This window comes from Triturus cristatus, chromosome 1_1, assembly GCF_964204655.1.
Source record: "Triturus cristatus chromosome 1_1, aTriCri1.1, whole genome shotgun sequence".
Classification (NCBI taxonomy): Eukaryota; Metazoa; Chordata; class Amphibia; order Caudata; family Salamandridae; genus Triturus; species Triturus cristatus.
This window is the reverse complement of record NC_140579.1, coordinates 991,217,921-991,288,841: the sequence shown is the minus strand read 5'-3', so window position 1 is coordinate 991,288,841 and position 70,921 is coordinate 991,217,921.

The following is a 70,921-nucleotide window of genomic DNA, read 5'->3' as shown; positions in this document are numbered from 1 at the left end:
TTCGACCCATGACTGATAGAGGAAGCATGCACCAGAACACCATCTGGGACCGAATAGCCGACGTAGTCATGCCAATATTACCGGCAAGGAGATCAGCAGGTTTGTGATAGATTCTAATCCCAAGATAGAGGAAGGTATTAGGTTGCCACGCAATGGGGACATCGCAGAGCATCAGGACAGGATCGGGACATGTGGAAGTGTGTTCCCGGGTGATGGGCTGGAGTTGAGTGTAATTTTGGTGTCCTGCACCTTCTCCTTGAGCTTGCAATGGTCTGCATGAAGGAGATTGAAGTCTACCCTGACCTTGTCAATCTGCCCCTCCATGGATTAGCGTGTCATCTTCTCCACTGCTTGCAAGACCGGGTCCACTATCATGCCTAGCAACACTTCAGAAAGGGGAGACTGGTTGGCAGTCCCGGCAGGAGCCAGTGGCACCACGGAGCGGAGTCAACCCATCGCCAGCTGCTGGGCTCTTGGCATCAGAAGGAGTGATGGCAAGTGGGCTGTAATGAAAGGAGGAAGATGCGTGCACAAGTAAATGAGGCAGCACCGTCCCAGTGCCTCAGCCACCACAGCAGCGTGGCCAGCAGGAGAAGTCACAAACACTTACAGGCCCTGTGCGGGGATAGTATCAGGGGCTACAGCCAGTGCTGGTGACTCCATGCAAGAGAGCAAACAGGGGGGAGTGGGCACCAACACACCAGGCAGCGCCACAGCGAAGGTGAGGTGTCAGAGCACAGCAGATTTGTGTGGACGAGATCCTTAGTGCGTGGTGAAATCATAGGTGTGGGCCCACCTGCAACGTGGTCCCCACATCAGCCAGTGTAACAGCGTCTTTTGGATCGGGAAAACTCACATCTCAGCAGTAACCATGTCGCTCAGATAGGATCATCTTCTGTCCGTGCAAACTGCACGGCCAACATTGGTTGCATGGGCCCTACTATATCACCGCACATCTCTGCCTGTGCGGTCCCCAGCCCGGATGTTCATCAAGCAGGGGGGCCTGGGCCCGAGATCACCCATGTGCCCCTGCTCAGTCACAAGGCGGGAGCAGAGGGTCCCGCAGCACAGAAGAAACCCAACAAGACCCCTCCCAGGCTGAGCGGCCAATTCAGTTGTCAGTGTGTGCTGGGGTCCAGTCAAGGCAGCAAGCAGGGGGACGGGCCCGACTTCACCCTCATGCCCCTGTTCACTCACCAGGCAGGGAGCCTCCATGCACAGGATCCAATGGTGCTGCCCCCGCTATTCATCCAGCTGGGCCTGACATGGCCCATGGGTCTCAAGAAGTGGTCATGAGCAGGGGGCCTGGGACCGATCCCACCCACCATTCATCCACTAGGTAGCACCCTCAGAGGCCAGCCCATTATGCTGCAACACACCCCACGGATCACGGTGCTTATGTCTGCTTGGGGGCCTGGGCTTGACACCACCTCCGTGCCCTCACACTTGGACCAGCTGGGTTGTGACATGGATCGAGACGCTGCGCAGCCCGTTGGGGATCAGATCCAAACAGTGAGGTTGATCCAGTCACTGCCGCCTGCCATGCTACAGTCCCTTTGCACCCCAAACTCTGTGCAGTGTGTGGTACCTGCAGTCGTGAGCAAGGGGCCTGGGCCCAATCCCACCCTTGTGCCCCTGCTAAATTACTGGGCAGTAATTTACCAGGGCCAGGCCACAATGCCACACCTCAACTCCAGTCTCTGTCTTGGGAAAAGGAAGGCCTCCACGCTGCACGGGGCAGCACACATCCTCGCAGCTGCCTCCTGCACTGCAAAGACCTAGGCCTAAAACGTCCTCCAGGTTCCCATAGCAATGGCCATCTAGGAAAGAAGCAGGGTCCCCCTACGCCGCATCCTCACCTCTCTGCCAGGCACTAGCCACCCCTGCCAGGCCACAGAAGCACTAGTTCCAGCTCCAAGGAGAGGCCGACCCGCAGCTCTGCCCCGCTCAAAAGGGGGTGGAAAGCCACTGCAACAATCATTTGCCAGGGGGCTCCAGGCCCGGTGCATCAACAACAGCAGGAGGGGCACCTCCCAGCCTAGAGGTGAGCAAGAGCCTCAGGCCCGCTGTCTCAGGCTAGAAAACCACATGACAGACCAGGCCTCACCATGCCCCAGTTCCCGATCACGCACCAGGGGGGCCAGCATGATGGTGACGGAAGGAAACAGCTGTACACTGTAGGGATCCAAACCGGCTGGGGAGGTCTGACGATGTAGTTACCAGCACAGGATTAATGGCAGATAACGGGGTAGTCCGACGGAGCCTCGCTAAAATACGCCCGCCATCTTGGCTGGAGTGAATTTATGCCAAAAGTGTGGCACATCTGACCGCCATCCTGATGGAATTGAAGTGGAAAACTGAAAGCATTTTCTACTGAGGAAACTGCATTAAATGAGGAGATTAGGGATTTTCATAATAAATAAGTCTCCAAAGATAGCTACCAGAGAGAAAAGAGCCCAAATGTAGCATACATATCGCCCAAATGTAGCCCAAGTATAGCTCAAAGTCCAGGTCCAATCAAGATGCCACCTATCTCCTCTCATAACTACCCCGACCCCTCAGTCACAGTCTTTGCTCACCCTATGTTCATGGAATATTAGTGGTCTCTCTCAGAAAATCACCAACTTGGAGATGCATTCCTTTATTTTTGGTCATGATTTAATAGCCCTTCAGGAAACCTGGGCCTCCCAAATCAGCCCAGTCATTGGTTTCATCAAATTCTGGAAACCGGCAATCAGAACCTGTCTCTATGGCCACCCCAAAGGTGGTCTGTCGATCTATGTTTGAAATAATTTAAAAGGCCCGATTGAGTTACTGAACTTTGACAAAGACTGGTTACTCGGAGTCAAAATTAGCGCATGGAACAAACAGCGATCTCTTTTACTCCTGAATGTGTACATTAATCCGAGCACTCGCTCAAAAAAGGCCCATCTAACACGTTTAATGAAAATCGTGTGTGACCTGGCGGTGGATTATCCCCATTCAGATTACATTATTACCGGAGACTTTAATACTAACCTCTTCCAGGGTAATCCTATTGATTATGAAGGGCTTTTTGCATTCTCAACCACGGAAGTCAAGGCACAGTCCAAACCCCCAAACCAAGTGTATTGTGGCCTTGGCGAGCTGTGTGTGCTGCAATTTTACAGCATAGGTTTTCTGGTAATGAACGGCAGATCTATGAATGATACTCCTCCTAACTGGTCCTGGACAAATGGCCGTAAATGCTCCTACTTAGACTATACCATCTGTAATTCAGCGCTGTTCCACCACTTGGGTAACTATAGCATTCTTCCTCGATCAGAAAGTGATCATCGTCCACAAGTGGTTACCCTCAATATACAGCCAGAGTACCATAAACTTGCTTCAAAAACATGCCCAGGAATCTACACAGGAAACCTAAAACGGTTAAGATGGAATGACGACATCAGCTCAAACATCATGAAAGCATGCTTGGTATTTATAACAGAAAGCACGGATGCAGTGGTTTTCTCCACTGGCGCGTGGTCGCCCTTCTGCTCCCAATTGATAAGCCGTTTTCCATCTAAACAACATGTACACAAGGCTCATTTTAGTCGCCAGTTGTCAATCTCCTGTCAAACAAGGGTATTGAAGAAATCTAGAAACAAAGCTCTGCGGATTCTCAAGTCATCCCCAGGAAACAACGAGTTCTTGAATGGGTATAAAACCAACCAAAAATTACTCAAGGAGGCTATACAAATTGACAAACGGCGCCATCTAGGCCAATTTTGGTGTAAACTTTTATGGGAGAGCAAAAACTGCAACTCTAGAAGATTCTGGGCCTTAATCAATCGCCAAAACTCCAGCCCATCTAGATTTGGGACAGCAAACATTGCAGAAGCCGACTGGTCTGCCTATTTGACAGACCATTTTAGGGCCTCAGAGGTCTCAGCGTCTATAGTTTCATGTGCTTCTAACCCATTGACAACAAATTCATATTTGAACTGGAGCAGGTCCATGGATTGTTTAGACCCACGAAGTGAAGACCTACAGGTCACCCAAGAAATGGTCACTAAAGTATTATTAAAAGCAAGACCAGATGGCGCTCCGGGTCCAAATGGCCTACCACAGACCTTGTTTAAAACAAATATTGACCTATGCTCAAGATACCTAACCAATTTCTTTAACTTCGCATTGACAAGCTCAACTATACCGGATTCATGGCGAGGGGCAATAATCCACCCAATCTACAAGTCAGGCTCTCAGGCCTCGCCAAACAACTATAGATTAATTGCCCTATTAGACATTGAGGCCAAGTTTTACGCAGGAACCCTACTGGAGGAGCTGAGATCCTGGGCCGAGCAGAACAACTTGATTCCAATGAATCAAACTGGCTTCACCGCTAATTCCGGCACTGTGACCAACTTACTGACATTGTCTATAATTGTCGATAAAGCATTAGTTACATCCAGGGTGTTTTTTTGCTGTTTTGTAGATTTTAAAGCCGCATTCGATCGGGTACCAAGGGCTGCTCTATGGGAGAAGTTAAAAAAATGGGGGATCCCAGCCAAACTCCTTGATGCGATCATCCAACTGCACTCGGGCACATGGGTACAAGTGAAGTTGGGGACTGGCACACATCTCTCTCGGAAAATCATGACAACCAGAGGGGTCAAACAGGGATGTGTGCTGGCCCCCCTCCTTTTTAATTTGTTCATAGCGGACCTGCCATCCTCCCTTGAAGAAATAAATAGCCACCCGCCCAAGATTGGATGTGTATCAATAAGTAATCTTTTATATGCCGATGACCTGGTCCTTTTTAGTCTGACACGGGTAGGGCTGCAAAGGCTACTAAATAAACTAGAAATTTACACCACCATGAATAGATTAGAGGTTAATTTAAAGAAAACCCAAGTGGTTATTTTCGGTAGAAAACGTTACCGTGGTGGAGGATGGCTGTATAACAACATGAGTCTCACAATAGGAAATGCATATAAATATCTAGGGGTCAATTTTGACTCCAGGGGCAACTTCAATAAACAGCGTAAGGACATTTCAGTAAAAGCTATGAATCTCCAGGTGAACCTCTGCAAGCTTTCAAGAAATCTGTCTGGCCCAAGTCTATCCCCATTATTGGAAGTTATGAGAGCAAAAATTGGGCCGACATTGACATACGGTGCTGAGATTTTTAGGGGGAAACTAAACTCCATCTTTAACCAACATGTGACCAAACTCTACAAAAAAATTCTCCATTTGCCCAAAACTGCCTCTGCTGCTCAGATTAGACTTGAATTGGGCTTATTAAATTATGAAATTTCTGGCACTGGAATGTATTTAAATCTGTGCCATAAACTGAGACAAGCAAACACAGGCTCATTGGAGTCTTTAATTTGGCTGGATATCTCCCAGAAAAACCCATGCGGCTCTTATAGTCGTTTTTTTAAGGATTCGATCCAAGAAATGTCTGCGGGTGCATTATGGGACCTCAACCCTAGTAAGTCAGTATTTAAAACTAGCATTAAGAAATGCATTCGAATGAGGTCCCTGATTATTGATAAAGCTCATTTTGCCCAACGCAGACATGCATGGGCAACAATGATCTCGTATGGTCGGTTATCCCCCGCATCCTACCTATCCTGTACTTACTCCTTGCACCTAAAACTCAGTTTTATGGCTGTCAGACTGGGCGATTGGCAATTCCTAAAAGAACTGCCCGTATGGCGCCGTCTGTCAGAGGATGTAACGTGCAGAGGGTGCGGCATGACTCCTGAAACCCTGGAGCACATAGTATGCCTTTGTCCCTCTTTTATGTCACAACGTAGACGTAAACTGAAAATTGAGTGGAATAGGCTGGGAATCCGGACGTGTAGACAAGCAATTATTGCAGCTTTAATGCCAGAAAACACAGCTCTAAATATTGCTTTTACAACCTTTATACCACATGCATACCGCACTTTTAGGCAGTAACGGGAATGGTATGTCATCGTGCCCTTTTTTAAGAGCTATTCCATTCCATTCTGCAATCTATTTAGTGCTGCTAAAATTGCTCTTACTTGACTGCAGCTTTGTACAATCTGCTGTTATTTTACGAAATATTGGATTGCATTTATGGCTGACTGTTAAACACCTGAAATCGAATGCATTTTAAACTTCATGTTGTCATTGCCATTTTGCATACTAAGTTCCTTTACCATTTACACACCAGTGAAGCTTTTAATGCAATTTGAAGTTTTTAACAACCACTGCTCTTATGCTATGGTTTTTTGTCTTTTTTTAATAATGTGTATTGCTGTTGTAACTTTGAGGTGTTCTTTTAAGGATATTTTTATATCCAAATAAAGTATATATACTATAAGTATAGCTCAATGACAGAAATGTGCAAAACACTTAGGGGCATATTATCTAGGAAGTGGCGGTGAGAGGCGTTAGCCTCCTTGGCTTAACGCCTCTCATCGCCAATTCGGAAGCGCCAGGCTGCACCATATTACCAAGGATATGGTGCAGCCTGGCGTTTCCCCCTGTGATGGCGCTAAGTCTCACGACTAAACGCCAACGCAGGCACCCTTGCACAAGAGTGCAAGGGTGTCTTGAGCAGGGAGGTTTGTGTATGTACAGGAAGGGACACCTTCCTGTACATAAACAAACCTTGGCATTTTGCTTTTTCCATGTGTGCTGCATTAGGGAGCACACATGGAAAAAGCAAAAACGAGGAGAAATGAAGCATTTCTCCTCGTTTTGCCCACCTTAAGACCAGGATTTTCCTGGTCTGAAGTTTGGCACTGCCACCTATTATCGCCTCTCTTGATAATAGGTGGCAGGGTCGAAGTGAATGGGTGTGGCGGTGGAACGCCCACCGCAACACCCACTGCACGCCCCTTTCACACTAATTTTAGCATGAAAGGGGCCCTATTACCAAGGCAGCGTTAAGACACGTAACGTGGCTTTTAGCCACGTTATTTGGTTTAAACACTGCCTTGGTAATAGGGCGCTGACCCTATCGCCATCACAACGTCACAAAAAGTGATGTTGTGGTGATGATAGGGGCTTGGTAATATGCCCCATCATATGTTACATTTTTTGCAGTTTTATATAGCGCGGATTGACACGAAAGTATTGGATTGCTTTACATTAGCATCAGGTACATTACACAAGTACACATTGCTTTTGGGCTTTTGGCATGGTGAGATTAAGTGATTTGCCCAGAATCACAGGAGGTTGTGCTAATGCTGAAAATCAAACCTTGTTCCCCAGTTGCAAAGTCAGCAGATCTGGTCGTAATGCCACATTCTCTCCCCTAATTGTAACATATAATCAAGTGATCAACTTGATAAAAAAAACATCAAGATAGCAAGTAATTTAAAAGTGATTTGTCGTTATTTGAGAACTCAGAAAATATGTCCTCATTATAGTTTTGTAGGGAACTAACCATAATTTCTATGGGATTAAGATCCCCTCATTTTTATAATTTCTAAAGGAAATGCTCTAGGCATTACAGTTTTGATTACATCAGGATGATGCCAGGCGTGCCACACTTTTGTAATAAATATAGAATGTTAGCAATCTAGTTGCTCATTAGGATACTGTGGAACAAGTTGAGCACGTCGGTGGAGAAGCGTGGTTTGCGCTTTATGTTTGCTTCCATCTTCTCCTAAAGGTTCCCAGTAGGAGTACATTATAATCATGAGTAGGCCGCACTCACGTCTATTTTGAGTGACTAATTTAGGACTAAAAGAGTTGTGTTCAGTATGTCAATGACCTTTTCTGTTCTAATATGTATATAATGTGTATTAAGAATGTAACTGACATTCCGCGTCTCATATTGACACCCATGTATAATCTGCCCCAATGTGTTATGGAATAGTTTTAATTCTACTCATGTAATGATAACATAGTAGGATTTGTTTATTAATAATGTGGAAAATTGGAAATAATGTGTTTCATGAGTCAAATAGAAGCTGTATTCCTGAAGAATACTCAGTAATAGCACTCCCTGATCCAGTCACATTTGGCGCTTTTCACCCAAAAAACAGATAGTAAATGAGTGTAAATATCTTGATGACACAATTTAAACAGATCCAGATTAATATGGCCTTATTTTCTGTCAATGTATTCTTCACACTCGACGTCAATTCGTCTTCTTTATTTCTGTACAGCAAGTTTCACAGCAATAGATATAAACCAAGCCAACACGTGTTTCATCTGTACCATAGTGCGTATTCAGACTTTTTCAAGGCTACAAAAGACGGAGATAAGTACAATATATAAATTTACCAACACAGATTAACATATTATAATGTTTATCCGGTATCACTTTTAATCCTAACCATATTTTTCTTAACAAGAAAAATAGGGAAAGAAAGGAAGGGAAGGCGATTAACCAAAAAGACCCCGTGCCGCAGTAAAAATAGATCAATGCAAAGCATCCATCATTGTGACGTCACTAGAAATAGCAAGGCATGTAAAGAGAGCAAAACCTGTGACTAAACCATGTGAAAAGAAAGAAGCCCAAGATAACCATCTATCACTTTATATTAAAACCTATGGTTCCCTATATGGAGACCAATACATGGATAAATCCTCTGTTTTTAGAAAAGAGATAATACACTATATAAACAAACATAAGAACCCACCAATTGCGCAAGTCAAGTCAAGTCACTTAGGTCATCTGGTAGTGAAGCCTCAAATGTCCAAAGAGAATAAAAAAGCTGCCAATTAAAAAAACCATAAACAAATATAAAGGACTAATCCCGCATTAGCCACACAGAAACAGTTGACCTCAAATACATATTTCAATTGTCAATTGTAATGGCTGAAAGCCTGATCTGTATAGAAGTACTAGAGTATCTATCTCATTAAGTACCCGATACCATGAGGCTAATTGAATATGCAAAAAATGTCCTGCATACAGTAATAACTAATTGTAGGAGAGTAGGATCTGCACTTATGTTGCCCCCACTTTTTTTCTGATGTTAACACTGGTTTCTGGCTATAGTCTGGCTGGGTCCCTGCTAATCAGGGCCCCAGTCTCTCTGTTCTCTTTAAACAACTTGGAGTGCATATTAGATGCACTAGTGATTGGATACTGTGGCGCCTTATGAGCCCCTAGTATATGGTACCTTAGGTACCAAGGGCATAGGTACTTTACAGGCCTACCAGGGGCTGAAGCATGTATTATGCCACCCCTGGGAAGCAGACTAAATCTGACACCTCAGGCCTTCTACTGCAGCCTGGGTGAGGTAGTGTTAGCACTCCTCACAGAGGTATAGGTTCCTATATCTCACCATACACACACATATAAACCTATCAGCCACCCCTATGGCAGGCCCTATCAATCCTGAGGGCAGCGTGCTTGGTTTACAATGTGAGGGGGTGCCTCTGCCGGAGCAGGGCCCCTCTGTAGCTGGCAGGGTCTATTCCCTGTGGCTGTTTGTGGATGCGGTTAAACCATATACTCTTAAGTGCATTATAACCTCCCGGTTAATGCTAACTTTGGAATGAATCCATCAAAACATGTCATGTTTTTTGTCAAACAACTTAGAATCATACCCCACACAAGTAACTGGTGTGGGAGTATGATCCCACCCTTCTAGAGGGGACGACATGTACCCACTGTGGAAACACGGTAGAAATCTGAAAGAGCCCTGGCATCACAAAATGGATACCACCAGCACAGACACTGGGCTGCCCTCCTGCTGCTGACTGAAACTCGCAGTGGAGGAGGCCCAACACCACCACCTTCCAGACAGAATTTAGTGTATTGGGGCTGGGTGGGTGCACTCTTAGAGTGCTTTGAAGTCCTGCACTGGGGGAGCAGTAGGCTCCTCTGTGCATATGCCAGCTCAAACCGGTTCTGGGGCTACCAGCCCCTGCTCTGGCACGAAACTGGACGAAGGGAAGTGGGTGTAGCCACCCACCCCCCTGACCCTCCTAGAGGAGTGGTCATAGAGCTAGTCCCTCCCTTTCTTTTAGTATAAGATAGGGAAACCTTGCCATTGCAAATCAGATATCCCTGGACGACGCTCTACAAGAAGAATCCTGGCCCTTTGATGTTCCACTACCTTTGGAATACGGAAGAATCTCCCTTGGAGTCAAGGAGTGACTCCCCTGCTTGGTAGGCACCAAAAACTTGAATCAACGGTCGCAAACTTTCCCGCTCCTACCGGAGTCTGAAGTCCCTGCAGCCCGGAAGTGGATTTCCTGACTTCTTGACAGCCATTGTGAGTCCCCAGCAGAGCTGAGGCGAGTGGACCCCATGAGTGACGAGGAACCACAATACCCGGGTACAGTGCACTATTGTCAAGTGCAACCCCTTCACGATGTTCTACTAACTTGTGCATTGGACCACGTGTGGTCCCAGTCTCCAGCAGGATTTCCCTTGAAAATCAGAGGCCTACCTCGTCCCGAGTGACTGTGGGCTTCTGTGAAGCGAATCCTCACAAGGCGTCTTCGCGATCCCTTGCTGGCTGGCTTGTGGGTCACCTGAAGACTTCTTCATCAAACCAAAGGGCTCCCCTGGTTGCTCCAGGCCTGCCCTGACTTACCCTTGCTGGGTGAGTCCCTCAGACCTTGATGGTCTGCACCGCTGACTTTCTTCGATTTCCACAAGACTTGCTGTTGCCAAGGCTTGTTGGCTCCAATCCAGTTGCCGACACCTCAGTAAGCTGCAGACTTTGTGGGACACTCCAAATCCAGCTCCTGGCCATCGTTGATGCCTCCTGGACCTTGTGGCTGAAGAGTCAAAACACCCTTGATAACCTGAAATCACCCGACTTCCGTGGGCATCCATCTTCCTGGCCCCGGGTCACTAGCAAGTGACTGTGAACACTGTCCCTTCTGCTTTCAGGTCTTCTTCATCTTGAATCCAGCCTTGGATTCCACCGGACACTTCTTCAGTCTTCACAAGCAGCAAAACTTCTTTGGCTTCCATAGAAAACGACGAAGCGACCCGACAGCAAAAGACACCTATGCACCCGGCTTCCCTGGGTGAGGTAACTCGTGCACTCCGGTGCTCCTGTGGGTGTTGGCCCTCGAACTACTTACCTTGTAAGTGACTTGCTTGTAGACTTCCTAGAAGTACCCTTAAACTTTAAAAATCCAACCGCGACTTGCTCCATTGAAACCAATAGGGAACCCGTGGCTGTGTTCTCACACTGCACGCGTGTCTCGTGGGTCTTTTACTTACCTGTTTTGGGTGGATTAGTGAAGCCCCAGCGATTCTACAGGCCCTAGGCCTTGTCCCCTTGCAAGTCGACTTTCCTAAACCTCTTTTTTAGTATATGGTCTGGTACGCCCCTAGGGCCCCAGCCATATTTGTGCTTAACTTATTGTGAAACGTTGAAATTTGCATATGTTCCTGACTTCTAATCTCAAAAAGAGATTAGTAGAGTGTGTCTAGAAATAAATACATATATATTTGATATATATACCTGTGTGGTGTCCTTTCATTTGGTAATTCAAGAGATTATAAGGTAAAACAAGCTGCTTTACATTCCTCTGAGACTTAGCCTGAAGGCTGCTCTCTACAGCTACCACTAGGATATCTTTCTTTAAAAGGTTGTCTTAAACCTATCTACCATAAGAGTCAAATTGGACTGGTGTGAGGTGGCCACTATAACTAGTGACCAGCATATGCCAGGCCAACTTCTCACATTGGTGGGCAGCGTGTGGGATTCCAGCTTGTCATTGATTTACCAGAAAATCTCTACTTGAATTACTAACTGAAAACCACTAAAGGTACTCAAGGTACATATAAAGTCAAGCTTAGTATTAATAAGTTCTACTGAACTTAGATCTGTTTGTGAAGGGATAGCACACCCTTGCTACAGCTCAGGCTAGGATCAGTAGGCCACAAACCCAGTGTAGGTAGTACAACACTGCACAACACTAGAATGTCCTCAAGGGATGGAGCCAGTGGGTCCACCCAGCCTCATTATAAGGACATTACTTTGTTTGACCTGAAAGCCATCTGTGTTGCAAGACACCTGAAGCTAGGACGGAGTCCCTCCACACTACACCTGATTGATTTGCTGACAGCAGATGATCTTAGACTAGCTCTAGGAGCTAGTGGATCTGGATCAGGGGGTGGGTCAGCCATAGTCTCTGGGTCAGATGATGAAAATCAAGATGACCTGGAGTCTGTGATTGAAGGGCCAGATCCAAAAGGATCTGAAGAGGACAGAGGAATTCTCCATAAGGGAGCTGACAGAGTGGAGGAGAGGCCTAGGTCACTTTCAAGGGAATCTGACCACTCATATCACTCTGGCAGAGAATCTGTCCAGCAGAGGAACTCATACTTTAATAGAAGAGAGACCTCCTCTGACAGGATGTACAAACTGCTGCAGTATGAGGAAGCCAGAGTAGCCCTCAAGGCCAAGCAGTTGGCATTAGACAAAGAAGTCTTTGAGCTCCAGAGAGCTTCTAGAAGAGAGGGGTTAGAACTCCCTGGTGGCAGCAACAGTGTCCCTAGAGGTAGAGAATATATTCCAGACCATAGGAACCTGTCCAAGGTTGTTACTCCCTACCAGAGTGGGGATAATATCCACAAATGGATAACTGCTATGGAGAGGGCCTGTAGAGTACAACAGGTCCCCCAGAAGCAGTGGGCAACAATTTTGTGGCTCTCCTTTTCTGATAAAGGTAGAGACAAGCTCCTCACTGTTAGAGAAGAGGATGCTGATGATTATGAAGTCCTGAAGAGTGCATTAATAGATGCGTTTGGCTTAACCACTGAACAGTTCAGGTTGAAGTTCAGAGACACCCAGAAAGCACAGACTCAGGACTGGACTGACTTTGTTGATTGTGCAACCAAGGCTCTGGAGGGTTGGCTGGTTGGTAGAAGAGTAACTGATCTTAAGGGATTATATAATCTTATGATGAGAGAACAGATCCTTAATAATTGCCAAAAACAGAGGTTGCATCAGTACCTGGTGGACTCTGATCTGACCTCTCCCCAAGAATTGGGAAAGAAGGCAGACAAATGGGTCAGAACCAGGGTGAGGCAGAAAACCCAGAACCAAGGGGGTGACACCAAGAAGCAAGATCCTAAAGGCTCAGAGAAAGGTGGGGATAAGTCAAAAGACCAGAAGTCTTCACAAGGGCCCCAACAATCTGCATCTGGTGGGGATTCACAGTCTACAAAGGGAAAAGGCCAAAAGAAGCCCTGGTGCAAATTCTGTAAACAGACTTCTGATTTTACCAAGTCCAAAGACCAAACCACCACCACTCCTGCCCCTAAGGCAACTGTTCCGCCTAATGCAGCTACTGGTGGAGGTGGTAATCAGAATAAGGGTGTAGTAGGGTTGACCCTGGGTCCTGAAGTGGACTCTGGCCTAGTCAGAGTACCCACTCAGGCATTGCTGGTTTGTGAGGGAGACATTGATATGTCCTTCCTAGTGAGCCCCAGTAATCTGGGCAAATACAAACAGCAGCCTGTAATAAATGGCAAACAGGCTTTGGCATTCAGGGACACAGGTGCTAGTGTCACCATGGTGGCAGAGGATCTGGTGGACCCTAATCAGATCATCCTGGGGGAAATGCACCAGGTTACCAATACAAGCAATGTCAGGACCAACCATAGTCTGGCAGTTGTGAATTTCTCCTGGGGAGGGTTAACTGGCCTCAAGAAGGTAGGAGTCAGTGCAGACCTCCCTGTCGAATGTTTATTGGGCAATGATCTAGAGGCTTCAGCCTGGTCTGAAGTAAAGTTATGGACTCATGCTGAGATGTTGGACATACCTGCAGAGGTATTTTCTGCGACCGGTTCACAGGCCAAAATGCATAAAGCTGAACCAGCTCTGGATCCTGAAAATATGGACCAGATACTACCCAAGAGGAGGAGCAGTAGAGTTAAGGCAGTGTCTTCCCCTCTGCCTCAGATCTCAGATTCCCCTCCTGAGGGAGGAGAAGCAGATCCTGAAGAAGGAACTGCCCCAGAGGGACTTGAGCCTGATCAGGTTGAGTTCTTGGGGGCAGGGGGACCTTCCAGGGAAGATCTGAGTAAGGAGCAACAGTGCTGCCCCTCTCTTGAACCTCTCAGACAGCAGGCTGCTGCGGAGGCTGCTGGGAGTGCTAGTGGGTCCCACAAAGTTTATTGGGATGAGGGACTCCTATATTCTGAGGCTAGAGATCCTACCCCTGGAGCCACCAGGAGGTTGGTAATACCTCAGAAGTTTAGGGGGTTCCTCTTGACCCTAGCACATGATTTCCCTTTGGTAGGACACTTGGGCCAAAACAAGACCTGGGACAGGCTTGTTCCACATTTTCATTGGCCACACATGTCAGAGGACACAAAGGAGTTTTGTTCCTACTGTGTCACTTGCCAAGCCAGTGGCAAGTCAGGTGGCACAATAAAGGCCCCCCTGATACCACTACCTGTGGTGGGGGTACCCTTTGAAAGGGTAGGGATTGACATTGTTGGTCCCCTTGACCCTCCAACAGCATCTGGGCACGGCTTTATCCTGGTGGTAGTGGATCATGCCACCAGGTACCCAGAAGCAATTCCCCTCACGACGACCACAGCCCCTGTGGTGGCAAGAGCCCTCATTGGAGTTTTTTCCAGAGTGGGTTTCCCTAAGGATGTTATATCTGACAGAGGCACAAACTTCATATCAGGGTATCTAAAAGCAATGTGGAAGTAGTGTGGTGTAAACTACAAGTTCACTACTCCCTATCACCCACAATGCAATGGGTTAGTTGAAAGGTTCAACAAAACCCTAAAGGGAATGATTAAAGGCCTCCCAGAAAAGCTTAGGCAAAAATGGGACCTTTTACTTCCCTGCCTTCTGTTTGCATACAGGGAGGTCCCACAGAAGGGGGTTGGCTGCAGCCCTTTTGAACTTCTGTTTGGGCACCCTGTAAGAGGTCCATTATGTTTGGTGAAAGAGGGCTGGGAGTTACCTCTCAAACCTCCAAAACAGGATATGATGGACTATGTACTTGGTCTCCGCTCCAGGATGGCTGAATACATGAAGAAGGCAACCAAAAACCTGGAGACAGGCCAAGAACTACAAAAAGCTTGGCATGACCAAAAGGCTGTGCTGACTGTATAGCAGCCAGGACAGAAAGTGTGGGCGTTGGAGCCTGTGGCCCCAGCAGCTCTCCAAGATAAGTGGAGTGGCCCCCACACAATTGTTGAGCAAAAGGGAGAAGTCACCTACTTGGTGAATCTTGGAACTCCCAGGAGCCCCCTTAGGGTGCTTCATGTCAACAGATTGAAACCATATGTTGACAGGGCTGACATGGGCTTGCTCATGGCAACTGATGAGGAACAGGAGGAGGAGAGTGACCCTCTCCCTGACCTGCTCTCACAGAACCCTGATGATGGGTCAGTAGATGGTGTTGCTTTGGCAAGCAGCCTCACTGACCATCAGCAAACTGAATGCAGACAAGCTCTGCAGCAGTTCAGACATATGTTTAGCCTGACCCCTAGTCAGACTTCCTGGTGCACCCATGAGGTGGACACTGGAGACAGTCTGCCTGTCAAGAGTAAAATCTACAGGCAACCTGACCATGTCAGGGACTGTATCAGGACTGAAGTCCAGAAAATGTTGGAACTAGGTGTGATTGAGCCTTCAGATAGCCCTTGGGCTAGTCCAGTAGTCCTTGTGCCTAAACCTCATACCCAGGGTGGTAAGGAAGAAATTAGGTTTTGTGTAGACTACAGAGGCCTCAATGCAGTCACCAGGACTGATGCCTATCCAATTCCCAGGGCAGATGAGCTCATTGATACTTTGGCCTCAGTCAAATATCTGAGTACATTTGACCTAACAGCTGGCTACTGGCAAATCAAGTTAGCTGATGATGCCAAGGCCAAATCAGCATTTTCAACCCCTGGTGATGCCCTTTGGTTTGAAAAATGCACCTGCCACTTTTCAGAGGCTGGTGAACAAAGTTCTGACAGGTATGGAAACGTATTGCTCAGCTTATCTAGATGATATTGCTGTCTTTAGTTCCACCTGGCTGGATCACCTGGTCCACCTCAGAAATGTTTTGGAGGCCCTGCAAAAAGCAGACCTCACTATCAAGGCCACTAAGTGCCAGATAGGGCAGAGTCAGGTTGTGTAACTGGGCCACCTTGTAGGTGCAGGCCAGGTTCAACCTTTAAAGAGCAAAATCCAGACCATAATGGAATGGGTAGCTCCAACCACCCAGACACAGGTGAGAGCCTTTTTAGGCCTGACTGGGTACTATAGGAGGTTTGTTATGGGATATGGATCTATAGTGACCCCCTTAAATGATCTTACCTCAAAGAAAATGCCAAAGAAGGTTCAGTGGACAGCTAGCTGTCAAAAGGCATTTGATGACCTAAAGCAGGTCATGTGCACTGCCCCCATCTTACAGAGTCCAAACTACACAAAATATTTCATTGTCCAAACAGATGCTTCTGAGCTGGGTGTGGGAGCTGTACTGTCTCAACTGAATGATGAAGGTCAAGACCAGCCAGTAGCTTTTATAAGCAGAAGGCTGACCCCTAGAGAGAAACGTTGGTCAGCTATAGAGAGGGAGGCCTTTGCTGTGGTGTGGGCCCTGAAGAAGCTGAGGCCATACTTGTTTGGCACTCACTTCATAGTTCAGACTGACCACAAGAGTTGCAGAAAGAGGTGCAGAAAGAGGCAAGATGGTTGCAGAAAGAGGCAGCCCCTGTGTCCCTGTATGCTAGAGACTCCCTTCCATTTATCCTAGGCTGTTGTTTGTATTTGCCCAGACCACTGGGCCTCACAAATAGGGACAGGTCCCCATCACAAACTAGCACATCCTGAGTAGGTGTTCTGACTAGGCCAGAGTCCTCTCCAGATCCCAGGGTCAACCCTACTATACCCTTGTTCTGTGTACCACCACCTATAGCTGGACTAGGGGGAACAGGTGCCATGGGGCAGGTGTAGTGGTACTGGTGGAGTCTTTGGCCTTGTTACAGTCTGAAGTCCAATGGGCTTTCTGCTTACAGTTTTTACACCATGGCTTCCTTGGCTGTTTAGCTTTGTTAGATTGGGAATTTTAAGATGCTGCTTTTTGGGGGCCTGTTGAAGACTGCTGGTCTTTTCCCTTTTTCCCACCCTTCTCAGAGTTTTTGGCATCTTCCTTTTTAGTTGCACCCCCCAAGGGCTGGACTTTTGCTTGATCCTGGTTCTGTCCCATTTGTCTGCCCTCTTTCCCAATTCTTGGGGAGAGGTCAGATCTGAGTCCTCCAGGTGCTGATGTAATAGTTGATTCTGACAGTTATTAAGAATCTGCTCCCTCATGATGAGATTGTACAATCCTTGATAATCATTTACTTTACTGCCATTTAACCAACCTTCCAGAGCCTTGGTAGCACAATCTACAAAGTCTACCCAATCTTGATTTTGTGCTTTCTGGGTATCTCTGAACTTTAACCTGTATTGATCAGTGGTTAGACCAAACCCATCTATCAAAGCACTTTTCAAGATATAATAATCATCTGCATCCTCTTCCCTAACAGAGAGGAGCTTGTCTCTTCCTTTGTCAGCAAAGGAGAGCCATAAGATTGCTGCCCACTGATCTACTGGGACCCTTTGAACTTTACAGGCCCTTTCAAGTGCAGTGATCCATTTATGGATGTCATCCCTTGTCTGATAGGGGGCCACAACCTTATGCAGGTTCCTATTGTCAGGAGCTTTCTCTCTAACTCTAGGGGTATTATTACTGCCACCAGGGGTCTCTATACCCCACTTTCTTGAAGCTTCCTGAAGCTCCAGGGACTCCCTGTCTAATGCTAACTGTTCTCTCCTGAGCTGAAGCTTAGCCTGTTCAAACTGGATCAGTCTGCATTTCCTCTCTTGGGAGGAGTCTCTTCTCTGAGAAGAGGCAGAGGTCCTTTTGGATCTCTCAGAATGGGCAGACTCCTCTGAGGGGGATCTGCTCCTTCTGTTTGGATCCACCACTCTCCCATTAGGGATGGAGGGGGTACCCATTGGGCCTCCACCTCCATGTGTAGAGTGGTCTGTTTCTTCCATGTCAAGTTCATTATCCTCTTCCTGGTCCTCATCAGAGACCACCACCTGGGTGTCCTCTTCTGTGGGACGCCCACCCAACCTGTCTACCCCATCAGACACTATAGTCTGCTTGAAGTCTGCAATGAGCAGAATTTCTCTGAGACGTTGTGTGTTGGCACCTTTGGTTGTATTCAAATGTCTAGCAGTGCACATCTCCCTAAGCTCAGCAAAAGTGAGATTGTCATACCTGTCGACTGGGACCTTTGAAGGTCCTTCCAGGGCCTTATGGGCTCCTGATCCTGAAGACATTACTAGTGTAGTGGATTGTTGCATCTACCTACACTAGGTGTGGCCTACTGAAACCTTTCTCGAGTTGTAGTCAAGGTGTGCTAAGCCCTTTACACACAACTCCTAAGTTCAGTAGAACTTATTGTATTCTAGGCTGAATTTATATGTACCTTTAGTACCAAAGTGGCTTTCACTTTAGAAATTCAATTTGTTATCTGGTAAAACAATGGCAAACTTGAATCCAACCGCTGCACACCAATGTGAGAAGTTGGCCTGGCATATGCTGTCCACTAGTTATAGGGGACACCTTGCACCAGTCCAATTTGACTCTTAAGGTTATAGGTTAAAAGACAACCTTTAAAGAAAGCTATCCTAGTGGTAGCTGTGGAGAGCAGCCTTCAGGCTAAGTCTTGAAGGAGTGTTAAGCTTATTGTTTTACCATGGATAACCTCTTGAATGACCAAATGAAAGAGTAGTCCACACAGGTATATATTCAAAATATATGTATTTATTCTAAGAACAAATCCCACTAGTCTCTTGTGAGGCTGGAGGTAAATATACAATTCAATAAAGCATTTAAACAACAATAAATAGCACTGGAATCACAGGGCCCCGGGGGGGACCAAACCATATATTAAAAAAGTGGTATAAGAACCACGACAGTTCTGCAGACAGTGCCTAGGGCACATAGGGTCGCTGGCCCCTTACGAAACCACCCAAGGTAGTGAGGAAGGGGACCCACGGGAGACAGGTGCAGTGTTTAAACTACAGTCGGGATCTCTATTAAACCCTATGGGAAATGTCGCGGTTGGAAATTACAAGAATCTGGACACTTCTAGCAGGAGTTCAAGTTCAGGAGCTTAGAGTTAAGCTTTTGGAGGGCCCACACCCATGACAGTACCGAGGTACCACTGTTACCTGCCCCAGGGAAGCCGGGTGCATAGGTCGTTTTCGATGTCGGGTCGCAATCTCGTTTTCAATGGATAAAGGTGAAGAACTGCTGCTGGCGTGAAGCGTCGTCGATGTCGTGCAGATTGAAGATGTAGATCTTGAAGGTAAGGACCTGAAAGCAGAGGGGACAGAGTGTGGGTCACTAGCCAGTGACCAGGGAGCTCAGGAGAAAGAGCCCTTCAATGTCGGGTGCTTCCAGGTTGAAGACGGGTAGCTTGGATCAGCAGCCACGGGGTCCAGGAGGCTTCAAGGAAGGCCAGCTTCTGGAGGGCGACTGTCCCACAAAAGATGAAGGCCGCGGTGGTGTTAGTGTCCGGATTGGATCCACCTAGCATTGGCAACCGCAACCCATGGAAGGATCACAAAACAGCTACGGGGCAGACCCACGAGGTCTGAGCGAGGTCTCCAGCAAGGAGACTGTAGAGCAGGCCTGGAGCAACCAGGGGAGCCCTTTAAAGTAAAGATTGACCTCTGCTAGGGCCCACCAGTCGAGAGACAAGGGACCACAGGAGGCAGCAATTTGGAGTGCGTAAAGATGAGCCCACGGGTCGCCGGAGCAGGCTGGAGTGTCGTCCTTTGGCACAAGTAATGCGGAGAGGTTGGCTCAATGATGGGCCAAAGCACAACTCCCCCACTGGTCGGGGTCGTGTGATGTGCAAGAGGTGGCTGGTGTCCTGGGGTATTGGGGATCTCGGCACCCACGGGGTCCACGGTGCTGAGCTTTGCTGTGCACACTCACTGGCCTCTGGGATGCTTGGAAACCCACCTCAGGGTAGGCAGAAGTCTTCGATGTCCGTAGGAGCAGTGGAGTTCCAACTGGGTCACTTGCAGTGTTTCAGGTGCCTGCCAAGCAGGGGGGTAACTCCTTTACCCCAAGGGAGATTTCTTCATTCAGCTGTGCGGCAGCTCATCGAAGGTTCAAGTCTTTGAAGTCCAAGATTAATCTGAGGCTCTGGGGCCCCGGAACCCACCTTTATCCAGAGATTAGGGGAGTGTCTGAATCACAGCCCACCAATGAGAGTTCAGGCGGGAAAGGGTGGCTACACCCACTCCCCTTTGTGTGTTTTCCCACCAGGGCAGGGGACAGTATGCCCCTGAACCGGTTTGAGGCAGTGTATGCAGAAGTAGGCACTGGAGAAGCCTACGTGCAAGTATGAAAGACATCCTATGGTGCACCCACCCAGTTCCAATCCACATAGTCTGTCTGGGGAGGTGGGAACACCTCCCTGCAACAAGATCCCTATTGTCCAGCTGCCGTGGCTGGAGTTCTGCCCAGCAACAGGCAGCCAGAGTCGTGTGGGTGGCGGGTAGCATCCATTTTGTACTACGTGTGCACTTTTAAATTGGTGTCTAAAATCTGCTGCTTTTACCATATCACCCCTCCAGCAGGGGGGAATCAAGCCCTCACTCCCATGGCTGGATTGGGGGTATGATTCCTCGATGTTTGACACCAAACATGACATGGTTCTGTGCAGCCACTCTCAAGTTATCACGCTATCGCGATTACTTATAATGCGGTTAAGAGTATATGGTATGGCTACACTACAAACAACCCAGCAATAGTTTTAACGAAGGTTGCAGAGGGGCCCTACTCAGGTAGGGGTTCTCCCTCACACATATCTCAGCACCCTGCCTTGTAGGATTAGCAAGGCCTGCCTTAGGGGTGACCTGTGAGGATATATGTGTTGTATTTAAGTGGGATACAGGATACCTATATCACTGTAAGGGGTGCAAGCACCACCTTACCCAGACTACAGTAGTGGTCTGGTGGTGTCAGTTTGTATGGCTGTCCCAGGGGTGGCACAATAAGTGCTGCAGCCCCTGGTAGGCCTCTGAGGGACCCATGCCCTGGGTACCTAGGGTACCATCTACAAGGGGCTAATAGGGTGTCCTCAGTATCCAATTGGTTTGTGCCTAGGGTACTCACATTAGTTTAGAGAGGAAGCAGATAGGCTGGGGTCCTGGATAGCAGGGCCACCGCCTGGCTAGAGTCAGAAAAGAGTCAAAACATCAGCAAAAAGTTGGGGGCACCTATGCAGTCGATGCCACTCTCCTACAGAGCACTTGAGTACCATTAAAACTGGTAAACTCACTACACGTCTGGTACAACACTTTTCTGACTCGCAGGCTTTGAAGAGGGTTGTGTTGGAGAGGGTGTTAGCTAGTAATGACAGTATAGAGAAAGTGTTGGCAACCAGAGAAGCTTGTTGGATTTTTTCTGAAAAAGTGGACCAAATAGGTTTAAATGACCACATTGAGTGGAATAAAGTCAGTAGACAGTAATGCCCTAGAAATAACCTGGAAAATAACAACACAAGGTATATTTATGGGTCTACCAGACTTTACTTTAGAAATGATCATGAGAAGTGTGCTACTGCATGAGGAGTAACTGTTGAGAATTTTCTCAGAAAGGGAATATTTGCATTGAGAGTAATCTACACTTGTGCAAGGACCAGTCAAGACTAGGAACTCCTGATTTTACTTCAAAATACTAAGTGGGATATACACTTGATAGGTACTTTTTTGTTGTTGCATTTTTGGCATGTAATTATGCAGTTCTGATTGACACTTCAAGATGGCCGCCAGTGGCGGATTAAGACTAAAGCAATCCGAGTACGTATACTTGATAGGTATTTCGCCAATTTTTTGCTATTTTTGCACTTAATTATGCAGATTTGTAATTGTTACAGGTTAAGTATCTGACCGGAGTGATTTTATGTGTTTTGATTGACATTCCAAGATGTCTGCCGTTGGCGGGTAAAGATTAAAGTAATCCGAGTTCTGGGTCTGGATCACGTGAGGAGGACGTAGGGGGCGTGTACCGGGTGAAGAGTATTTGAGTTTGCAATTGTAGACACGATGTGAAGCGGGGACGAGACATGGCTCATTTTGATACCGGTTGCGGTGAGAATATGTAAATGCTGGATGAGTGTTGTTGATACTGCTGGGGCATTTTGCCGTTCCGGGCTCAGGGTAATACTATGCCTAAGGAGCGAGGCTGATACCGGTCGCGGTGAGAACATGCATATGCTGGATGAGTGTCGGTGGTATTTTTCCGTTCTGGGCCCGGGGAATTCTACGCCTAAGGAGCAATCAGGGCGAGTGAAAGTGCTGCCGGATCAACAAAGTAAGGTTGTTGGGTGGTTGTCTCTCGAGCTATGTTCAATGGCATGGACATATGAATACCGTAATGTTGGTGCAGCCTGAAAGCGGCAGATAATTTCTGAAATGTGTGCAGTGAGACTTAACAACAAAAGGCGAAAGCACGACTGTGGACAGAATAGGGTTATTATGAACACTAAATGGATTGAGATAGGAAATGAAGGACACTGTTTATGAAAGAGTATGATTTGAAGTCCAATTTTTTTTTCCACAGGTGGAACACGAGGTAACGACAGTGCAATTCCAAAAATAGGGGAAAGAGGGTTCAACACAACCCCGTTTGGCTTGGTGGAGGCTGGTATGAGTGCCCTCAGCCTTCACTTGGTAAATACACTCAATTAGTATGGGTGATTGTCATGTAAAAGATTTGACAATAAATACAAGTGGTTGGTCAGTTTTTATTGATAATAAAATAGAAAACTGCTATTCCTTTCTTTTTTTAACAGCCCTTCCGCAACATAAAAGCATTTGTCCAGTGAGGCGAGTGATTGAAACCCCATGCCCTGATGAATTTGCCACAACAATAGTAAATGGCAATGAAACATGTTGGCCTTCTTGGTAAAGGTTAGCAACATGCAGTGCTTTTAATTTGAGTAAGCTCACAAGTGTGAATAAAGAGGGTGACCTAAAGTGAGTCTTAACTCAATTTTATAATATTGCTTGGAACACCTGTTTCCGTTCAATACACGGGGTCTTTCATTTTTGGGGACAGTAAAACTTCCTTTTTCTCTTATCTGTTTCTTTTTCTTTTCACTGGACACTATTTTCTTGATTTCTGTGAGTGGGCAACCAATGATGATAGACGTGGGCATACTGGCGAGAACCGGCTGGTAGCCTCCCTGGTGTTGCGTACGTGAGGTGCCTTCTCACTTTCACACTTATTATGTTGAGTACTCTTCACTCACCTATTGTGGGGGAGGTATTGTTGGGTTGCAGAGTGTCAGCTTGCAGTTTTTTATTCTTAAATTCAAGAGGTCTAGGACCACATTACATTGGGCATGATGCCAGAGATTGGGTGGAGATAGGTATCCCCACTAGAGGTGTAGGTCCTAAGCAAAATTGTGAACCCTCTCTGTGCCAAGCCTTTATTGTTTTGATGAATGTTGAGAGGAGGGCGGCTTGGCATTCACCCTCTATAGCTCCGTGTTGTGAAGAGATTTGCACAGAGGAGCCTACTGCTCCCCCAGTGCAGGACTTCAAAGCACTCTAGGAGTGCACCCACCCAGCCCCAATACACTAAATCCTGTCTGGAAGGTGGTTACACGTCCCTGTGACAGGATGCCTATTGTTGGGCCTCCTCCACTGCGAGTTTCGGTCAGCAGCAGGAGGGCAGCCCAGTGTTTGTGCTGGTGGCATCCATTTTGTGATGCCAGGGCTCTTTCAGGATTCTACCATGCTTCCACAGTAGGTACATGTCTTCCCCTCTAGAAGGGTGGGATCATGCTCCCACACCAGTTACTGGTGTGGGGGTATGATTCCAAAGCATTTGACACTAAACATGACATGTTTTGATGCAGCCATCCCAGAGTTAGCATTTACCGCGAGGTTATAATGCACTTAAGAGAATATGGTTTAACCACATCCACAAACAGCCACAGAGAATAGACTCTGAGGGCTGCAGAGGGGCCCTGCTCATGCAGAGGCACCCCCTCAGATATAAACCAAGCACCCTGCCCTCAGGATTGATAGGGCCTGCCTTAGGGGTGACTGGTAGGTTTACATGTGTGTGTAAGGTGAGATATAGGAACCTATACCTCAGTAAGGAGTGCTAATACTACCTCACCCAGGCTGCAGTAGCAGGGCTGCGGTGTCAGATTTAGTCTGCTTCCCAGGGGTGGCATAATACATGCTTCAGCCCCTGGTAGGCCTGTGAAGTACCTATGCCCTTGGTACCTAAGGTACCATATACTAGGGGCTCATAAGGTACCACAGTATCCAATCACTAGTGCATCTAATATGCACTCCAAGTTGTTTAGAGAGAACAGAGAGGCTGGGGCCCTGATTAGCAGGGACCCAGCCAGACTATAGCCAGAAACCAGTGTATACATCAGAAATAAAGTGGGGGCACCATAAGTGCAGATCCTACTATCCTACACAAGAGAAGTACAGAAAGAAGGAAGAGAGATACATAAAGAGGCAAGAGAACTGTAGAAACAGGGAAGAGAGTTGCAGAGGAGGCAAGAGAGGTGCAGAAAGAGGGAAGAGGGGTGCAGAAAGAGGGAAGAAGGGTGCAGAAAGACACATTAGGGGTGCAGAAAGAAGTAAGAGAGATGCAGAAACAAGCAAGAGAATTGCAGAAAGAAGCAACAGAGGTGCAGAAAGAGGCAAGAGGAGTGCAGAAAGAGGCCGGAGAACTGCAGAAATAAGCAAGAGAAGCGCAGAAAGAAGCAAGAGAAGTGCAGAAAGAAGCAAGAGAAGTGCAGAAAGAGGCAAGAGAAGAGCAGATAGAGGCAAGAGATGACCAGAAAAAGGCATGAGAGGTGTAGAAAAAGGCAAGAGAACTACAGAAAGAACCAGCATTGGTGCAGACAGAGGCAGCAGTGAGCAGACAGAGGCAAGAGAACTATAGAAAGAGGCAAGAGGTGCAGAAGGAGGAAAGAGAGGTGCAGAAAGAGGGAAGAGGAGTGCATAAAGTAGAAGGAGAGGTGCAGAAAGAGGGAAGAGGGGTGAAGAAAGGCAACAGGGGTGCAGAAAGAAGCAAGAGAGGTGCAGAAAGAAGCAATAGAAGTGCAGAAAGAAGCAAAATGGGTGAAGAAAGAGGCAAGAGGGGTGCAGAAAGACGCAAGAGAAGTGCACGAAGAAGCAACAGAAGTGCAGAATCAGGCAAGAGAACTGCAGAAAGAGGCAAGGCAAACAAGGTGCAGCAAGATGGAACACTGTGCAGACAGAGGCAAGAGAGGTACAAACAGAATCAAGAAAGGTACAGAAAGAGGCAAGAGGGTGCAGAAATTTGCAAGAGAGGTACGGAAAGAAGCAGGAGGAGTACAGAAAGAACCAACAGAGGTACAGAAAGAAGCAAGAGGAGTGCGGAAAAGGCAAGAGAAGTACAGAAAGAGGCAAGTGAACTGTAGAAAGAGGTAACAGGGGTGCAGAAAGAAGAAAGAGGGGTGCAGGAAGAGGGGTAGAGAAAGAGGCAAGAGAAGTACAGAAAGAACCAACAGAGGTACATAAAGAGGCAAGAGAGGTGCAGAAAGAGGCAAGAGAGGTAGAGAAACAGGCAAGAGAGGTGCAGAAAGAAGGAAAAGTGGTACAGAAAGAAGCAAGAGAGGTGCAGAAAGAAGCAAGAGAAGTGATGAAATAGATAAGAAAGAACAAAGAGGGGGTAGAAAGAGGTAAGAGGGATGCAGAAAGAGGCAGCAGAGGTAAGAAAGAAGCAAGAGAAGTGATGAAAGAGACAAGAGAGTTGCAGAAACAGGTAAAATAAGTGCAAAAATAGGCAAAAGAAGTGCTGAAAAAAGCAACAGAGGTGCAGAAAGAAGCATGAGAAGTGATGAAACAGACAAGAGAGTTGCAGAAAGAAACAAGAAAGGTGCCGAAAAATGGAAGAGAAGTGCAGAGAGAGGCACAACAGGTGCAGAAAGAGGCAGGAGAGGTGCAGAAAGAAGCAAGTGAGGTGCAGACAGAGGCAAGAGGGGTCCTCCTAGTCCATACCTCCCACCAAACTTATCTTACCTGTGATTGATGAAGTTCGGCACACTGATGGCTGCATGGTTGGTTTCCCAAATTAACAGACAAGATGCCATTATTGTGGTGGTAGTAGTAGACACTGGCAATAGTATTTGAAAAAAGAAATAGAAAGTCACTTGACTGAGAGACTGTGGGAGGAGTAGTAGAACAGAACACATAGTAAACTACAGCATGGGTGGGCAAGCAGAAGAAGATCCTTGCCCTGCCTTAGTTGAAATTCAATTAGTGTTGCTTTCACCACATCTGCCCCAGCAAGCGTGTGATCAATTGGTGTACATTTAGCATGACATCACACCTCAATATAAATCACACAGGCCGGGGCGAAGAGGGTTAGTGATTGATGAATGGATGGGAAGTGGGGTTTTGGAAAGGTTTGAGAAAGAAAAACAGACAGTATGCTTGGACACAACAAAAGTAAAACACAATCTTGTAAGACGAGACGACCATGATCCATTATCAAATAAATCAAAGTATAAAGTGAGAAAAAGCAAATGCATGCATGCTGAGGAAGAGAACTTGATGGTTAATGATAATGAGTTGCACTTACAATAACTACTATTACCCAATGAGACAGTACAGTCAGGGAAGAAATTGAAATTTGCCTTGCCTGTCTGCCGCCCTCAGAGCTCAGACCGAACCCAATTACATGCTGTACCGGGCTTACTTTTATTTTTCAAGCTAGCAAAGGAAATTAAAAAATAGTTGTAGGGATCAATTACCAAACAAACCACAACACACAGTCGTAATGATTGAAGAGAAAAAAGCAATCAAATAAATTTAAAGACGAATGATGAATGATACTAAAGTTACTGTATTATCCTAGTCCAAATGTGGAGTTGCATCATTCTCGTCATTCCTCTTGGTCCTCCCTTCCATGGACACTCCGCACATCAATCTTGAGTATCACTGCCTGCCTGATGCAGATTGGTAAGGTAAGTGTGAGTCGTTTCTCCCACTATAGCACAGGTTAAAGGCCGGCCTGTAAGTGTAGACGGAAAAACAAACGGGGTATTGAAAAATTACTGCATTTAAAACAATAAACTCAATTACAGTGGAGTGCAAGATGAGAAGACAACACTCTGGAGAGAACACTTTCAGACTGAGGCAGCTTGGATAGGATACATAGTCTCTACTCTACAGCATTAAGGTACAACAACAACGGGACAGGACTCAGGAGCCAGCACAGCCACAGAACAGGAGAACCGTGGCACAAGCCAGGCACCCTACCCCTTACTTACATTTTGACCGAGCCAGAGAAATGTCATATGCACTGCAGCAACCTAGCATTTTCCAAATGAAGTGACTAAATCAATGCGCCACTGTCCCTCATACCACTACACTCTACTCCAGTCCATACCACTACACGCACATCTAGCCTAGGTCTGCTGTGGTTCTTGTTCAAACTGTTTACCTTTTAAGTCAGGCCATGAAACGCAGTTATTCCATCAATTTTCTCCGATCCAACTGACTGTGTGCAAAGATAGTATGCTCAGCAGCATCATGATGATGACCGTGTGGTACGTATTCTCCAACACCAACTCAGTCTGTAGTGACTGATTAAGTTTATAATATATTCCATATTAAAAAATTGAAACGGATATTGGCCAGCACCTGCAGTGGTAGGAGTACAATGTGGTTATTATTAAACAACAAGGAAACATTAACTGTCACCACACCCAATGCATGCCACCATCATTCACAATAATCACTCATTACCTGTCTTGGTGTTCTCTTTGGCTGTCTGATCTGATGCCTGCCTAGCCTTCTGGCAGTCAGTGGTGAGTTTCTTTCGGCGTGGAAACAAAATGGAATATAGCTGGAGTCACGTTTCACTTCTTATGGAGGGACTGTTAGAGGCAACATGTATTGTACTATTCTCCATCTCCATCCAATGTCTGGCTTGCTTGAAATGTACTTAGGGAGAGTAAGGGAGCAGGACCCTGAGGAGTGGAGTAGACAGTTATGCACGGACGTGCAACTCCAATAGGGAAATAAAAAGAGGAGACTGTTGATGGATTTGTTGTGATTAGATTTTGAACCAGAAAAACATATACACAGTCACACACAAATAAAGGAAGGGAGAACAATTTGAAAGCCTAGTTGTCAGGGAAGAGGAGCTCATCCTCAAACTCTGGTGGTTCGGACAGAAGTACGTCTAACAACCCACTACTTATGTCATCGAAGTCGCTCTCCTCTTCCTGCTGTGATTCACGTATTTTATACTCCGGTGGTATAAAGTGTTGATTCATTTTGATCATGGTTAACCTCACAACGCTTTTGGGCGAGAGACTGGTCCTTTTGACAGTAACAATGGCACCAGCAGCACTGAAAACACGCTCTGAAGAGACACTTGCAACAGGGCAAGCCACATACTTTATCGCCAGCCTGCTGAGCACTGGCCATTGGCTTCTTTTCCCATACCAATTCACCAATGGGCTTTGCTCCATGAAGACCTCTGTTGTGTCATCTAGATAGGCCTGAACCATCTGCTCAATGTTCAGGGGTGCTCCGATTTCCTGGGCCTCTTTTGCCTTTGCATCAGTCATGGACGTATAATACCCTTTCCGTAGATACCAATCACCTGCCGTTTTTTTAAATGTGCCTGATGATCCAGTTGGTGCTGTTGATGTTATTGCTGGCAGTGTTGTTGACTGCTGGGAGGCAAACGCACTGCTCTTGGACTCTGAAGTAGAACTTGACTGTGGGTGGCCTGCAGTACTTTTTCTGCCCTGGGGGGGCGGGCCTCTAATTAAGATCCTTTCGTTTTCAAAGTCAGTGGCTTCCTCAGCTATCAAAGTTTTGTACTGGGCAACATCCACTTCTGAAAAAGGAATTACTTCATTACTGAACAGCAATAATTTGTAACGTGGATCCAAAATTGAGGCAGTAATGTAATGTGGATGTGACACAATGTTATTTTGAATCCTTGTATTGTCAGATAAGCGAGTGACTAAGGTGTCTGCCAAATAATATGCGTCTACTTTGTCATCCACACCTGCGTACATTTCTAACACCTCCTTCAGCTCTTGCTCTAGCATGTACAACAATGGGATAGCTTAGCCCATAGTACAGTCCTCCCTGCTCACTTCACGTGTGAAGACCTCAAAAGGAAGTAGCATCTCTGTCAGGCATTTGACGAGGTCCCATTGGGCCATCTCAACTCTCATGTCTTTCACAGTAGGATCCCCTGACCTTTTCATGACATAAGCATTAAGTGGTATGTACTGCTCAAACAGATGCTCAAGCATGTAATACGTTGAGTTCCAACGTGTTGGCACCTCCTGGATGAGTGCTTTGACTGGCATTTTATGCTCACGTTGAATGACCCTCAGCTGCTTCCGGGCTTTAAAAGAATGGTTGAAATGTGTGCATATTCTTCTGCATGTGGTCAGTAAGCTGCTGACTTTGCTTTCATTTTTCAGAAAGTCCTGAACAACAATGTTAATGCAGTGTGCCAAACATGGCACCCTGAAATAGCCACCATCTTTCATGGCCCTAACTACATTACTGCCATTGTCCGTGGCAAAAAAAACAATGGTAAGCCCTCTTGGTCGCAGCCACTCAAACACCTTGCTGTTAAACTCATCCAAAATATGTGCAGCAGTATGAGATTTCTCCATAGCAAACATGGCTACAGTTGCATGTTTGCGAGTGTCTTTAAAAATCTCAGCAGTATCAACAGCACCGTCAGATATCTTATCTTTTACACCCGAAAAAGAGACCCAGTGTGCAGTGATGCACATGTAATCAGTGGCTTGGCAACTGGTCCACATGTCTGTTGTCAGGTGTATACTCTGAACAGCACTCTGTTTTAAGGCTTTTCCAAGCAATTCCAGCACGTCGTGATGTAGTGCTGGAACAGCAACTCTGGCGAAATAGTAGCGGCTAGGAACTTTCCATTTTGGGCAGATGGTGGTCACAAATTCAAGAAAACCCACCCCTTCAACAAAAGAAAAAGGGAGAAGGTCCAGTGCTAACATTTTAGCCAGCTTTGCATTGTACAAACGTGCTATCGGGTGGTTGCGTTCATACTGCCCCTCCGGCCTACTAAACATGCTAAGAATGGTAGGCTGCATGGTATTCCTTCCTGTGGTCAACGTCGCACTATTTTTTGGCCAGCAGTACTCCTTGGTGTCTCAGGCTGACTCTTACTCTTGTGCCAATGAGATGTGGCTGAGGATGTGGGCGTTACCACTGCAGTGCTGGGGACAGGGCTACTTTGTGTACCACTACCACAGAGAATGTCTCCCTCTTCTTCCTGTTCCACCGTGAGCGGACTTTCTACTCTTTTATGCCCAACAGCAATGGTTCCACTTTTGATAAGACTAAGGTGCTCCTCCCACTGGATTGCGTGGTGTTTTTTCAGATGGGTCATTTGGCCTCCGGTACCATAGTTTGTACCAAGCTTACCACGACTAACAGAGGTATGACAAACGGAGCATATAGCAATGTTCTCCTCCTTTCCGCTAACCGTAAAGAAGTCCCACACTGGGAGCTTAACTTTTGTCTCCTGCTGGAGGTGCCACTCCCACTTCCAATGCCGGATGAACTGGAGGGTGTGTGTTGAATTTGACTCTGTGCAGTGCCACTACCTACTTCTGCTGAGGTGGTGCTTGTGCTAGATGTAGGAGGCGGCCGGCCCTTTGCTAATGTAAATATGGAAGCTGGAGGTCGTGTTGGTGTTACCTGTGTTGGAGGTATGCGTGCTACATCCCTCGCAGCCATTTTGGATAGTGTAAAAATGTTGGTCTCCATCTCCTCAGGCCCGGGAGTGATGTTTGTGATGACTCATCATCATCATCATCATCCTGCTCTTCTACATCAACATCCATAAGTGTAAGGCTTTCTGGAACCTTCCTTTTCCCATGTCTGCTCTTCTGATGTGTTTCCCTCTCAGACTCAGTTTGTGGCTTCCAAGTGACATCTAGATCATCAGAAGGGGGGCTTGGTGAAGAACTTGATGTACTAACCCTCCTTTTCCTTGCTGGGGATTTGGAAGCCAATGGAACTTCTAAAGGAGTGGCTTCCTCTTCTTCCTCTGCATGAGGCTCAATTTCCTGAACTGCCCCTACTTCGGGAGGAACAACAGCTACTATTGCGGGCGGTGGCTGTGGCTGTTGACCACTTATCTGCTGTGTTCCCTCCTGCGTTGATTGTGTACTACTTTGAGATAGCGATAAGTTTAGTTCAGGCTCAGCATCACTGCTTTCCACCATAAGGCTGGCTACCTCTTCCACACTCATCTGCTTGGGCCTGGGTTGGTGGGTTGGGCCCACTGATGTGGAGCTGCTGCCCCCAGCTTGGCCACCCAACACCGCTGCTGCAGGCGTCATTTTTGGTGTACCAAAAAAGGTTTTGGGAGGCACACCAGACTTAAGTAACATTTCCTTCTTCTTCTGTTCCTTCTTCTCCATGGCAACTTTCTTGGTACCGGAGGACCTGCTACCTGCTTTCTTTGGGGGCATCTTCAACAGATGTCAAAACAGCACTCAGTTGCACAAATTGCAGAGATGCCTGGTCAGGTCACTGACACGTCACGTTGTGTACAGCAGCAGGACGTCGGTCTGGAACCACAACGGTGGATGATGTTGACACACCTCCTCTGTCTTTTGTGCACCTAAAAGCAAAAAAGCCAGAAGAACCTCAGTCAAAAGATCCATAATATAATATATAACTTATTAGTGTCTGGTGGGTGGTCACAATTATTACATTTTATGAAGTCAGTGAACAACAACAGTATAGCCAGCCATTAAGAGACTGACAAGGCCAGGGATCCTGTTGTATTTGTACTGTGTACACTCAGGAAGAAGAATAGCAAAGAACAAAAACATAAATGTAGTCTAGCCTGTTTGCCCTAAATAAAAATGTGTGCGTCTTATGGGATGGATGCAGCATCAGGGAGCAACAACAACAAACATATACACAAAAACTAAAAGCATTTATTTACAACACCCAAAAAGTAAAAAACGTAAAGGCCACATTTTACAATTTAATCCAAAGCCATACATGATGTTGAAATTTAACGCACAACACAAAAACTGTTGTTTAAATTCCATGCACCCGTGATGATTGATGAGTAGCACCCCTGGGCCTACTGTACGACTAGGCCACAAGCTTGGAGGCCTATGCAAAAAGCACAATGCCTGCCACCCACCACAAATACCCAAAAAGTGATTACAAAGGACAGGAACAGGAAGTTGTAGTGTCTGTGGGACTTACTTCCGCTCTCAAAATAATTTTTTTTTAAATAAAGCTTCTCCGTGCTCCAAAACTACAGCTGAATGACAACCTGAGTAGTTTTTTTTGCAAAATGCACAAAATCAGCATTTTCGAGAAGGATATATGTTGCTCGCGAGATATTGTTTGCGAGATTGCAAATGCTGCGTGTTCGGGATTGCGAACTGTACAAAAAGGCTTTATCGCGAGCGCGAACACGCATATTGAGAGCGCGAAAATGACAAAAACTGTAAGTCCGCATTGTCGCGCTGTGCAGAGTTACCAAAAGTACGCTAGCTGAATCCCTAGGGTTACCTACTGGCTAAAAAGCCCTATTTATTTAACACACACCCAAAAAATGCTATTCCACCCCAAAAAAACACCTTTTGCAATAAAATCCAAAGCCATCCATGGTGTAAAAAATAAATAAATCAACAGACAACACAAACTGTAAATTTAACTAACGCACCAAAGATTTGAGGATGACTACCTCTGGGCCTACTGGCAGACTAGGCCACAAGCTTGGAACAGAATGGCAAAAGCAAGCACACTGCTTGGATGGCTCCACAAAATGGCCGCCACACACCCACAACAACAAGAAATGGAAGACAGTCAATGTACGCCTATGGCAAAAGCACAATGCCTGCCTTCCTAAAATGGCTGCCACACACATGCTCAGGCCACCCACCACAAATAACCAAAAAGTGATTACAAAGGACAGGAACAGGAAGTTGTAGTGTCTGTGGAACTTACTTCCTCTCATAAAAATATTTTCAAAAAAATAAAAGCTTCTCCGTGCTCCAAACCTACAGCTGAATGACAACCTGGGGAGTTTTTTTAGCAAAATGCACAAAAAAAGCGTTTTCGAGAAGGATTTATGTTGCTCGCGAGATATTGTTTGCCAGATTGCAAATGCTGCGTGTTCGGGATCGCGAACTGTACAAAAAGGCTTTATCGCGAGCGCGAACACGCATATTGGGAGCGCGAACATGACGAAAACTGTAAGTCCGCGTTGTCGCACTGTGCAGAGTTACCAAAAGTACGCGAGCTGAATCCCTATGGTTACCTACTGGCTAAAAAGCCCTATTTATTTAACACACACCCAAAAAATGCTATTCCATCCCAACAAAACACCTTTTGCAATAAAATCCAAAGCCATCCATGGTGTAAAAAAAACCAATCAACAGACAACACAAACTGTAAATTTAAATAACGCACCAAAGATTTGAGGATGACTACCTCTGGGCCTACTGGCAGACTAGGCCACAAGTTTGGAACAGTCAATGTAAGCCTATGGCAAAAGCACAATGCTTGCCTTCACAAAATGGCCGCCACACACATGGCCAGGAGGACACAACAACAACAAGCATAAGCCAAGGGGAACAAAGAAAAGAAATGCAGGCCTTTATGGAAAAAGAAGCACAGACTACTAAACTACCACCACAAAATTGCCACAAGCCACATGGGCACTCACAGTCACAACTAGCCATGGAAAACAATGAACTGAAGCAGGCCTATAATATATGACCGGACAAAGGAGGCCTGCTAAACAACACAGCTTTAATACAAAAATGAAAATCAACAGGGCTACGAAAGGATTGGAAAGAAGTTACACATCAAGCACACACATCCAACAAAGGTATTTCACACACACACACACACCAACAGTGAAATACACCACAGCCACATTTAGCATTTCAAATAATCCTATGCCATCCATGCCCTACATGATGTTGAAAATTCTACAGACACCACGAAACATGGACCCATGGGTACCCTACTGGCTGAAATTGCAGAGAAAAACAACTAGGCCCCTATTGAAAGCACAGGCCACCCACCACATCAATAATTTTAAAAAACCTCTTGAAAATAAGAGTTAAAAAAATTAAAGGACTCCTCCTTACACAAAAGACTACAGCAAAATCACAATCTGAGGAGTTTTTCTGAGCAAAATGATCATTTTAGAGAAGGTTTTATGAAGATCGCGAGATATTTTTCGCCAGATTGTTGTTTTTGCATGTTCGAATCGCGATCTTACCAAGACAGCCGCCGGAAGTCAGCTCGCGCGCCCGAATGACGTGTTCGCGTTCGCACACTCTCGCGGGCTTGGGCAGCCATATTACAAATCTCGTGGCGCTCGCGAACGGACAGAAAAGCAAGTTGGCGATCGCAGAATCACGGTAAGACGTTACCGCGCGCGCAAGAATGAATATTGAAGCACGAGGAAGCTAAACCACTACGCTACGAGCTAGATTGCGTAGCAATCTGCAACTTCGCGCTCTGTGCGAATCGCGAAGTTGCCTAAACTTCGCAAGCTCCGCGAACGGAGCGTAGTTCAACGCCCAAGCTTACTTATATCCCCACATATATATTCATCGTTCTAATGTTGATCAAATTATCCAAATTTATTTGCACAGTTTTTATTAACCGATCTTGATTCCCTCAATCTCTCTTAATTGGACAAAATATCTTAAATATTCTATTTCGCCAAGTTATTCTTGCTTAAAATTTTACATTCATATAAAAAATATAACATACCTCCTAAATATTACTTTCGTCACTATGTATATTTTGACTCGTATTAATATGTATCAATGGAGGATAAATATTCATTGAATATGAGTCTTCTCCAACATCGAATCACCTCTGCTTCGAAAAAATAATGTTTTCTACAAGTGAAAACATAAAGCCTAATTATTTCCACACCTATGTTATACAACCAATAGGTAAATGAAATACACCTTAAAAAGTGCAGCTCCTTTAACTCTATTTCTCACCTAATCTAAGGTCTGGTCGCTTCTCTTCTATACTCTCTTTTCCAAACAAGTCATCCCAATTAAGGTTAATCTTTCTGTAGTCATCCGTATATTCGACTTCTAAAATATTTCGTCCCAGTATATCCTCCAAAATGTAGTCAGTTCATCTAGAAACATAGCAAGCGAGGATATCATTATTAACACTTCTTCAATGTATCCGATGAAAAAGCAAAGCGCCCCCTTCAAAGAACATACCTTTCTTGAACGATGTTTCCGTTGCTTCCACAGCCGGTCTGATAATCCTGCTCTGTGACTAGTATCCCGTCAAAACCCTATTTAAAAGTATCAGGTACCAATCACCATTTCCGATTTCAAGCTCTATTATTAACATATTCGCTGGATGGTCTCCCATCTGGTCCGCCTGTTATTCCACCAATCAAATTCCCCTATTTCCGTACTCGCTGTACCTAAAAACCGGAAGTGATGAGATCTAAACAACCTATCCAATGCGTCGGGGATTTTCAAATACCTCCCCCATCCCGGAAATAATACATAATCCAATCAGAATACTGCACCCGCTAGCCCAGATTATTTGGCCAATATCGCGCTGTTATAACTTACTTTTTCATTTCCTGTGTGTTCGAAGTAACCAATCTGGTCCGCCTGTTATTCCACCAATCAAATTCCCCTATTTCCGTACACGCTGTACCTGAGAGCCGGAAATGATGAGATCTAAACAACCTATCCAATGCGTCGGGGATTTTCAAATACCTCCCCCATCCCGGAAATAATACATAATCCAATCAGAATACTGCGCCAGCTAGCCCAGAATATTTGGCACGCTGGTATAACCTACTTGTTCATTTCCTGTGTGTTCGAAGTAACCAATCCTAGGTGTCGGGGATTTTCAAGCAACTCCCCAATCCCGGAAATAATACACAATCCAATTGAAATACTTCACCAACTGCCCCTGCTTATTAGACCAATAGTACGCTAATGGACCAGATCCTGATAAATTCGAGCAATTACATATTTCTATGGTAAAAATACAACCAATCGAAATCAAGAAAATTACGAATAAGTTTCTCAAGTCCTCGATGCTATATTATAATGAACAATTCCATCCTGTACAGTTCAAATTAACACTGGAAACTCTATGAATGGCATTATAATGTATCTACCATCTCTACCATCACTACTTATTTTACCAATCTAAGGTCTTAATAAAATGTACTCAATAATAGTAATCTGAAACGCTGCTGTTGAGGATAAGTCAATTCACTTCATTCCAAAAAATAATGAAGCTCGGAATCACTGTTCAGTCCAAGTTCCACCGTTCTGCATCGACTAATCCATCGTGCTTCCTCTTGCCTGATCTTAAAAAATTGAAAACCTTTCTGTTTCTGACTTCTCAGTGCTAGTGGCTGTGTCTTTTTCTTCTTTCTTACTTCCCTTTCAGCGAATTACTAAGTATAGCGCCGAGATGCCCCCGGGTGAGTCGCGCGCTCTAGAAGTGCACCTAACATAACATAACATAACAAGAGAGGTGCAGAAAGAGGCAATAGAGGTACATAATCAGGCAAGAGAGGTACAGAAAGAGGGAACAGTGGTGCAGAAAGAGGCAAGAGAGGTGCAGAAAGAAGCAAGAGAAGTGATGAAATAGACAAGAAAGAACAAAGAGGGGTGTAGAAAGAGGTAAAAGGGATGCAGAAAGAAGGAAGAGAAGTGATGAAAGAGATGAGAGAGTTGCAGAAACAGGCAAAATAAGTGTAGAAAGAGGCAAAAGAAGTGCTGAAAGAAGCAACAGAGGTGCAGAAAGAAGCAAGAGAAGTGATGAAACAGACAAGAGAGTTGGAGAGAGAAACAAGAAAGGTGCCGAAAAAAGAAAGAGAAGTGCAGAGAGAGGAATGACAGGTGCAGAAAGAGGCAGGAGAGGTGCAGAAAGAGGCAAGTGAGGTGTAGACAGAGGCAAAAGGGGTGCAGAAAGAGGGAAGAGAAGTACAGAAAGAGAGAAGAGAAGTACAGAAAGAGGAAAGAGACGTGCAGAGAGAGGGAAGGGGGATACAGAAATAGGCAAGAGGGGTAAAGAAAGAACCAACAGAGGTGCAGAAAGAAGCAAGAGAAGTGCAGAAAGAAGCAACAGAGGTGCAGAAAGAGGCAAGAGGGGTGCAGAAAGAGGTAAGAGAGGTACAGAAACAGACAAGAGAGGTGCAGAAAGAGGGAAACGTGGTACAGAAAGAGGCAAGAGAGGTGCAGAAAGAACAAAGGGGGGGTTGAAAGAGGTAAGAGGGATGTAGAAAGAAGCAACAGAGGTGCAGAAACAGGAAAGAGAACTGCAGAAAGAGGCAAGAAAGTTGTAGAAACAGGCAAGAGAGGTGCAGAAAGAGGCAAGATGGTTGCAGAAAGAGGCAAGAGAAGTCCAGAAAGAGGCAAGAGAAGTCCAGAAAGAAGCAAGACGTGCAGAAAGAAGTAACAGAAATGCAGAAAGAGGGAAAAGAAGTGAAGAAAGAGGCAACAGAGGTACTGAAAGAAGCAAGAGAGGAGCAGAAAGAGGGAAGATGGTTGCAGAAAGAGGCAAGAGAAGTCCAGAAAGAAGCAAGAGAAATGTAGAAAGAGGCAAGAGAAGTGTAGAAAAAGGCATGAAGAGTGCATGAAGTGGTAAGAGAGGCACAGAAAATAGACAAGACAGGTGCAGAAAGAGGCAAGAGAACTGCAGAAAAAACCAACAGAGGAGCAGACAGAGGCAAGAGGGAGGCTGGAATAGGCAAGAGAAGTGCAAAAAAAGGAAGAGGCAAGGGAACTGTAGAAACAGGGAAGAGAGGTACAGAGGAGGCAAGAGAGGTGCAGATAGAAGGAAGAGGGGTGCAGAAGGATGCATGAGAGGTACAGAAAGAAGCAAGAGAGATACAGAAACAAGCAAGAGAATTACAGAAAGAAGCAACAGAGGTGCGAAAGAGGCAAGAGGGGTGCAGAAAGAAGGAAGAGAAGTGCAGAAAGAACCAACAGGTACAGAAAGAGGCAATAGAAGTGCAGAAAGAGGCCGGAGAACTGCAGAAAGAAGCAAGAGAAGCGCAGAAAGAAGCAAGAGAAGTGCAGAAAGAGGCAAGAGAAGAGCAGATAGAGGCAAGAGATGACCAGAAAAAGGCAAGAGAGGTGTAGAAAAAGGCAAGAGGACTACAGAAAGAACCAGCATTGGTGCAGACAGAGGCAACAGTGAGAAGAAAGAGGCAAGAGAACTATAGAAAGAGGCAAGAGAGGTGCAGAAGGAGGCAAAAGAGGTACCAAAAGAAGCAACAGAGGTGCAGAAAGAAGCATGAGAAGTGCAGAAAGAAGCAAAATGGGTACAGAAAGAGGCAAGAGAACTGCAGAAAGAGGCAAGGCAAACAAGGTGCAGCAAGATGTAACACCGTGCAGACAGAGGCAAGAGAGGTACAAACAGAGTCAAGAAAGGTACAGAAAGAGCTAAGAGGGTGCAGAAATTTGCAAGAGAGGTACGGAAAGAAGCAGGAGGAGTGCAGAAAGAACCAATAGAGGTGCAGAAAGAAGCAAGAGAAGTGATGAAACAGACAAGAGAGTTGCAGAAAGAAGCAAGAAAGGTGACAAAAAAAGGAGAAGAAGTGCAGAGAGAGGCACGACAGGTGCAGAAAGAGGCGGGAGAGGTGCAGAAAGAGGCAAGTGAGGTACAGAAACAAGCAAGAGAATTACAGAAAGAAGCAACAGAGGTGCGAAAGAGGCAAGAGGGGTGCAGAAAGAAGGAAGAGAAGTGCAGAAAGAACCAACAGGTACAGAAAGAGGCAATAGAAGTGCAGAAAGAGGCCGGAGAACTGCAGAAAGAAGCAAGAGAAGCGCAGAAAGAAGCAAGAGAAGTGCAGAAAGAGGCAAGAGAAGAGCAGATAGAGGCAAGAGATGACCAGAAAAAGGCAAGAGAGGTGTAGAAAAAGGCAAGAGGACTACAGAAAGAACCAGCATTGGTGCAGACAGAGGCAACAGTGAGAAGAAAGAGGCAAGAGAACTATAGAAAGAGGCAAGAGAGGTGCCGAAGGAGGCAAAAGAGGTACCAAAAGAAGCAACAGAGGTGCAGAAAGAAGCATGAGAAGTGCAAAAAGAAGCAAAATGGGTACAGAAAGAGGCAAGAGAACTGCAGAAAGAGGCAAGGCAAACAAGGTGCAGCAAGATGTAACACCGTGCAGACAGAGGCAAGAGAGGTACAAACAGAGTCAAGAAAGGTACAGAAAGAGCTAAGAGGGTGCAGAAATTTGCAAGAGAGGTACGGAAAGAAGCAGGAGGAGTGCAGAAAGAACCAATAGAGGTGCAGAAAGAAGCAAGAGAAGTGATGAAACAGACAAGAGAGTTGCAGAAAGAAGCAAGAAAGGTGACAAAAAAAGGAGAAAAAGTGCAGAGAGAGGCACGACAGGTGCAGAAAGAGGCAGGAGAGGTGCAGAAAGAGGCAAGTGAGGTACAGACAGAGGCAAGAGGGGTGCAGAAAGAGGGAAGAGAAGTGCAGAAAGAGAGAAGAGAAGTACAGAAAGAGGGAAGAGATGTGCAGAGAGAGGGAAGGGTGGTACAGAAAGAGGAAAGAGGGGTACAGAAAGAAGCAACAGGGGTGCAGAAAAAGGAAAGAGAAGTGCAGAAAGAGACAAGAGAGGTGCTGAGAGAGGGAAGAGGGGTACAGAAAGGGAGAAGAGGGGTGCAGAAAGAGGCAAGGGAGGTACAAAAGGGGGGAACAGGGGTGTAGAAAGTGACAAAAGGGGCAAAGAAAGAAGCAAGAGAGGTGCAGAAAGAAACAAAAGAAGTGCAGAAAGAAGGAACAAATGTATAGAAAGAGGCAAGAAGGGTGCAGAAAGAGGGATGAGGGTTTCAGAAAAAAGAACGAGTGGTGCAGAAAGAAGCAAAAGAGGTGTGGAAAGAAGCAAGAGGAGTGCAGAAAGAAGCAACAGAGGTGCAGGAAGAGGCAAGAGGGGTGCAGAAATAGCAAAAGGGGTACAGAAAGAAGCGAGAGGTGCAGAAAATAATAAAAGAAGTGCAGAAAAAGAAAAGAAGTGCAGAAAGAAGGAAAAGAGGTGCAGAAAGAGACAAGTGGGTGCATAAAGAGGGAAGAGGGCTGTGAACGAGGCACGAGGAGTGCAGAAAGAAGCAAGAGGAGTGCAGAAAGAAGCAACAAAGGTACAGAAAGAGGCATGAGGCGTACAAAAAGAGGGTAGAGGGGTGCAGAAAGAGGCATGTGGGGTGCAGAAATAAGCAAGAGATATGCAGAAAGAAAGAAAAGAGGAGCATAAAGAAAGGACAGAGGTGCAGAAAGAGGCAATAGGGATGCAGAAAGAGTGTGGATGGATAGAGAAAGAGGCAAGGGGGTTCATAAAGAAGGAAGAGACCTTCAGAAAGAAGGAACAGAGGTGCAGAAAGAGGCATAAGGGGTGCAGAAAGAGGGAAGAGGGGTGCAGAATGAGGCAAAAGGGGTGCGGAAAGAGGGAAGAGGGGTGCAGAATGAGGCAAAAGGGGTGCGGAAAGAAGTGAGAGGTGCAGAAAGAAACAAAAGAAGTGCAGAAAGAAGAAACAAAGGTGCAGAAAGAGGCAAGAGGGGTGCAGAAAGAGGGGTGTGAAAGAGGCATGAGGGGTACAGAAAGAAGCAAGAGAGGTGCAGAAAGAAGCAACAGAGGTGCAGAAACAGGAAAGAGAACTGCAGAAAGAGGCAAGAGAGTTGCAGAAACAGGCAAGAGAGATGCAGGAAGAGGCAAGATGGTTGCAGAAAGAGGCAAGGGAAGTCCAAAAAGAAGCAAGAGGTGCAGAAAGAGGCAAGAGGCGGGCTGAAAGAAGTAACAGAAATGCAGAAAGAGGGAAAAGAAGTGCAGAACGAAGCAACAGAGGTGCAGAAAGAGGCAAGAGAAGTTCAGAGAGAAGCAAAGAGGTACAGAAAGAGACAACAGAGGTGCACAAAGAGACAACAGAGGTACAGAAAGAGAGAGGAGGAGTGCAGAAAGAGGCAACAGAGGTACTGAAAGAAGCAAGAGAGGAGCAGAAAGAGGCAAGATGGTTGGAGGAAGAGGCAAGGGAAGTCCAGAAAGAAGCAAGAGAAATGTAGAAAGAGGCAAGAGAAGTGCAGAAAAAGGCAAGAGAAGTGCAGAGAGAAGCAACAGAAGCACAGAAAGGGGCAAGAGAAGTGCAGAAAGAGGCATGAGAAGTGCATAAAGTGGTAAGAGATGCACAGAAAAAAGACAAGACAGGTGCAGAAAGAGGCAAGAGAACTGCAGAAAGAGGCAAGAGAGTTGCAGAAACAGGTAAGAGAGGTGCAGAAAGAGGCAAGATGGTTGCGGAAAGAGGCAAGAGAAGTCCAGAAAGAAGCAAGACGTGCAGAAAGAAGTAACAGAAATGCAGAAAGAGGGACACAAAGTGAAGAAAGAGGCAACAGAGGTACTGAAAGAAGCAAGAGAGGAGCAGAAAGAGGGAAGATGGTTGCAGAAAGAGGCAAGAGAAGTCCAGAAAGAAGCAAGAGAAATGTAGAAAGAGGCAAGAGAAGTGTAGAAAAAGGCATGAGAAGTGCATAAAGTGGTAAGAGAGGCACAGAAAATAGACAAGACAGGTGCAGAAAGAGGCAAGAGAACTGCAGAAAGAACCAACAGAGGAGCAGACAGAGGCAAGAGGGATGCTGGAATAGGCAAGAGAAGTGCAAAAAGAAGGAAGAGAGATACATAAAGAGGCAAGGGATCTGTAGAAACAGGGAAGAGAGGTGCAGAGGAGGCAAGAGAGGTGCAGAAAGAAGGAAGAGGGGTGCAGAAAGAGGCATAATGGGTGCAGAAAGAGGGAAGAGGGGTGCAGAATGACTCAAAAGGGATGCGGAAAGAAGTGAGAGGTGCAGAAAGAAACAAAAGAAGTGCAGAAAGAAGGAACAAAGGTGCAGAAAGAGGCAAGAGGGGTGCAGAAAGAGGGGAGTGAAAGAGGCATGAGGGGTACAGAAAGAAGCAAGAGAGGTGCAGAAAGAAGCAACAGAGGTGCAGAAACAGGAAAGAGAACTGCAGAAAGAGGCAAGAGAGTTGCAGAAACAGGCAAGAGAGATGCAGGAAGAGGCAAGATGGTTGCAGAAAGAGGCAAGGGAAGTCCAAAAAGAAGCAAGAGGTGCAGAAAGAGGCAAGAGGCGGGCTGAAAGAAGTAACAGAAATGCAGAAAGAGGGAAAAGAAGTGCAGAACGAAGCAACAGAGGTGCAGAAAGAGGCAAGAGAAGTTCAGAGAGAAGCAAAGAGGTACAGAAAGAGACAACAGAGGTGCACAAAGAGACAACAGAGGTACAGAAAGAGAGAGGAGGAGTGCAGAAAGAGGCAACAGAGGTACTGAAAGAAGCAAGAGAGGAGCAGAAAGAGGCAAGATGGTTGGAGGAAGAGGCAAGGGAAGTCCAGAAAGAAGCAAGAGAAATGTAGAAAGAGGCAAGAGAAGTGCAGAAAAAGGCAAGAGAAGTGCAGAGAGAAGCAACAGAAGCACAGAAAGGGGCAAGAGAAGTGCAGAAAGAGGCATGAGAAGTGCATAAAGTGGTAAGAGATGCACAGAAAAAAGACAAGACAGGTGCAGAAAGAGGCAAGAGAACTGCAGAAAGAGGCAACAGAGTTGCAGAAACAGGTAAGAGAGGTGCAGAAAGAGGCAAGATGGTTGCGGAAAGAGGCAAGAGAAGTCCAGAAAGAAGCAAGACGTGCAGAAAGAAGTAACAGAAATGCAGAAAGAGGGACACGAAGTGAAGAAAGAGGCAACAGAGGTACTGAAAGAAGCAAGAGAGGAGCAGAAAGAGGGAAGATGGTTGCAGAAAGAGGCAAGAGAAGTCCAGAAAGAAGCAAGAGAAATGTAGAAAGAGGCAAGAGAAGTGTAGAAAAAGGCATGAGAAGTGCATAAAGTGGTAAGAGAGGCACAGAAAATAGACAAGACAGGTGCAGAAAGAGGCAAGAGAACTGCAGAAAGAACCAACAGAGGAGCAGACAGAGGCAAGAGGGATGCTGGAATAGGCAAGAGAAGTGCAAAAAGAAGGAAGAGAGATACATAAAGAGGCAAGGGATCTGTAGAAACAGGGAAGAGAGGTGCAGAGGAGGCAAGAGAGGTGCAGAAAGAAGGAAGAGGGGTGCAGAAGGACGCATGAGAGGTGCAGAAAGAAGCAAGGGAGATACAGAAACAAGCAAGAGAATTACAGAAAGAAGCAACAGAGGTGCAGAAAGAGGGAAACGAAGTGAAGAAAGAGGCAACAGAGGTACTGAAAGAAGCAAGAGAGGAGCAGAAAGAGGGAAGATGGTTGCAGAAAGATGCAAGAGAAGTCCAGAAAGAAGCAAGAGAAATGTAGAAAGAGGCAAGAGAAGTGTAGAAAAAGGCATGAGAAGTGCATAAAGTGGTAAGAGAGGCACAGAAAATAGACAAGACAGGTGCAGAAAGAGGCAAGAGAACTGCAGAAAGAACCAACAGAGGAGCAGACAGAGGCAAGAGGGATGCTGGAATAGGCAAGAGAAGTGCAAAAAGAAGGAAGAGAGATACATAAAGAGGCAAGGGATCTGTAGAAACAGGGAAGAGAGGTGCAGAGGAGGCAAGAGAGGTGCAGAAAGAAGGAAGAGGGGTGCAGAAGGACGCATGAGAGGTGCAGAAAGAAGCAAGAGAGATACAGAAACAAGCAAGAGAATTACAGAAAGAAGCAACAGAGGTGCAGAAAGAGGCAAGATGGGTGCAGAAAGAAGGAAGAGAAGTGCAGAAAGAACCAACAGGTACAGAAAGTGGCAATAGAAGTGCAGAAAGAGGCCGGAGAACTGCAGAAAGAACCAAGAAAAGCGCAGAAAGAAGCAAGAGAAGTGCAGAAAGAAGCAAGAGAAGTGCAGAAAGAGGCAAGAGAAGAGCAGATAGAGGCAAGAGATGACCAGAAAAAGGCAAGAGAGGTGTAGAAAAAGGCAAGAGAACTACAGAAAGAACCAGCATTGGTGCAGACAGAGACAACAGTGAGCAGAAAGAGTCAAGAGAACTATAGAAAGAGGCAAGAGAGCTACAGAAGGAGGCAAGAGAGGTGCAGAAAGAAGCAACAGAGGTGCAGAAAGAAGCATGAGAAATGCAGAAAGAAGCAACAGAGGTGCAGAAAGAGGCAATAGGGGTGCAGAAAGAGTGTGGATGGGTAGAGAAAGAGGCAAGGGGGTGCATAAAGAAGGAAGAGACCTGCAGAAAGAAGGAACAGAGGTGCAGAAAGAGGCATAATGGGTGCAGAAAGAGGGAAGAGGGGTACAGAATGAGGCAATAGGGATGCGGAAAGAAGTGAGAGGTGCAGAAAGAAACAAAAGAAGTGCAGAAAGAAGGAACAAAGGTGCAGAAAGAGGCAAGAGGGGTGCAGAAAGAGGGGTGTGAAAGAGGCATGAGGGGTACAGAAAGAAGCAACAGAGGTGCAGAAAGAAGCAACAGAGGTGCAGAAACAGGAAAGGGAACTACAGAAAGAGGCAAGAGAGTTGCAGAAACAGGTAAGAGAGGTGCAGAAAGAGGCAAGATGGTTGCAGAAAGAGGCAAGAGAAGTCCAAAAAGAAGCAAGAGGTGCAGAAAGAGGCAAGAGACGGGCTGAAAGAAGTAACAGAAATACAGAAAGAGGGAAAAGAAGTGCAGAAAGAAGCAACAGAGGTACAGAAATAGGCAAGAGAAGTGCAGAGAGAGGCAAAGAGGTACAGAAAGAGACAATAGAGGTGCACAAAGAGACAACAGAGGTACAGAAAGAAGCAAGAGAGGAGCAGAAAGAGGCAAGATGGTTGGAGAAAGAGGCAAGGGAAGTGCAGAAAGAAGCAAGAGAAATGTAGAAAGAGGCAAGAGAAGTGCAGAAAAAGGCAAGAGAAGTGCAGAAAGAAGCATCAGAAGCACAGAAAGGGGCAAGAGAAGTGCAGAAAGAGGCATGAGAAGTGCATAAAGTGGTAAGAAATGCACAGAAAAAAGACAAGACAGGTGCAGACAGAGGCAAGAGAACTGCAGAAAGAGGCAAGAGAGTTGCAGAAACAGGCAAGAGAAGTCCAGAAAGAAGCCAGACGTGCAGAAAGAAGTAACAGAAATGCAGAAAGAGGGAAAAGAAGTGAAGAAAGAGGCAACAGAGGTACTGAAAGAAGCAAGAGAGGAGCAGAAAGAGGGAAGATGGTTGCAGAAAGAGGCAAGAGAAGTCCAGAAAGAAGCAAGAGAAATGTAGAAAGAGGCAAGAGAAGTGTAGAAAAAGGCATGAGAAGTGCATAAAGTGGTAAGAGAGGCACAGAAAATAGACAAGACAGGTGCAGAAAGAGGCAAGAGAACTTCATAAAGAAGCAACAGAGGAGCAGACAGAGGCAAGAGGGATGCTGGAATAGGCAATAGAAGTGCAGAAAGAAGGAAGAGAGATACATAAAGAGGCAAGGGAACTGTAGAAACAGGGAAGAGAGGTGCAGAGGAGGCAAGAGAGGTGCAGAAAGAAGGAAGAGGGGTGCAGAAGGACGCATGAGAGGTGCAGAAAGAAGCAAGAGAGATACAGAAACAAGCAAGAGAATTACAGACAGAAGCAACAGAGGTGCAGAAAGAGGCAAGAGGGGTGCAGAAAGAAGGAAGAGAAGTGCAGAAAGAACCAACAGGTACAGAAATAGGCAATAGAAGTGCAAAAAGAGGCCGGAGAACTGCAGAAAGAAGCAAGAGACGCGGGGAAAGAAGCAAGAGAAGTGCAGAAAGAAGCAACAGAGGTACAGAACGAGGCAAGAGAAGAGCAGATAGAGGCAAGAGATGACCAGAAAAAGGCAAGAGAGGTGTAAAAAAGGCAAGAAAACTACAGAAAGAACCAGCATTGGTGTAGACAGAGGCAACAGTGAACAGAAAGAGGCAAGAGAACTATAGAAAGAGGCAAGAGAGGTGCAGAAGGAGGCAAGAGAGGTACAGAAAGAAGCAAGAGAGGTGCAGAAAGAAGCAAGAGAAGTGCAGAAAGAAGCAAAATGGATACAGAAAGAGGCAAGCGAACTGCAGAAAGAGGCAAGGCAAACAAGGTGCAGCAAGATGGAACACCGTGCAGACAGAGGCAAGAGAGGTACAAACAGAGTTAAGAAAGGTACAGAAAGAGGTAAGAGGGTGCAGAAATTTGCAAGAGAGGTACGGAAAGAAGCAGGAGGAGTGCAGAAAGAACCAACAGAGGTGCAGAAAGAGTCAAGAGGAGTGCTGAAAAGGCGAGAGAAGAGCAGAAAGAAGCAACAGAGGTGCAGAGAGAGGCAAGTGAACTGTAGAAAGAGGTAACAGGGGTGCAGAAAGAAGAAAGAGAGGTGCAGGAAGAGGGAAGAGGGGTGCAGAAAGAGGTAAGAGGGGAGCAGAGAAAAGCACAAGAGGTGTAGAAAGAAGGAAGAGAAGTGCAGAAAGAAGCAACAGAGGTGCAGAAAGAGGCAAGAGAAATACAGAAAGAACCAACGGAGGTACAGAAAGAGGCAAAAGAGGTGCAGAAAGAGGGAAAAGTGGTACAGAAAGAGGCACGAGAGGTGCAGAAAGAAGCAAGAGAAGTGATGAAATAGACAAGAAAGAGCAAAGAGGGGTGTAGAGAGTGGTAAGAGGGATGCAGAAAGAAGCAAGAGAAGTGCTTAAAGAGACGAGAGAGTTGCAGAAACAGGCAAAATAAGTGTAGAAAGAGGCAAAAGAAGTGCTGAAAGAAGCAAGAGAGGTGCAGAAAGAAGCAAGAGAAGTGATGAAACAGACAAGAGAGTTGGAGAGAGAAACAAGAAAGGTGCCGAAAAAAGGAAGAGAAGTGCAGAGAGATGCACGACAGGTGCAGAAAGAGGCAGGAGGTGCAGAAAGAGGCAAGTGAGGTGCAGACAGAGGCAAAAGGGGTGCAGAAAGAGGGAAGAGAAGTACAGAAAGAGATAAGAGAAGTACAGAAAGACGAAAGAGACGTGCAGAGAGAGGGAAGGGGGATACAGAAATAGGCAAGAGGGGTACAGAAAGAACCAACAGAGGTGCAGAAAGAAGCAAGAGAAGTGCAGAAAGAACCAACAGGTACAGAAAGTGGCAATAGAAGTGCAGAAAGAGGCCGGAGAACTGCAGAAAGAAGCAAGAAAAGCGCGGAAAGAAGCAAGAGAAGTGCAGAAAGAAGCAAGAGAAGTGCAGAAAGAGGCAAGAGAAGAGCAGATAGAGGCAAGAGATGACCAGAAAAAGGCAAGAGAGGTGTAGAAAAAGGCACGAGAACTACAGAAAGAACCAGCATTGGTGCAGACAGAGGCAACAGTGAGCAGAAAGAGTCAAGAGAACTATAGAAAGAGGCAAGAGAGCTGCAGAAGGAGGCAAGAGAGGTGCAGAAAGAAGCAACAGAGGTGCAGAAAGAAGGATGAGAAGTGCAGAAAAAAGCAAAATGGGTACAGAAAGAGGCAAGAGAACTGCAGAAAGAGGCAAGGCAAACAAGGTGCAGCAAGATGGAACACCGTGCAGACAGAGGCAAGAGAGGTACAAACAGAGTCAAGAAAGGTACAGAAAGAGGTAAGAGGGTGCAGAAATTTGCAAGAGAGGTACGGAAAGAAGCAGGAGGAGTGCAGAAAGAACCAACAGAGGTGCAGAAAGAGTCAAGAGGAGTGCTGAAAAGGCAAGAGAAGAGCAGAAAGAAGCAACAGAGGTGCAGAGAGAGGCAAGTGAACTGTAGAAAGAGGTAACAGGGGTGCAGAAAGGAGAAAGAGGTGCAGGAAGAGGGGTGCAGAAAGAGGTAAGAGGGGAGCAGAAATTTGCAAGAGATGTACGGAAAGAAGCAGGAGGAGTGCAGAAAGAACCAACAGAGGTGCAGAATGAGTCAAGAGGAGTGCTGAAAAGGCAAGAGAAGAGCAGAAAGAAGCAACAGAGGTGCAGAGAGATGCAAGTGAACTGTAGAAAGAGGTAACAGGGGTACAGAAAGAATAAAGAGGTGCAGGAAGAGGGAAGAGGGGTGCAGAAAGAGGTAAGAGGGGAGCAGAAAAAAGCACAAGAGGTGTAGAAAGGAAGAGAATTGCAGAAAGAAGCAACAGAGGTGCAGAGAGAGGCAAGTGAACTGTAGAAAGAGGTAACAGGGGTGCAGAAAGAATAAAGAGGTGCAGAAAGAGGCAAGAGGGGTACAGAAAGAGGCAAGAGAAATACAGAAAGAGCCAACAAAGGAGCAGACAGAGGCAAGAGGGATGCTGGAATAGGCAAGAGAAGTGCAAAAAGAAGGAAGAGAGATACATAAAGAGGCAAGAGAGCTGTAGAAACAGGGAAGAGAGGTGCAGAGGAGGCAAGAGAGGTGCAGAAAGAAGGAAGAGGGGTGCAGAAGGACACATGAGAGGTGCAGAAAGAAGCAAGAGAGATACAGAAACAAGCAAGAGAATTACAGAAAGAAGCAACAGAGGTGCAGAAAGAGGCAATAGAAGTGCAGAAAGAGGCCGGAGAACTGCAGAAAGAAGCAAGAGAAGCGCGGAAAGAAGCAAGAGAAGTGCAGAAAGAAGCAAGAGAAGTGCAGAAAGAGGCAAGAGAACAGCAGATAGAGGCAAGAGATGACCAGAAAAAGGCAAGAGAGGTGTAGAAAAAGGCAAGAGAACTACAGAAAGAACCAGCATTGGTGCAGACAGAGGCAACAGTGAGCAGAAAGAGTCAAAAGAACTATAGAAAGAGGCAAGAGAGGTGCAGAAGGAGGCAAGAGAGGTGCAGAAAGAAACAACAGAGGTGCAGAAAGAAGCATGAGAAGTGCAGAAAGAAGCAAAATGGATACAGAAAGAGGCAAGAGAACTGCAGAAAGAGGCAAGGCAAACAAGGTGCAGCAAGATGGAACACCGTGCAGACAGAGGCAAGAGAGGTACAAACAGAGTCAAGAAAGGTACAGAAAGAGGTAAGAGGGTGCAGAAATTTGCAAGAGAGGTACGGAAAGAAGCAGGAGGAGTGCAGAAAGAACCAACAGAGGTGCAGAAAGAATCAAGAGGAGTGCTGAAAAGGCAAGAGAAGAGCAGAAAGAAGCAACAGAGGTGCAGAGAGAGGCAAGTGAACTGTAGAAAGAGGTAACAGGGGTGCAGAAAGAAGAAAGAGGTGCAGGAAGAGGGAAGAGGGGTGCAGAAAGAGGTAAGAGGGGAGCAGACATTTGCAAGAGAGGTACGGAAAGAAGCAGGAGGAGTGCAGAAAGAACCAACGAAGGTGCAGAAAGAGTCAAGAGGGGTGCTGAAAAGGCAAGAGAAGAGCAGAAAGAAGCAACAGAGGTACAGAGAGAGGCAAGTGAACTGTAGAAAGAGGTAACAGGGGTGCAGAAACAAAAAAGAGGTGCAGGAAGAGGGGTGCAGAAAGAGGTAAGAGGGGAGCAGAAAATAGCACAAGAGGTGTAGAAAGAAGCAAGAGAATTGCAGAAAGAAGCAACAGAGATGCAGAAAGAGGCAATAGGGGTGCAGCAAGAGTGTGGATGGGTAGAGAAAGAGGCAAGGGGGTGCATAAAGAAGGAAGAGACCTGCAGAAAGAAGGAACAGAGGTGCAGAAAGAGGCATAAGGGGTGCAGAAAGAGGGAAGAGGGGTGCAGAATGAGGCAAAAGGGATGCGGAAAGAAGTGAGAGGTGCAGAAAGAAACAAAAGAAGTGCAGAAAGAAGGAACAAAGGTGCAGAAAGAGGCAAGAGGGGTGCAGAAAGAGGGGTGTGAAAGAGGCATGAGGGGTACAGAAAGAAGCAACAGAGGTGCAGGAAGAAGCAACAGAGGTGCAGAAACAGGAAAGAGATCTACAGAAAGAGGCAAGAGAGTTGCAGAAACAGGTAAGAGAGGTGCAGAAAGAGGCAAGATGGTTGCAGAAAGAGGCAAGAGAAGTCCAAAAAGAAGCAAGAGGTGCAGAAAGAGGCAAGAGACGGGCTGAAAGAAGTAACAGAAATACAGAAAGAGGGAAAAGAAGTGCAGAAAGAAGCAACAGAGGTACAGAAATAGGCAAGAGAAGTGCAGAGAGAGGCAAAGAGGTACAGAAAGAGACAATAGAGGTGCACAAAGAGACAACAGAGGTACAGAAAGAAGCAAGAGAGGAGCAGAAAGAGGCAAGATGGTTGGAGAAAGAGGCAAGGGAAGTCCAGAAAGAAGCAAGAGAAATGTAGAAAGAGGCAAGAGAAGTGCAGAAAAAGGCAAGAGAAGTGCAGAAAGAAGCAACAGAAGCACAGAAAGGGGCAAGAGAAGTGCAGAACGAGGCATGAGAAGTGCATAAAGTGGTAAGAAATGCACAGAAAAAAGACAAGACAGGTGCAGACAGAGGCAAGAGAACTGCAGAAAGAGGCAAGAGAGTTGCAGAAACAGGCAAGAGAAGTCCAGAAAGAAGCCAGACGTGCAGAAAGAAGTAACAGAAATGCAGAAAGAGGGAAAAGAAGTGAAGAAAGAGGCAACAGAGGTACTGAAAGAAGCAAGAGAGGAGCAGAAAGAGGGAAGATGGTTGCAGAAAGAGGCAATAGAAGTCCAGAAAGAAGCAAGAGAAATGTAGAAAGAGGCAAGAGAAGTGTAGAAAAAGGCATGAGAAGTGCATAAAGTGGTAAGAGAGGCACAGAAAATAGACAAGACAGGTGCAGAAAGAGGCAAGAGAACTGCAGAAAGAACCAACAGAGGAGCAGACAGATGCAAGAGGGATGCTGGAATAGGCAATAGAAGTGCAGAAAGAAGGAAGAGATATACATAAAGAGGCAAGGGAACTGTAGAAACAGGGAAGAGAGGTGCAGAGGAGGCAAGAGAGGTGCAGAAAGAAGGAAGAGGGGTGCAGAAGGACGCATGAGAGGTGCAGAAAGAAGCAAGAGAGATACAGAAACAAGCAAGAGAATTACAGACAGAAGCAACAGAGGTGCAGAAAGAGGCAATAGGGGTGCAGCAAGAGTGTGGATGGGTAGAGAAAGAGGCAAGGGGGTGCATAAAGAAGGAAGAGACCTGCAGAAAGAAGGAACAGAGGTGCAGAAAGAGGCATAAGGGGTGCAGAAAGAGGGAAGAGGGGTGCAGAATGAGGCAAAAGGGATGCGGAAAGAAGTGAGAGGTGCAGAAAGAAACAAAAGAAGTGCAGAAAGAAGGAACAAAGGTGCAGAAAGAGGCAAGAGGGGTGCAGAAAGAGGGGTGTGAAAGAGGCATGAGGGGTACAGAAAGAAGCAACAGAGGTGCAGGAAGAAGCAACAGAGGTGCAGAAACAGGAAAGAGATCTACAGAAAGAGGCAAGAGAGTTGCAGAAACAGGTAAGAGAGGTGCAGAAAGAGGCAAGATGGTTGCAGAAAGAGGCAAGAGAAGTCCAAAAAGAAGCAAGAGGTGCAGAAAGAGGCAAGAGACGGGCTGAAAGAAGTAACAGAAATACAGAAAGAGGGAAAAGAAGTGCAGAAAGAAGCAACAGAGGTACAGAAATAGGCAAGAGAAGTGCAGAGAGAGGCAAAGAGGTACAGAAAGAGACAATAGAGGTGCACAAAGAGACAACAGAGGTACAGAAAGAAGCAAGAGAGGAGCAGAAAGATGCAAGATGGTTGGAGAAAGAGGCAAGGGAAGTCCAGAAAGAAGCAAGAGAAATGTAGAAAGAGGCAAGAGAAGTGCAGAAAAAGGCAAGAGAAGTGCAGAAAGAAGCAACAGAAGCACAGAAAGGGGCAAGAGAAGTGCAGAACGAGGCATGAGAAGTGCATAAAGTGGTAAGAAATGCACAGAAAAAAGACAAGACAGGTGCAGACAGAGGCAAGAGAACTGCAGAAAGAGGCAAGAGAGTTGCAGAAACAGGCAAGAGAAGTCCAGAAAGAAGCCAGACGTGCAGAAAGAAGTAACAGAAATGCAGAAAGAGGGAAAAGAAGTGAAGAAAGAGGCAACAGAGGTACTGAAAGAAGCAAGAGAGGAGCAGAAAGAGGGAAGATGGTTGCAGAAAGAGGCAATAGAAGTCCAGAAAGAAGCAAGAGAAATGTAGAAAGAGGCAAGAGAAGTGTAGAAAAAGGCATGAGAAGTGCATAAAGTGGTAAGAGAGGCACAGAAAATAGACAAGACAGGTGCAGAAAGAGGCAAGAGAACTGCAGAAAGAACCAACAGAGGAGCAGACAGAGGCAAGAGGGATGCTGGAATAGGCAATAGAAGTGCAGAAAGAAGGAAGAGATATACATAAAGAGGCAAGGGAACTGTAGAAACAGGGAAGAGAGGTGCAGAGGAGGCAAGAGAGGTGCAGAAAGAAGGAAGAGGGGTGCAGAAGGACGCATGAGAGGTGCAGAAAGAAGCAAGAGAGATACAGAAACAAGCAAGAGAATTACAGACAGAAGCAACAGAGGTGCAGAAAGAGGCAATAGGGGTGCAGCAAGAGTGTGGATGGGTAGAGAAAGAGGCAAGGGGGTGCATAAAGAAGGAAGAGACCTGCAGAAAGAAGGAACAGAGGTGCAGAAAGAGGCATAAGGGGTGCAGAAAGAGGGAAGAGGGGTGCAGAATGAGGCAAAAGGGATGCGGAAAGAAGTGAGAGGTGCAGAAAGAAACAAAAGAAGTGCAGAAAGAAGGAACAAAGGTGCAGAAAGAGGCAAGAGGGGTGCAGAAAGAGGGGTGTGAAAGAGGCATGAGGGGTACAGAAAGAAGCAACAGAGGTGCAGGAAGAAGCAACAGAGGTGCAGAAACAGGAAAGAGATCTACAGAAAGAGGCAAGAGAGTTGCAGAAACAGGTAAGAGAGGTGCAGAAAGAGGCAAGATGGTTGCAGAAAGAGGCAAGAGAAGTCCAAAAAGAAGCAAGAGGTGCAGAAAGAGGCAAGAGACGGGCTGAAAGAAGTAACAGAAATACAGAAAGAGGGAAAAGAAGTGCAGAAAGAAGCAACAGAGGTACAGAAATAGGCAAGAGAAGTGCAGAGAGAGGCAAAGAGGTACAGAAAGAGACAATAGAGGTGCACAAAGAGACAACAGAGGTACAGAAAGAAGCAAGAGAGGAGCAGAAAGAGGCAAGATGGTTGGAGAAAGAGGCAAGGGAAGTCCAGAAAGAAGCAAGAGAAATGTAGAAAGAGGCAAGAGAAGTGCAGAAAAAGGCAAGAGAAGTGCAGAAAGAAGCAACAGAAGCACAGAAAGGGGCAAGAGAAGTGCAGAACGAGGCATGAGAAGTGCATAAAGTGGTAAGAAATGCACAGAAAAAAGACAAGACAGGTGCAGACAGAGGCAAGAGAACTGCAGAAAGAGGCAAGAGAGTTGCAGAAACAGGCAAGAGAAGTCCAGAAAGAAGCCAGACGTGCAGAAAGAAGTAACAGAAATGCAGAAAGAGGGAAAAGAAGTGAAGAAAGAGGCAACAGAGGTACTGAAAGAAGCAAGAGAGGAGCAGAAAGAGGGAAGATGGTTGCAGAAAGAGGCAATAGAAGTCCAGAAAGAAGCAAGAGAAATGTAGAAAGAGGCAAGAGAAGTGTAGAAAAAGGCATGAGAAGTGCATAAAGTGGTAAGAGAGGCACAGAAAATAGACAAGACAGGTGCAGAAAGAGGCAAGAGAACTGCAGAAAGAACCAACAGAGGAGCAGACAGAGGCAAGAGGGATGCTGGAATAGGCAATAGAAGTGCAGAAAGAAGGAAGAGATATACATAAAGAGGCAAGGGAACTGTAGAAACAGGGAAGAGAGGTGCAGAGGAGGCAAGAGAGGTGCAGAAAGAAGGAAGAGGGGTGCAGAAGGACGCATGAGAGGTGCAGAAAGAAGCAAGAGAGATACAGAAACAAGCAAGAGAATTACAGACAGAAGCAACAGAGGTGCAGAAAGAGGCAATAGGGGTGCAGCAAGAGTGTGGATGGGTAGAGAAAGAGGCAAGGGGGTGCATAAAGAAGGAAGAGACCTGCAGAAAGAAGGAACAGAGGTGCAGAAAGAGGCATAAGGGGTGCAGAAAGAGGGAAGAGGGGTGCAGAATGAGGCAAAAGGGATGCGGAAAGAAGTGAGAGGTGCAGAAAGAAACAAAAGAAGTGCAGAAAGAAGGAACAAAGGTGCAGAAAGAGGCAAGAGGGGTGCAGAAAGAGGGGTGTGAAAGAGGCATGAGGGGTACAGAAAGAAGCAACAGAGGTGCAGGAAGAAGCAACAGAGGTGCAGAAACAGGAAAGAGATCTACAGAAAGAGGCAAGAGAGTTGCAGAAACAGGTAAGAGAGGTGCAGAAAGAGGCAAGATGGTTGCAGAAAGAGGCAAGAGAAGTCCAAAAAGAAGCAAGAGGTGCAGAAAGAGGCAAGAGACGGGCTGAAAGAAGTAACAGAAATACAGAAAGAGGGAAAAGAAGTGCAGAAAGAAGCAACAGAGGTACAGAAATAGGCAAGAGAAGTGCAGAGAGAGGCAAAGAGGTACAGAAAGAGACAATAGAGGTGCACAAAGAGACAACAGAGGTACAGAAAGAAGCAAGAGAGGAGCAGAAAGATGCAAGATGGTTGGAGAAAGAGGCAAGGGAAGTCCAGAAAGAAGCAAGAGAAATGTAGAAAGAGGCAAGAGAAGTGCAGAAAAAGGCAAGAGAAGTGCAGAAAGAAGCAACAGAAGCACAGAAAGGGGCAAGAGAAGTGCAGAACGAGGCATGAGAAGTGCATAAAGTGGTAAGAAATGCACAGAAAAAAGACAAGACAGGTGCAGACAGAGGCAAGAGAACTGCAGAAAGAGGCAAGAGAGTTGCAGAAACAGGCAAGAGAAGTCCAGAAAGAAGCCAGACGTGCAGAAAGAAGTAACAGAAATGCAGAAAGAGGGAAAAGAAGTGAAGAAAGAGGCAACAGAGGTACTGAAAGAAGCAAGAGAGGAGCAGAAAGAGGGAAGATGGTTGCAGAAAGAGGCAATAGAAGTCCAGAAAGAAGCAAGAGAAATGTAGAAAGAGGCAAGAGAAGTGTAGAAAAAGGCATGAGAAGTGCATAAAGTGGTAAGAGAGGCACAGAAAATAGACAAGACAGGTGCAGAAAGAGGCAAGAGAACTGCAGAAAGAACCAACAGAGGAGCAGACAGAGGCAAGAGGGATGCTGGAATAGGCAATAGAAGTGCAGAAAGAAGGAAGAGATATACATAAAGAGGCAAGGGAACTGTAGAAACAGGGAAGAGAGGTGCAGAGGAGGCAAGAGAGGTGCAGAAAGAAGGAAGAGGGGTGCAGAAGGACGCATGAGAGGTGCAGAAAGAAGCAAGAGAGATACAGAAACAAGCAAGAGAATTACAGACAGAAGCAACAGAGGTGCAGAAAGAGGCAATAGGGGTGCAGCAAGAGTGTGGATGGGTAGAGAAAGAGGCAAGGGGGTGCATAAAGAAGGAAGAGACCTGCAGAAAGAAGGAACAGAGGTGCAGAAAGAGGCATAAGGGGTGCAGAAAGAGGGAAGAGGGGTGCAGAATGAGGCAAAAGGGATGCGGAAAGAAGTGAGAGGTGCAGAAAGAAACAAAAGAAGTGCAGAAAGAAGGAACAAAGGTGCAGAAAGAGGCAAGAGGGGTGCAGAAAGAGGGGTGTGAAAGAGGCATGAGGGGTACAGAAAGAAGCAACAGAGGTGCAGGAAGAAGCAACAGAGGTGCAGAAACAGGAAAGAGATCTACAGAAAGAGGCAAGAGAGTTGCAGAAACAGGTAAGAGAGGTGCAGAAAGAGGCAAGATGGTTGCAGAAAGAGGCAAGAGAAGTCCAAAAAGAAGCAAGAGGTGCAGAAAGAGGCAAGAGACGGGCTGAAAGAAGTAACAGAAATACAGAAAGAGGGAAAAGAAGTGCAGAAAGAAGCAACAGAGGTACAGAAATAGGCAAGAGAAGTGCAGAGAGAGGCAAAGAGGTACAGAAAGAGACAATAGAGGTGCACAAAGAGACAACAGAGGTACAGAAAGAAGCAAGAGAGGAGCAGAAAGAGCCAAGATGGTTGGAGAAAGAGGCAAGGGAAGTCCAGAAAGAAGCAAGAGAAATGTAGAAAGAGGCAAGAGAAGTGCAGAAAAAGGCAAGAGAAGTGCAGAAAGAAGCAACAGAAGCACAGAAAGGGGCAAGAGAAGTGCAGAACGAGGCATGAGAAGTGCATAAAGTGGTAAGAAATGCACAGAAAAAAGACAAGACAGGTGCAGACAGAGGCAAGAGAACTGCAGAAAGAGGCAAGAGAGTTGCAGAAACAGGCAAGAGAAGTCCAGAAAGAAGCCAGACGTGCAGAAAGAAGTAACAGAAATGCAGAAAGAGGGAAAAGAAGTGAAGAAAGAGGCAACAGAGGTACTGAAAGAAGCAAGAGAGGAGCAGAAAGAGGGAAGATGGTTGCAGAAAGAGGCAATAGAAGTCCAGAAAGAAGCAAGAGAAATGTAGAAAGAGGCAAGAGAAGTGTAGAAAAAGGCATGAGAAGTGCATAAAGTGGTAAGAGAGGCACAGAAAATAGACAAGACAGGTGCAGAAAGAGGCAAGAGAACTGCAGAAAGAACCAACAGAGGAGCAGACAGAGGCAAGAGGGATGCTGGAATAGGCAATAGAAGTGCAGAAAGAAGGAAGAGATATACATAAAGAGGCAAGGGAACTGTAGAAACAGGGAAGAGAGGTGCAGAGGAGGCAAGAGAGGTGCAGAAAGAAGGAAGAGGGGTGCAGAAGGACGCATGAGAGGTGCAGAAAGAAGCAAGAGAGATACAGAAACAAGCAAGAGAATTACAGACAGAAGCAACAGAGGTGCAGAAAGAGGCAATAGGGGTGCAGCAAGAGTGTGGATGGGTAGAGAAAGAGGCAAGGGGGTGCATAAAGAAGGAAGAGACCTGCAGAAAGAAGGAACAGAGGTGCAGAAAGAGGCATAAGGGGTGCAGAAAGAGGGAAGAGGGGTGCAGAATGAGGCAAAAGGGATGCGGAAAGAAGTGAGAGGTGCAGAAAGAAACAAAAGAAGTGCAGAAAGAAGGAACAAAGGTGCAGAAAGAGGCAAGAGGGGTGCAGAAAGAGGGGTGTGAAAGAGGCATGAGGGGTACAGAAAGAAGCAACAGAGGTGCAGGAAGAAGCAACAGAGGTGCAGAAACAGGAAAGAGATCTACAGAAAGAGGCAAGAGAGTTGCAGAAACAGGTAAGAGAGGTGCAGAAAGAGGCAAGATGGTTGCAGAAAGAGGCAAGAGAAGTCCAAAAAGAAGCAAGAGGTGCAGAAAGAGGCAAGAGACGGGCAGAAAGAAGAAACAGAAATACAGAAAGAGGGAAAAGAAGTGCAGAAAGAAGCAACAGAGGTACAGAAATAGGCAAGAGAAGTGCAGAGAGAGGCAAAGAGGTACAGAAAGAGACAATAGAGGTGCACAAAGAGACAACAGAGGTACAGAAAGAAGCAAGAGAGGAGCAGAAAGAGCCAAGATGGTTGGAGAAAGAGGCAAGGGAAGTCCAGAAAGAAGCAAGAGAAATGTAGAAAGAGGCAAGAGAAGTGCAGAAAAAGGCAAGAGAAGTGCAGAAAGAAGCAACAGAAGCACAGAAAGGGGCAAGAGAAGTGCAGAACGAGGCATGAGAAGTGCATAAAGTGGTAAGAAATGCACAGAAAAAAGACAAGACAGGTGCAGACAGAGGCAAGAGAACTGCAGAAAGAGGCAAGAGAGTTGCAGAAACAGGCAAGAGAAGTCCAGAAAGAAGCCAGACGTGCAGAAAGAAGTAACAGAAATGCAGAAAGAGGGAAAAGAAGTGAAGAAAGAGGCAACAGAGGTACTGAAAGAAGCAAGAGAGGAGCAGAAAGAGGGAAGATGGTTGCAGAAAGAGGCAATAGAAGTCCAGAAAGAAGCAAGAGAAATGTAGAAAGAGGCAAGAGAAGTGTAGAAAAAGGCATGAGAAGTGCATAAAGTGGTAAGAGAGGCACAGAAAATAGACAAGACAGGTGCAGAAAGAGGCAAGAGAACTGCAGAAAGAACCAACAGAGGAGCAGACAGAGGCAAGAGGGATGCTGGAATAGGCAATAGAAGTGCAGAAAGAAGGAAGAGATATACATAAAGAGGCAAGGGAACTGTAGAAACAGGGAAGAGAGGTGCAGAGGAGGCAAGAGAGGTGCAGAAAGAAGGAAGAGGGGTGCAGAAGGACGCATGAGAGGTGCAGAAAGAAGCAAGAGAGATACAGAAACAAGCAAGAGAATTACAGACAGAAGCAACAGAGGTGCAGAAAGAGGCAAGAGGGGTGCAGAAAGAAGGAGGAGAAGTGCAGAAAGAACCAACAGGTACAGAAATAGGCAATAGAAGTGCAAAAAGAGGCCGGAGAACTGCAGAAAGAAGCAAGAGACGTGGGGAAAGAAGCAAGAGAAGTGCAGAAAGAAGCAACAGAGGTACAGAACGAGGCAAGAGAAGAGCAGATAGAGGCAAGAGATGACCAGAAAAAGGCAAGAGAGGTGTAAAAAAGGCAAGAGAACTACAGAAAGAACCAGCATTGGTGCAGACAGAGGCAACAGTGAACAGAAAGAGGCAAGAGAACTATAGAAAGAGGCAAGAGAGGTGCAGAAGGAGGCAAGAGAGGTACAGAAAGAAGCAAGAGAGGTGCAGAAAGAAGCAAGAGAAGTGCAGAAAGAAGCAAAATGGATACAGAAAGAGGCAAGCGAACTGCAGAAAGAGGCAAGGCAAACAAGGTGCAGCAAGATGGAACACCGTGCAGACAGAGGCAAGAGAGGTACAAACAGAGTTAAGAAAGGTACAGAAAGAGGTAAGAGGGTGCAGAAATTTGCAAGAGAGGTACGGAAAGACGCAGGAGGAGTGCAGAAAGAACCAACAGAGGTGCAGAAAGAGTCAAGAGGAGTGCTGAAAAGGCGAGAGAAGAGCAGAAAGAAGCAACAGAGGTGCGGAGAGAGGCAAGTGAACTGTAGAAAGAGGTAACAGGGGTGCAGAAAGGAGAAAGAGGTGCAGGAAGAGGGGTGCAGAAAGAGGTAAGAGGGGAGCAGAAATTTGCAAGAGATGTACGGAAAGAAGCAGGAGGAGTGCAGAAAGAACCAACAGAGGTGCAGAATGAGTCAAGAGGAGTGCTGAAAAGGCAAGAGAAGAGCAGAAAGAAGCAACAGAGGTGCAGAGAGATGCAAGTGAACTGTAGAAAGAGGTAACAGGGGTACAGAAAGAATAAAGAGGTGCAGGAAGAGGGAAGAGGGGTGCAGAAAGAGGTAAGAGGGGAGCAGAAAAAAGCACAAGAGGTGTAGAAAGGAAGAGAATTGCAGAAAGAAGCAACAGAGGTGCAGAGAGAGGCAAGTGAACTGTAGAAAGAGGTAACAGGGGTGCAGAAAGAATAAAGAGGTGCAGAAAGAGGCAAGAGGGGTACAGAAAGAGGCAAGAGAAATATAGAAAGAACCAACAGAGGAGCAGACAGAGGCAAGAGGGATGCTGGAATAGGCAAGAGAAGTGCAAAAAGAAGGAAGAGAGATACATAAAGAGGCAAGGGAGCTGTAGAAACAGGGAAGAGAGGTGCAGAGGAGGCAAGAGAGGTGCAGAAAGAAGGAAGAGGGGTGCAGAAGGACACATGAGAGGTACAGAAAGAAGCAAGAGAGATACAGAAACAAGCAAGAGAATTACAGAAAGAAGCAACAGAGGTGCAGAAAGAGGCAAGAGGGGTGCAGAAAGAATGAAGAGAAGTGCAGAAAGAACCAACAGGCACAGAAAGAGGCAATAGAAGTGCAGAAAGAGGCCGGAGAACTGCAGAAAGAAGCAAGAGAAGCGCGGAAAGAAGCAAGAGAAGTGCAGAAAGAAGCAAGAGAAGTGCAGAAAGAGGCAAGAGAACAGCATATAGAGGCAAGAGATGACCAGAAAAAGGCAAGAGAGGTGTAGAAAAAGGCAAGAGAACTACAGAAAGAACCAGCATTGGTGCAGACAGAGGCAACAGCGAGCAGAAAGAGTCAAGAGAACTATAGAAAGAGGCAAGAGAGCTGCAGAAGGAGGCAAGAGAGGTGCAGAAAGAAGCAACAGAGGTGCAGAAAGAAGCATGAGAAGTGCAGAAAGAAGCAAAATGGGTACAGAAAGAGGCAAGAGAACTGCAGAAAGAGGCAAGGAAAACAAGGTGCAGCAAGATGGAACACCGTGCAGACAGAGGCAAGAGAGGTACAAACAGAGTCAAGAAAGGTACAGAAAGAGGTAAGAGGGTGCAGAAATTTGCAAGAGAGGTAACGGATGAAGCAGGAGGAGTGCAGAAAGAACCAACAGAGGTGCAGAAAGAGTCAAGAGGAGTGCTGAAAAGGCAAGAGAAGAGCAGAAAGAAGCAACAGAGGTGCAGAGAGAGGCAAGTGAACTGTAGAAAGAGGTAACAGGGGTGCAGAAAGGAGAAAGAGGTGCAGGAAGAGGGAAGAGGGGTGCAGAAAGAGGTAAGAGGGGAGCAGAAATTTGCAAGAGATGTACGGAAAGAAGCAGGAGGAGTGCAGAAAGAACCAACAGAGGTGCAGAAAGAGTCAAGAGGAGTGCTGAAAAGGCAAGAGAAGATCAGAAAGAAGCAACAGAGGTACAGAGAGATGCAAGTAAACTGTAGAAAGAGGTAACAGGGGTACAGAAAGAATAAAGAGGTGCAGGAAGAGGGAAGAGGGGTGCAGAAAGAGGTAAGAGGGGAGCAGAAAAAAGCACAAGAGGTGTAGAAAGAAGGAAGAGAATTGCAGAAAGAAGCAACAGAGGTGCAGAGAGAGGCAAGTGAACTGTAGAAAGAGGTAACAGGGGTGCAGAAAGAATAAAGAGGTGCAGAAAGAGGCAAGAGGGGTACAGAAAGAGGCAAGAGAAATACAGAAAGAACCAACAAAGGAGCAGACAGAGGCAAGAGGGATGCTGGAATAGGCAAGAGAAGTGCAAAAAGAAGGAAGAGAGATACATAAAGAGGCAAGAGAGCTGTAGAAACAGGGAAGAGAGGTGCAGAGGAGGCAAGAGAGGTGCAGAAAGAAGGAAGAGGGGTGCAGAAGGACACATGAGAGGTGCAGAAAGAAGCAAGAGAGATACAGAAACAAGTAAGAGAATTACAGAAAGAAGCAACAGAGGTGCAGAAAGAGGCAAGAGGGGTGCAGAAAGAATGAAGAGAAGTGCAGAAAGAACCAACAGGTACAGAAAGAGGCAATAGAAGTGCAGAAAGAGGCCGGAGAACTGTAGAAAGAAGCAAGAGAAGCGCGGAAAGAAGCAAGAGAAGTGCAGAAAGAAGCAAGAGAAGTGCAGAAAGAGGCAAGAGAACAGCAGATAGAGGCAAGAGATGACCAGAAAAAGGCAAGAGAGGTGTAGAAAAAGGCAAGAGAACTACAGAAAGAACCAGCATTGGTGCAGACAGAGGCAACAGTGAGCAGAAAGAGTCAAAAGAACTATAGAAAGAGGCAAGAGAGGTGCAGAAGGAGGCAAGAGAGGTGCAGAAAGAAACAACAGAGGTGCAGAAAGAAGCATGAGAAGTGCAGAAAGAAGCAAAATGGATACAGAAAGAGGCAAGAGAACTGCAGAAAGAGGCAAGGCAAACAAGGTGCAGCAAGATGGAACACCGTGCAGACAGAGGCAAGAGAGGTACAAACAGAGTCAAGAAAGGTACAGAAAGAGGTAAGAGGGTGCAGAAATTTGCAAGAGAGGTACGGAAAGAAGCAGGAGGAGTGCAGAAAGAACCAACAGAGGTGCAGAAAGAATCAAGAGGAGTGCTGAAAAGGCAAGAGAAGAGCAGAAAGAAGCAACAGAGGTGCAGAGAGAGGCAAGTGAACTGTAGAAAGAGGTAACAGGGGTGCAGAAAGAAGAAAGAGGTGCAGGAAGAGGGAAGAGGGGTGCAGAAAGAGGTAAGAGGGGAGCAGTCCTTTGTAAGAGAGGTGCAGAAAGAAGCAGGAGGAGTGCAGAAAGAACCAACGGAGGTGCAGAAAGAGTCAAGAGGAGTGCTGAAAAGGCAAGAGAAGAGCAGGAAGAACCAACAGAGGTACAGAGAGAGGCAAGTGAACTGTAGAAAGAGGTAACAGGGGTGCAGAAAGGAGAAAGAGGTGCAGGAAGAGGGGTGCAGAAAGAGGTAAGAGGGGAGCAGAAATTTGCAAGAGATGTACGGAAAGAAGCAGGAGGAGTGCAGAAAGAACCAACAGAGGTGCATAATGAGTCAAGAGGAGTGCTGAAAAGGCAAGAGAAGAGCAGAAAGAAGCAACAGAGGTGCAGAGAGATGCAAGTGAACTGTAGAAAGAGGTAACAGGGGTACAGAAAGAATAAAGAGGTGCAGGAAGAGGGAAGAGGGGTGCAGAAAGAGGTAAGAGGGGAGCAGAAAAAAGCACAAGAGGTGTAGAAAGGAAGAGAATTGCAGAAAGAAGCAACAGAGGTGCAGAGAGAGGCAAGTGAACTGTAGAAAGAGGTAACAGGGGTGCAGAAAGAATAAAGAGGTGCAGAAAGAGGCAAGAGGGGTACAGAAAGAGGCAAGAGAAATATAGAAAGAACCAACAGAGGAGCAGACAGAGGCAAGAGGGATGCTGGAATAGGCAAGAGAAGTGCAAAAAGAAGGAAGAGAGATACATAAAGAGGCAAGGGAGCTGTAGAAACAGGGAAGAGAGGTGCAGAGGAGGCAAGAGAGGTGCAGAAAGAAGGAAGAGGGGTGCAGAAGGACACATGAGAGGTACAGAAAGAAGCAAGAGAGATACAGAAACAAGCAAGAGAATTACAGAAAGAAGCAACAGAGGTGCAGAAAGAGGCAAGAGGGGTGCAGAAAGAATGAAGAGAAGTGCAGAAAGAACCAACAGGCACAGAAAGAGGCAATAGAAGTGCAGAAAGAGGCCGGAGAACTGCAGAAAGAAGCAAGAGAAGCGCGGAAAGAAGCAAGAGAAGTGCAGAAAGAAGCAAGAGAAGTGCAGAAAGAGGCAAGAGAACAGCATATAGAGGCAAGAGATGACCAGAAAAAGGCAAGAGAGGTGTAGAAAAAGGCAAGAGAACTACAGAAAGAACCAGCATTGGTGCAGACAGAGGCAACAGCGAGCAGAAAGAGTCAAGAGAACTATAGAAAGAGGCAAGAGAGCTGCAGAAGGAGGCAAGAGAGGTGCAGAAAGAAGCAACAGAGGTGCAGAAAGAAGCATGAGAAGTGCAGAAAGAAGCAAAATGGGTACAGAAAGAGGCAAGAGAACTGCAGAAAGAGGCAAGGAAAACAAGGTGCAGCAAGATGGAACACCGTGCAGACAGAGGCAAGAGAGGTACAAACAGAGTCAAGAAAGGTACAGAAAGAGGTAAGAGGGTGCAGAAATTTGCAAGAGAGGTAACGGATGAAGCAGGAGGAGTGCAGAAAGAACCAACAGAGGTGCAGAAAGAGTCAAGAGGAGTGCTGAAAAGGCAAGAGAAGAGCAGAAAGAAGCAACAGAGGTGCAGAGAGAGGCAAGTGAACTGTAGAAAGAGGTAACAGGGGTGCAGAAAGGAGAAAGAGGTGCAGGAAGAGGGAAGAGGGGTGCAGAAAGAGGTAAGAGGGGAGCAGAAATTTGCAAGAGATGTACGGAAAGAAGCAGGAGGAGTGCAGAAAGAACCAACAGAGGTGCAGAAAGAGTCAAGAGGAGTGCTGAAAAGGCAAGAGAAGATCAGAAAGAAGCAACAGAGGTACAGAGAGATGCAAGTAAACTGTAGAAAGAGGTAACAGGGGTACAGAAAGAATAAAGAGGTGCAGGAAGAGGGAAGAGGGGTGCAGAAAGAGGTAAGAGGGGAGCAGAAAAAAGCACAAGAGGTGTAGAAAGAAGGAAGAGAATTGCAGAAAGAAGCAACAGAGGTGCAGAGAGAGGCAAGTGAACTGTAGAAAGAGGTAACAGGGGTGCAGAAAGAATAAAGAGGTGCAGAAAGAGGCAAGAGGGGTACAGAAAGAGGCAAGAGAAATACAGAAAGAACCAACAAAGGAGCAGACAGAGGCAAGAGGGATGCTGGAATAGGCAAGAGAAGTGCAAAAAGAAGGAAGAGAGATACATAAAGAGGCAAGAGAGCTGTAGAAACAGGGAAGAGAGGTGCAGAGGAGGCAAGAGAGGTGCAGAAAGAAGGAAGAGGGGTGCAGAAGGACACATGAGAGGTGCAGAAAGAAGCAAGAGAGATACAGAAACAAGTAAGAGAATTACAGAAAGAAGCAACAGAGGTGCAGAAAGAGGCAAGAGGGGTGCAGAAAGAATGAAGAGAAGTGCAGAAAGAACCAACAGGTACAGAAAGAGGCAATAGAAGTGCAGAAAGAGGCCGGAGAACTGTAGAAAGAAGCAAGAGAAGCGCGGAAAGAAGCAAGAGAAGTGCAGAAAGAAGCAAGAGAAGTGCAGAAAGAGGCAAGAGAACAGCAGATAGAGGCAAGAGATGACCAGAAAAAGGCAAGAGAGGTGTAGAAAAAGGCAAGAGAACTACAGAAAGAACCAGCATTGGTGCAGACAGAGGCAACAGTGAGCAGAAAGAGTCAAAAGAACTATAGAAAGAGGCAAGAGAGGTGCAGAAGGAGGCAAGAGAGGTGCAGAAAGAAACAACAGAGGTGCAGAAAGAAGCATGAGAAGTGCAGAAAGAAGCAAAATGGATACAGAAAGAGGCAAGAGAACTGCAGAAAGAGGCAAGGCAAACAAGGTGCAGCAAGATGGAACACCGTGCAGACAGAGGCAAGAGAGGTACAAACAGAGTCAAGAAAGGTACAGAAAGAGGTAAGAGGGTGCAGAAATTTGCAAGAGAGGTACGGAAAGAAGCAGGAGGAGTGCAGAAAGAACCAACAGAGGTGCAGAAAGAATCAAGAGGAGTGCTGAAAAGGCAAGAGAAGAGCAGAAAGAAGCAACAGAGGTGCAGAGAGAGGCAAGTGAACTGTAGAAAGAGGTAACAGGGGTGCAGAAAGAAGAAAGAGGTGCAGGAAGAGGGAAGAGGGGTGCAGAAAGAGGTAAGAGGGGAGCAGTCCTTTGTAAGAGAGGTGCAGAAAGAAGCAGGAGGAGTGCAGAAAGAACCAACGGAGGTGCAGAAAGAGTCAAGAGGAGTGCTGAAAAGGCAAGAGAAGAGCAGAAAGAACCAACAGAGGTACAGAGAGAGGCAAGTGAACTGTAGAAAGAGGTAACAGGGGTGCAGAAACAAAAAAGAGGTGCAGGAAGAGGGAAGAGGGGTGCAGAAAGAGGTAAGAGGGGAGCAGAAAATAGCACAAGAGGTGTAGAAAGAAGCAAGAGAATTGCAGAAAGAAGCAACAGAGGTGCAGAAAGAGGCAATAGGGGTGCAGCAAGAGTGTGGATGGGTAGAGAAAGAGGCAAGGGGGTGCATAAAGAAGGAAGAGACCTGCAGAAAGAAGGAACAGAGGTGCAGAAAGAGGCATAAGGGGTGCAGAAAGAGGGAAGAGGGGTGCAGAATGAGGCAAAAGGGATGCGGAAAGAAGTGAGAGGTGCAGAAAGAAACAAAAGAAGTGCAGAAAGAAGGAACAAAGGTGCAGAAAGAGGCAAGAGGGGTGCAGAAAGAGGGGTGTGAAAGAGGCATGAGGGGTACAGAAAGAAGCAACAGAGGTGCAGAAAGAAGCAACAGAGGTGCAGAAACAGGAAAGAGATCTACAGAAAGAGGCAAGAGAGTTGCAGAAACAGGTAAGAGAGGTGCAGAAAGAGGCAAGATGGTGGCAGAAAGAGGCAAGAGAAGTCCAAAAAGAAGCAAGAGGTGCAGAAAGAGGCAAAAGACGGGCTGAAAGAAGTAACAGAAATACAGAAAGAGGGAAAAGAAGTGCAGAAAGAAGCAACAGAGGTACAGAAATAGGCAAGAGAAGTGCAGAGAGAGGCAAAGAGGTACAGAAAGAGACAATAGAGGTGCACAAAGAGACAACAGAGGTACAGAAAGAAGCAAGAGAGGAGCAGAAAGAGGCAAGATGGTTGGAGAAAGAGGCAAGGGAAGTCCAGAAAGAAGCAAGAGAAATGTAGAAAGAGGCAAGAGAAGTGCAGAAAAAGGCAAGAGAAGTGCAGAAAGAAGCAACAGAAGCACAGAAAGGGGCAAGAGAAGTGCAGAACGAGGCATGAGAAGTGCATAAAGTGGTAAGAAATGCACAGAAAAAAGACAAGACAGGTGCAGACAGAGGCAAGAGAACTGCAGAAAGAGGCAAGAGAGTTGCAGAAACAGGCAAGAGAAGTCCAGAAAGAAGCCAGACGTGCAGAAAGAAGTAACAGAAATGCAGAAAGAGGGAAAAGAAGTGAAGAAAGAGGCAACAGAGGTACTGAAAGAAGCAAGAGAGGAGCAGAAAGAGGGAAGATGGTTGCAGAAAGAGGCAATAGAAGTCCAGAAAGAAGCAAGAGAAATGTAGAAAGAGGCAAGAGAAGTGTAGAAAAAGGCATGAGAAGTGCATAAAGTGGTAAGAGAGGCACAGAAAATAGACAAGACAGGTGCAGAAAGAGGCAAGAGAACTGCAGAAAGAACCAACAGAGGAGCAGACAGAGGCAAGAGGGATGCTGGAATAGGCAATAGAAGTGCAGAAAGAAGGAAGAGATATACATAAAGAGGCAAGGGAACTGTAGAAACAGGGAAGAGAGGTGCAGAGGAGGCAAGAGAGGTGCAGAAAGAAGGAAGAGGGGTGCAGAAGGACGCATGAGAGGTGCAGAAAGAAGCAAGAGAGATACAGAAACAAGCAAGAGAATTACAGACAGAAGCAACAGAGGTGCAGAAAGAGGCAATAGGGGTGCAGCAAGAGTGTGGATGGGTAGAGAAAGAGGCAAGGGGGTGCATAAAGAAGGAAGAGACCTGCAGAAAGAAGGAACAGAGGTGCAGAAAGAGGCATAAGGGGTGCAGAAAGAGGGAAGAGGGGTGCAGAATGAGGCAAAAGGGATGCGGAAAGAAGTGAGAGGTGCAGAAAGAAACAAAAGAAGTGCAGAAAGAAGGAACAAAGGTGCAGAAAGAGGCAAGAGGGGTGCAGAAAGAGGGGTGTGAAAGAGGCATGAGGGGTACAGAAAGAAGCAACAGAGGTGCAGGAAGAAGCAACAGAGGTGCAGAAACAGGAAAGAGATCTACAGAAAGAGGCAAGAGAGTTGCAGAAACAGGTAAGAGAGGTGCAGAAAGAGGCAAGATGGTTGCAGAAAGAGGCAAGAGAAGTCCAAAAAGAAGCAAGAGGTGCAGAAAGAGGCAAGAGACGGGCTGAAAGAAGTAACAGAAATACAGAAAGAGGGAAAAGAAGTGCAGAAAGAAGCAACAGAGATACAGAAATAGGCAAGAGAAGTGCAGAGAGAGGCAAAGAGGTACAGAAAGAGACAATAGAGGTGCACAAAGAGACAACAGAGGTACAGAAAGAAGCAAGAGAGGAGCAGAAAGAGCCAAGATGGTTGGAGAAAGAGGCAAGGGAAGTCCAGAAAGAAGCAAGAGAAATGTAGAAAGAGGCAAGAGAAGTGCAGAAAAAGGCAAGAGAAGTGCAGAAAGAAGCAACAGAAGCACAGAAAGGGGCAAGAGAAGTGCAGAACTAGGCATGAGAAGTGCATAAAGTGGTAAGAAATGCACAGAAAAAAGACAAGACAGGTGCAGACAGAGGCAAGAGAACTGCAGAAAGAGGCAAGAGAGTTGCAGAAACAGGCAAGAGAAGTCCAGAAAGAAGCCAGACGTGCAGAAAGAAGTAACAGAAATGCAGAAAGAGGGAAAAGAAGTGAAGAAAGAGGCAACAGAGGTACTGAAAGAAGCAAGAGAGGAGCAGAAAGAGGGAAGATGGTTGCAGAAAGAGGCAATAGAAGTCCAGAAAGAAGCAAGAGAAATGTAGAAAGAGGCAAGAGAAGTGTAGAAAAAGGCATGAGAAGTGCATAAAGTGGTAAGAGAGGCACAGAAAATAGACAAGACAGGTGCAGAAAGAGGCAAGAGAACTGCAGAAAGAACCAACAGAGGAGCAGACAGAGGCAAGAGGGATGCTGGAATAGGCAATAGAAGTGCAGAAAGAAGGAAGAGATATACATAAAGAGGCAAGGGAACTGTAGAAACAGGGAAGAGAGGTGCAGAGGAGGCAAGAGAGGTGCAGAAAGAAGGAAGAGGGGTGCAGAAGGACGCATGAGAGGTGCAGAAAGAAGCAAGAGAGATACAGAAACAAGCAAGAGAATTACAGACAGAAGCAACAGAGGTGCAGAAAGAGGCAAGAGGGGTGCAGAAAGAAGGAGGAGAAGTGCAGAAACAACCAACAGGTACAGAAATAGGCAATAGAAGTGCAAAAAGAGGCCGGAGAACTGCAGAAAGAAGCAAGAGACGTGGGGAAAGAAGCAAGAGAAGTGCAGAAAGAAGCAACAGAGGTACAGAACGAGGCAAGAGAAGAGCAGATAGAGGCAAGAGATGACCAGAAAAAGGCAAGAGAGGTGTAAAAAAGGCAAGAGAACTAAAGAAAGAACCAGCATTGGTGCAGACAGAGGCAACAGTGAACAGAAAGAGGCAAGAGAACTATAGAAAGAGGCAAGAGAGGTGCAGAAGGAGGCAAGAGAGGTACAGAAAGAAGCAAGAGAGGTGCAGAAAGAAGCAAGAGAAGTGCAGAAAGAAGCAAAATGGATACAGAAAGAGGCAAGCGAACTGCAGAAAGAGGCAAGGCAAACAAGGTGCAGCAAGATGGAACACCGTGCAGACAGAGGCAAGAGAGGTACAAACAGAGTTAAGAAAGGTACAGAAAGAGGTAAGAGGGTGCAGAAATTTGCAAGAGAGGTACGGAAAGACGCAGGAGGAGTGCAGAAAGAACCAACAGAGGTGCAGAAAGAGTCAAGAGGAGTGCTGAAAAGGCGAGAGAAGAGCAGAAAGAAGCAACAGAGGTGCGGAGAGAGGCAAGTGAACTGTAGAAAGAGGTAACAGGGGTGCAGAAAGAAGAAAGAGAGGTGCAGGAAGAGGGAAGAGGGGTGCAGAAAGAGGTAAGAGGGGAGCAGAGAAAAGCACAAGAGGTGTAGAAAGAAGGAAGAGAAGTGCAGAAAGAAGCAACAGAGGTGCAGAAAGAGGCAGGAGAAATACAGAAAGAACCAACGGAGATACAGAAAGAGGCAAGAGAGGTGCAGAAAGAGGGAAAAGTGGTACAGAAAGAGGCAAGAGAGGTGCAGAAAGAAGCAAGAGAAGTGATGAAATAGACAAGAAAGAGCAAAGAGGGGTGTAGAGAGTGGTAATAGGGATGCAGAAAGAAGCAAGAGAAGTGCTTAAAGAGACGAGAGAGTTGCAGAAACAGGCAAAATAAGTGTAGAAAGAGGCAAAAGAAGTGCTGAAAGAAGCAACAGAGGTGCAGAAAGAAGCAAGAGAAGTGATGAAACAGACAAGAGAGTTGGAGAGAGAAACAAGAAAGGTGCCGAAAAAAGGAAGAGAAGTGCAGAGAGATGCACGACAGGTGCAGAAAGAGGCAGGAGGTGCAGAAAGAGGCAAGTGAGGTGCAGACAGAGGCAAAAGGGGTGCAGAAAGAGGGAAGAGAAGTACAGAAAGAGAGAAGAGAAGTACAGAAAGAGGAAAGAGACGTGCAGAGAGAGGGAAGGGGGATACAGAAATAGGCAAGAGGGGTACAGAAAGAACCAACAGAGGTGCAGAAAGAAGCAAGAGAAGTGCAGAAAGAACCAACAGGTACAGAAAGTGGCAATAGAAGTGCAGAAAGAGGCCGGAGAACTGCAGAAAGAAGCAAGAAAAGCGCGGAAAGAAGCAAGAGAAGTGCAGAAAGAAGCAAGAGAAGTGCAGAAAGAGGCAAGAGAAGAGCAGATAGAGGCAAGAGATGACCAGAAAAAGGCAAGAGAGGTGTAGAAAAAGGCACGAGAACTACAGAAAGAACCAGCATTGGTGCAGACAGAGGCAACAGTGAGCAGAAAGAGTCAAGAGAACTATAGAAAGAGGCAAGAGAGCTGCAGAAGGAGGCAAGAGAGGTGCAGAAAGAAGCAACAGAGGTGCAGAAAGAAGCATGAGAAGTGCAGAAAGAAGCAAAATGGGTACAGAATGAGGCAAGAGAACTGCAGAAAGAGGCAAGGCAAACAAGGTGCAGCAAGATGGAACACCGTGCAGACAGAGGCAAGAGAGGTACAAACAGAGTCAAGAAAGGTACAGAAAGAGGTAAGAGGGTGCAGAAATTTGCAAGAGAGGTACGGAAAGAAGCAGGAGGAGTGCAGAAAGAACCAACAGAGGTGCAGAAAGAGTCAAGAGGAGTGCTGAAAAGGCAAGAGAAGAGCAGAAAGAAGCAACAGAGGTGCAGAGAGAGGCAAGTGAACTGTAGAAAGAGGTAACAGGGGTGCAGAAAGGAGAAAGAGGTGCAGGAAGAGGGGTGCAGAAAGAGGTAAGAGGGGAGCAGAAATTTGCAAGAGATGTACGGAAAGAAGCAGGAAGAGTGCAGAAAGAACCAACAGAGGTGCAGAATGAGTCAAGAGGAGTGCTGAAAAGGCAAGAGAAGAGCAGAAAGAAGCAACAGAGGTGCAGAGAGATGAAAGTGAACTGTAGAAAGAGGTAACAGGGGTACAGAAAGAATAAAGAGGTGCAGGAAGAGGGAAGAGGGGTGCAGAAAGAGGTAAGAGGGGAGCAGATAAAGCACAAGAGGTGTAGAAAGGAAGAGAATTGCAGAAAGAAGCAACAGAGGTGCAGAGAGATGCAAGTGAACTGTAGAAAGAGGTAACAGGGGTGCAGAAAGAATAAAGAGGTGCAGAAAGAGGCAAGAGGGGTACAGAAAGAGGCAAGAGAAATATAGAAAGAACCAACAGAGGAGCAGACAGAGGCAAGAGGGATGCTGGAATAGGCAAGAGAAGTGCAAAAAGAAGGAAGAGAGATACATAAAGAGGCAAGGGAGCTGTAGAAACAGGGAAGAGAGGTGCAGAGGAGGCAAGAGAGGTGCAGAAAGAAGGAAGAGGGGTGCAGAAGGACACATGAGAGGTACAGAAAGAAGCAAGAGAGATACAGAAACAAGCAAGAGAATTACAGAAAGAAGCAACAGAGGTGCAGAAAGAGGCAAGAGGGGTGCAGAAAGAATGAAGAGAAGTGCAGAAAGAACCAACAGGCACAGAAAGAGGCAATAGAAGTGCAGAAAGAGGCCGGAGAACTGCAGAAAGAAGCAAGAGAAGCGCGGAAAGAAGCAAGAGAAGTGCAGAAAGAAGCAAGAGAAGTGCAGAAAGAGGCAAGAGAACAGCAGATAGAGGCAAGAGAGGACCAGAAAAAGGCAAGAGAGGTGTAGAAAAAGGCAAGAGAACTACAGAAAGAACCAGCATTGGTGCAGACGGAGGCAACAGCGAGCAGAAAGAGTCAAGAGAACTATAGAAAGAGGCAAGAGAGCTGCAGAAGGAGGCAAGAGAGGTGCAGAAAGAAGCAACAGAGGTGCAGAAAGAAGCATGAGAAGTGCAGAAAGAAGCAAAATGGGT